The sequence below is a fragment of the Chenopodium quinoa genome, unplaced genomic scaffold (genome assembly GCF_001683475.1).
Source record: "Chenopodium quinoa cultivar QQ74 unplaced genomic scaffold, ASM168347v1, whole genome shotgun sequence".
Classification (NCBI taxonomy): domain Eukaryota; kingdom Viridiplantae; phylum Streptophyta; class Magnoliopsida; order Caryophyllales; family Amaranthaceae; genus Chenopodium; species Chenopodium quinoa.
In genome coordinates this window covers 911,544-983,632 of record NW_018745286.1, presented here as the reverse complement: position 1 = coordinate 983,632, position 72,089 = coordinate 911,544, and the positions used below count along the sequence as shown (strand labels likewise).

The following is a 72,089-nucleotide window of genomic DNA, read 5'->3' as shown; positions in this document are numbered from 1 at the left end:
TAGGGTACCTTTGTCTATGGTCTTTGACAATGGCCCTTAGTTTGAAACGCCTACCCTCAAGAGCTGGTTGGGAGATCAAGGGATCTCACATTGTTTTGCATCAGTCGGCCGTCCCCAAGCAAACGGCCAAGTTGAAGCCTTCAACAAGCTCATCTCATACGGCATTAAGAAGAAAATTGAAAGGGCTGGCGGTCTATGGGCAGATGAGTTGCCTCATTTCCTATGGGCCATCAGAACAACTGAAAAAGGGGCAACCGGTGAAACCCTATTCCTCATGACATAAGGCAATGAAGCCGTCCTGTCTATTGAACTTTATGAGCCAAAACTTCGAATCATGCTCTATGATGAAGAGGCAAATTGAGAGGCCATGCGTCTAGCATTGGATTCACTCTCGGAGCGCAGGGGCAATGCCGCCTTACGTCATGAGATACCGTCATAGAATGACGAGAGCCTACAACAGAAGAGTGCACAAACGGCCCCTAAAAGTGGGGGACTTTGTGTTACGAAAAATGGAGGAAATCGGTAGGGCTAATGATAAAAGGAAGTTAACCCCTAATTGGGAGGGCCCCTACTGGATTTTTGAAGAAGTAAGAGGCGGCACCTACCGCCTGGAAACTCTAGACGGCAGGCAGCTAGCCAGAACTTAGAATGTAGATAACTTGAAAAATTACTACTACTAAAGACTTGTAAATCTTTGTAAATAGAGTATATTAATGAAAGAATGCTTTATTTTCATTGTCTTTTGTACAAAGTCCCATATGTGCAATGCACAATCGGGCAACCGTCTGCTCTAAACTGAGTAGACATAGGCTAAGTATCAAACATAGCCATTCATAAGGCCAATGGTCGGATATATATTAAACCGCCTGCTCCAACATGAGCAGGCAATCGGCGACGCCCATCTGGGTGAATTCGTCGAAGAGCGCATCTCCCATTTGGGTGGTACATTGTTCTATAAATCATAACTCAAGCGGCTTTAACCGATTGTCTAGGTTAAAGATAATTCATGGCCGTTTGAATGATTCATTGAAACCAAGATACAACCGGTCGTTGCTTCAAAGCAACACAGACGGTAACTCAAATCTTGGTCGAATGTAACCGGTCTTTGCCCAAAAGAACTATAGCCGGTTACAAACCCAAATTAAGCAAGGTCAAAACCTTAGCAATTAATTCACAACTTGGGTATGATGTATACGCCTGGCCATTGGCCGCCTGCATCCCGGATACCAGCAATAACGGATACCCAAAGGGTAACCCGCAACCGGTTAAAAGAAAAATCTAGGTTGGCCCTAGCCGGCACTGTCTGCTAATCCAACTTAGAAAAATTCTACTTCTTTAAATACGGTCAATGACCGCCTATCTATCCGTCTGGATGCTTGTTTGGACGGCTGCCTGCTTAGAGTTGGTATATTAAGCAAACAACCGTCCAAGGGCAGACAGAGCCAATGCATTCGACATACCGCTCGTACCGAATCAAATTGCAAAAAGAAAGATTTGTACGAGAAAAAAATGCAAAAGTTGAAAAAATTGCAAGAGTTGAAATTGTAAGAGTTGAAACAAATTATATTAAAGGCAAAACCAACTCAGTCGCAAAATGTATTAATGGAAATGATTGTCAGTCGGACCTATGTCCGGGGAAAGGAGATACAAGCAAATTACACGGCTCGAAGGCCGGAGATAAAAAAAAGAAACAAATCAGGTTACTGCTGCTGCTGTTGCTGATGCTGAGACGGCTGGCCCTGGACAGAAAGAGGAGCGTCTTGAGTTTGCTGGGCTTAAGCTTCGTTAGCCTCACCCGACATTTGATCTTCCGTCTGCTCCTCCTCGGCAATGCCGGCCCATTCTTCAAAGGGAGTCGGCTTCTCTGTTCCGAGAACCTAGGCATCGAACACCTCAATGGCGTATCTGTACCGCAGGTCAAAGAAAGCCCAGTCGGTGTCCGGATGTATCATAGACCAAGCCATCTTCATGCGCTCTTCACAGTCGCGCTCATTCTCAGAGATCATCCGGTCTTGCTCAGCCGCCAACTTTTCTTTATGGTCCGCCTAGGTCTGAGTCAACTCATTCTTCAGGCGATTGACCTCTGACCGCAGCTCAGTGTTCTCCTTGTCAGCCTCCCCCAATGCTTTAACATTAGCTTGGAGGTTTTTGACTTGAAGTTCAAAGTCAGTTGCCTTCTTGTTGGCCGTGTCAACAGCAGCCATGAGCTCTTCCTGTTTCATCTCCCGGCTTTTAGTTTGGATTTCATACATAAGGGTGTTATATTGGGTAACATCAATAAGGTTAGTTTCCCTTCTATTAGCATCCCTTACCTCCTTTTTGCTTCTTCTGCAAGGGGACCTTCATGTCGTCCACCCTCAACATCACCTGCAAAGTCAGCCGGAAAGGGGTTAGTCTTTTAATTACGCTACAACCAGCAAAAGAATAAAGTGGCACAAAAGCACCCCAACTGGTCAATTACCTCAGCGAGCAGTGAGTTGATGCAGTCTATGTTGACCTAGTGTATACCCGGTACCGCCTCCTTTCCGGACCGGGTGAGGGTCCTCGACATCCTCTTAGTGTACTGTTGGAGGTCAGGCCAATGAGAAGAGGCATCTGCATCAACAGATTTATTTGTTAAGTACTGAGCATAGGCGGCACCTACATTATTCTGCCGGCTGCCTGAAGAATCCCCTGATTGGGTAGCTTGGGACTTAACTCGCATAGGCCCAAGCAGCTAGAGGGGATCAAAGGTGAGAGTCGTACCTTGATTTTCAGGCTGAGGGGTCATTCCACCCCCAGCCGCATTGGAGCCAGATGCTACAGCAAGCACCCGGCTTAAGGGAATTTTGGGCTCCCTCATTCCAACCTCAGTCGGCCCTGTGCTTAAGCCAAGGTCTTTCAGGCTTTTGCCTCCTGAGGTAGGCCTCTCAGGCACAGGCGGCCTTCCGGTAAAGGCAGGGGCAGCCGGAACCCTTCTTGATTTGGAAGTAGGCTGGGAGGGTTCCTCTCCCGGTCTCTTCAGCATCCGTCTTAAGGAACGAGGAACATTCTTTCTCCATGTCTGAAAAAGAAAACTAAACAACTGGTTAATATCAAAATTAGCTTCAAACCATACATACGGTAAACGAGCTCAGCTGGCGCATACCCCATCATCTTTGGCCGCCAGTTGGGCCCTTTTTCTCTCCAACTGATCCTTCCGGATCTCTGCAGCAGATTTAGCCAGTGTCTTTTTAGGAGGCACCATCTCTAATCCTTTATCTGCAAGGAAGAAAAATAAAAAAAATATCAAAACCCATTCAAGTATGATACAGACGACATAAAGTGTCGGTTAACAATCAACATACGTCCGCTAAACATCGTGCTAAGGCCACAGGCGGAAAGGAACGCCTCGTCCTTTAGCCTGTCTAGATGAGGGACCCAGTTCTTGTGGACAATGACTTCTGTCCCATCATCCAAAGGCAAGGAGGTCTTTTTGAAGAGACCCGTCTCCATTATTTGTGTCCAAGCCTCTTCCGGCACCTTAGGAAGGGCACACTTCTTTCCAAGGAGAGCCGGGTGTGTATTGTAGCGACGCAGTCGGTGGTTTAGTTGCAGCGATGGGGAAGAAACCATGTAAAACTTGCTCTTCCAGCTGCTCCACTTTGACAGCTTGTCAAGCGTCATCATGAATTTCGGATGCGTAGTCAATGTATACCACGCATTCCAGTTGCCTTGGGCACGGCTGAGGTAGTGCATATGTGCAAACGCCTCCCAGCTAGGCGTTATGTCCTGCATCTTACAGGCAGCTATATATCCTAGTATATTCACCCAAGAGTTGGGTGTTAGCTGCCAAACGCCAAGGTCGTAACCCCTTTGGATGGCTTTTATTGTATTATGGAGGGGGAACCAGAGGCCGGCTTTGAATGCCGCCTCGTAGCAGCCGAAATAATCATCGGCATGATCTAGGTCGTCATCCCAGACGACAGTTACCTCTACAGGCGGCACAACAACCTCCCTTCTCGCCCCAACCGGGCGCTTTTCCAAAAATGCAAGAAAGGTGGCATTTAGAGTGACCACATCCCGGGCGGTCATGTGCGCCTCTGTTGGATTGTTGATAGAGGGCCATTTATATGCCTTATCATCCTCTTGGGACGGCATCCGGCTCCATAATAGAGTATGTTTGCTGGACGGTCTAATCGCCGCCTGTATTCTCAAATTCGTCCAAGATATCATCTCCTGGCGTGCTAGGTACGCCCAGCTGTTCATAAGGTATAAAGTCAGCCGGAGCTTCGGCTGAGCCGTCTGACAGATATTCGGGGTGTACAGCCGTCCGTCTCGTCCGAGCCATTCTGTCCTGCACAAGAACAGAGACGGTCGGATTCGCAGAAGAGTAAGGGTGGTCTAAACACCCCCAGACGACATCCCCAGTCCTAGACTCAGCCGTATTCGGTGACCGGCTAACAACTGTCTTAGGCCATGCCGTGTGTGTGTTGGGTGAATCCATTATTCTTTACAAGCTATACAACCAAAAAAACGCAAAAAAGTTGCAAGGGGTAGAGACGGTACCTTGAAGTTGTAAAAAATCTGAAGACGGTTGACTCCTTGAAATCAACCGCTGGAAATCCTTTTCGTTACTTGATGATACCCCAAACGGTATCCCGGATGTACCCCCTTGAAGAACAACTCGATTTTAAAAAAGACCCAGACGTTTTTCCGGAAATTTTCTTGAAGATACCCCAGACGGTTGTGACCGGATGTGGGTGTATTGGAAGCTAGGGAAAGGTCGAAGGGTCCTCAAGCGGTTTGAAGGAAATTTGCTTGAAGATACCCCAGACGGTTGTGACCGGCTGTGGGTGTATTGGAAGCTAGGGAAAGGGCAAAGAGCGCTCAGACGGAAGCCGAATAAGTGAAAGAGGAAGTTTTTGCAAATAAAAGTAGCCGATCTCAGAGCTCTTTTCTCAGGAAGATATTGAAAATATGTAAAGTGTTGAAAATAAGGGGGAGGGTTTCTACTTATAGAAGGAGAACCCAGAAGGCGAACCGTCGCCTCCCCATTTCAAATTCAAATTCAATTCAAAAAAAAAAAGAGAGAGAAGGAGACGAAACATCACCTTCTCAGAGCCTGACACCTGTCACAGGTGCCACGTGGCAAGCCACGACACACCTGTGAGGGGAAAATGTTTAGGGTAAAAATACCCTATCCACGTGGCCCTATAGCCTGCTGACACGTGGCACTTTAACCCTAAAAGGGGAACTGATCCTCTTCCACTATAAATAGAGGAAAATACTCATTTATTACACATTCATAAATACACACAAAAAACCCGAGCAATATTAATTGCAGAATTCTCTCGGAATCCGAGAGAAAAACCTTTTAAATTCCGCACTTTTGTACATCTGGAAACGTTCTAACTTGATCGTCGGAGGCGGAACTCCACCCAACTGGAGTTACCGTGGTTTTGCAGGTATAGACGGTCGACGCGCATTCTTGGAATTGTAACTCTCTTGAGGGACTCCAAAAACTCCGAAACAGCTTTCTTTCCCTTTTTTCCCTTAGTTTTGATCTTTTGTTCCATAGTTTGTCTTTTCTTTGCTTATTTCTTGTTTTCTCTTATTTTTGTAGATTTCTCATGTTTTCTCCTTTATTTGTTTTTCTTTCCTTATTTGTAGGTGTAAGGTGAAGCCCCAGACCCATCACGTTGATTTTCCGGGTTGGAAGAGGCTCAAAGTGGAAGGTGGAAGCTCATACATAGCTCACAAGGCAAGGAATGGCTAGGTCCAAGACTTGGTGATTGTGCTCGCATAAGGTTTTGGTGTTGAACCCACCGTAAACCCCATTTCAGGACTACCATGTTGGGTTTCGTAGCGTCCTACGCTACGCGGAAGAGAAACCCGCCCAAGACCCGCTCACTAATTAAAGCAACTAAATATTTAATCACATAATTAACAACATAAAAGAGAGAAAGAGAAAAGACATTCCTACCCTCGACGCGTGCTTCGCTCCTATAGAGCTCGGACTTCAAACCCTTAGCTCCGCAAGCACGAGAGCCTCTGACGGAGTCCACCCTCGAGACCCGACCCGACCCGAACGACCTCTATCCCGGAGGTTAGTCGGGGCTAGACCAAGAAAATACTAGAGTATTACGAACTTAGAGGTTTTCTCACTTAAAGGGAGATGCCTCATTGAGTTCAACTCAAGTGGTTTTTCCCAAACCCAAAACTTGGGTATTTATAGGGAAAGGAGACTTGATTCTCCCTTCTCCCATCAATGTGGGAGAATTGCATTTTTCCACCAATTTATTTTAATAAAAAACAAATTAAAATGCAAAGCAATCAACAAGCTCCAAGTGTCACATAGAGGGAGAGAGTAGGTGAGGACCACCCAAGGGGGGCGGGGGACCAAATCACCTTGCTCCCCAAGCCAAGCACCAACCACTTTTGGTCCCCTCCTTGACCAAGCATGACCACGCCCCATTGGCTGGCTGGCAGCCCGCCTTGGCTGCCAAGGCTGCCAGCTGGCGCCTAGCACCAAGGCTGAACTGCCTTGCCAGCCACCACGCAGCCAACTAGCACACAGCCAGCCACCGCATGCGATGCTGCTGCTTGGTGCGTCCTGATGTGCTGCCTAGCGCTGCGAGGTGTGTGAGGCAGTGATGCGAGTGCTATGCGATGCCCAGCACGCAAGCACGCATAGCCCCACAACATAAGCACGCATTGCGCGCTGCTAGCGAGGCCTAGCACTTGCGTGCTACTGCTGGCCTTGCGATGCTACGACAGGGCTGCTATGTGCAAGGCACTAGCATGCTAGCGCGCCAGCGATGCTAGCCTTGCCACACCATCTAGTTAGCCAACGCTGCTAGCATGCGATGCTAGCAAGCTCGGTATGGTGCGTGGCCTAGGCTAGCCTAGCACTTGCATGGCTAGGCCAATGCGAGGCTACGGCTTAGCTCATACTTGTCGCTTGTTGATTTTTCTCATCTCGTTGAATTCTAAATTTGACTCGACTTGCGACGCTCGGTCTCGACGCTCTAAGCTCGATATCCGACGTCTTTGTTCGTAATACTCTAATGACTCATCTAATCCTTCGGATTGATTTGTCGCCTCGGATCGGTTACTCGATTGGGTGTGACCCGAAGGGTTCAGTCGAGATTAGGCTGTAATATTTATTACACATTAATATTACTGATCGGAAGCGGCCTTCACCTAGGCATTCCGATTACTTAACCTCACTGAAGAATTAGCTTTCTAATAATTCTGAACCCTCTATCGGAATAATACACTTGTTGGAAGGACACCATTCCTTTCATACCATACCTAGTGTGGATTACGAGGAACGCACCATCTACATCAAGCATGCACCAAAGGAAAGTCCCTGCTCTAGTGGCGCGGGCGCGTACTTCATGTGCCCGGGCGCGCAAGACTCTTGCGTGGGTGCGCACCTCTTCCTCGCGGGCGCGCCACTATAAATAGCTTTTTCCTCTTATTTTTCATTTTAGACTTGAATTTCCATAATTTTGTGCTAGATTTTAGAGAGAGAATTTGTTGATTACAATTTTGATCTTCATTTGCATTGAATTCAAGCATAATTTCCTTTGATCAATAAGTTTGTAAGATTCTTCTACTTCTTAGTTCAACTTCTTTGCATTTTGATTTTGTTGATTATTCCAATTTCAAGTTACTTTGATTGTTTTATTTTGATTAGTTTGTATTGCAATTATGATGATGTTGATGATGATTAGCTTAGTTTTCTTCCTTCAATCCATTATGTTTAGTGAGTAGATTCTTTGCTAGGGTGATGGTGAAGCATGCTTGAATGATGGAAGATTGCTAATTAGGGGATTTTGATTGATTGAATGCTGTGATTAAATTGATTGATAGAATTGTGCATGTGTTTGGCTTGAAAAGAGTAGCTAACCTAGATTTCCAAACTAGATTGAATTGTAGTTTCCTAATGACATGCCCACTTGATTTAGGGATTACATTTATTGATTGATTTTCAATTGTGATTCTCCTTGATTAGTCATTCATAGAGGAAACCTAGCTTGACTTCTAGAAGATAACCTTATAAATTATTTCGATTGCGATTACTATTAGTCCTCGCAATGTTTGGTTGATTTAATTTTCCCCGATTAGCATTTCTATCATGATTGTATGTTGATCATAATCCCTAGTGCTTGTGATATTGCTTTTAATCTAGTGATTCTAGCTTGTTTGGTAGTATGACTCACACAACTACACCCTTACCTAAGTTTCGAAGTAGCTTGACCATAGGTTATAGTTTTTAACTCCCATTCCTCATGGATCGACCCTTGACTTACCTCTATGCTCATGCTTAGGGTGGTTGAGTGTTTATAGATATTGTTGACTTAGAATTTTGAGCATTTAACGACGTGTTTAAAAACCCCTACATCACCCAGTGATAAGTGCCTTTCACGCTTTGATTGACAAGTTCGACAAAGAGTTAAAGGGTCGCGTAAAGTTTCCTTAAGCCTAGACCATCTTTCGAACCTTACCCAAAGTGTTTCTAATCCCAAAATATTCATTTCGTGTTCTCAAATCCAAAACATTCATTTCGTGTCCTTAAAATCATTCATTTCGTGCCCAAATCATAAAAACGTCCAATATGATTATTTTGGTCCAATTTTCCAATCCAATTATTGTGTAAATGGATGAGCTTGAAAAGATCTTTCCAACGATATATTATAAGCCCAAATCCGACTTAAAACGAATAAGTTATGTCCAAAATACTAAACCGAGCCTAGGTCCACCTTTAGTACGACCCAATGATTATATAGAGCCCAATAATTTATTTAGGCGCATATGATCACATTTTTAATCCTAAATTAGCTAGGATCCTCTAGAATTTTCTAGAAGGTTCTAATCTATCCTTCTCAAAAAGATAAAGATCACGAGTTTAAGATCGAGTAGAACTCTTATGGTAATCCTTGATTTATTAGAAGACGTTCGGATATATTTTGCAAAGACAAACGGCCGGAAAAATACTTTGTACAAACAATTTCTATCCTATGAACCATCGCGCAACGATGAGTTCATCGTCACACGACAGACCTTATCGTGAAACGACAAGTGTGTCGTGGTGCGACGAAATTCTGGGATAATTTTTTATTTTTTACTTCGTCGCGACGCGATACTCCCGTCGGGATGCGATAAGGGTCATCGCGATGCAACAAGGCCGTCGCAACGTGACAAGTCCATCGCGACGTGTCAAACCCTATCGCGACGCGACAAAGAGTTCTATCATAATTAGAATTTCTGATCTTTTTCCTATTGTTCGACTCACTTTTTTCCTTATAAATAGAGGTCGTTTTCCCCGTTTCGATATATGGACAATCATCAATTACCGTCATCAACAATCATCAATCATCATCTACACACAAATTCCCAAAATTCCCATGTTCTCAGCCTTAGCGTAAATACATCCTTGATACATCACAATCATCCACCATAATTCCTTTGTGTAATTCGAATACTCCAAACCATACTTGACGTTGTCTTCTACCTCGACGTGAAAGGTTGATGTTTTTGAGGGTTTGGTCCCAAATCTACATTTCAATTCTTAATTAATTGTATACTTTATTGATTTTGTTTTCTTGAAGTTTACTAACGTGTGTATTGTTTTAATAGCAAAAAGGTCGAGGCATCAAAGTAAGTAATTTAATCACTTCTTTTCGAATAGAAATCATGTTTAGGATGACACTTTGATTTTGTTTACTAGTATCATGTTTAGGATAACGTGTTGATTTTGTTACTAGTAACATGCTAGGGTTGTTATTAATCTATTTAGTATCATGCCTAGGATCTTTGTCATAATAATCATATGTTGCTTGATTATCTATGATTTATTGCTATTGCTTGATCACGCCATTTTTGCAAGTTTAAAGGGAATTTGTAATTGAAATCACGCCTAATAAGATAATTAATAATTGGATTTAGGTTTAATATGATTTTAATTCAAGTGATTACCAATATTAGATTTAATTGTGCATTAATAATCAACCAACGTAGATTAAACAAGTTTAGGATTAATTTGATGTATGTATGTGGATCGAAAAGCGCGCATGAATATAAATAAGAATCAAGTAAAGGCCTATTTAGGGCGGGTTTGACCTCTTTAAAGTTAAGTTCGTACCATCATCCTCGAACATCCAGTCATGGTTCCAGACCACTATGGAGTTAGCAATCTCTGTAATTGCGATTGGGGTGTAACCTCACAATCGTGAATTGTTTACAAGTTCCTAAAACTTGTTGGCGACTCTTTTTCTCTACCTTCTTTTCCTTGGAGTGCCGCCATGCCTAAAAACATGACTCACATGTAGGGTGGAGATGAAAAAAAACCCCTACAGTAATTATCCATAAAATTTGTCTAAATTACAACTGTACATAAAAAAGATATGAAATATATCCAATCTTGAGTACTCCAAACCCAGAGCTGGACTCTGCAGGTGCGTTGTGTTTGTCTTCAACTACATCAGCCTCATCTATTTTAGCAATTGCACTTGATACTACCTTCAGTTTAGGAACTGATTGAGAATCAAGTTTGGGTACAATCTCATCTGTCTTTGGTATTGTCTTCACAAGAACCCTGGAAAATATCGGTTAGTATCAATCATAAAAGCCTCTACATTAGCACAAACTACCTCGTATTCATTACCATTCCACAGTATTATTTTCTGATGCAAAGATGAGGGAATAACATACGTTTGATGCAACCATTCTCTACCTAGGATAGCATTACAAGATGCTACTCCTTTTACTATAAAGAATTTTGAAATAGTCCTAGTAATTCCTACTTGGATTTCTATACATGCTAACCCTTTAGTACGTTCAGACTTACCATTGAAACTAACAATATTAATCTTAACACTAGCCAAATATTTCATGCTTTTACCAATTTTATTAAAAGCACACAAAGGCATTAGATTTATAGTGGCTCCTGTATCGGCTAATACTTTTCCTAGCTCATACTCTTCGAAATTCACAGTCACAAAGATAGGTTTGTTATGTGCATTATTAACATTGTAGTTTCTCAACAAATGTTAAATGACTAACTATTCCTAATAATGTGTCACTGTTTCTCTACTAGGAGAACTAGATGTTGCTTTATTCAATTTAGCAGATATAGTAGAGAGCTTATACTTACCTTCGGCTTCTGCCTGATCCACTTCATCTACCCATGAACTGGTGCAAGGTTTCACCACTTAAGCTCTACACTCCACTGGTAAAGTTATAGTATTGCAATTTTCCTCACAATCCTCTTCTAAATACTTTGACAGAAATTCCAAATCTGACTTTGAAACTTCCAGATCAAGAACCTCCAGGTCATATTCTACTAACTTAGATGCAGGTTAATTTGTGGCCATCAGATCCTCACCTAAGCTTTCTTCCTTATGATATTCTGGGATGTTCTCCATCAATTTCTTCATCATGGGATGATTCTAGATATCGTCGCTAGGTCTCTCAGTAGACTTTTCACCATCCATTGGTTGTTCAATCACTGTGTCAACTTCAGGTTGAACAATTTGTGATGGAATGGTTCTGAGGACTCCCTTTTGCAGGGCATCTTCTTTCAACTGAACTACCATCGCTTGAATTTGGCTGCTTAGACTTCTTCTGACTAATTTCACCTTTTTGATGGATTTCCTTTTCTCCTTAAGCTTCAGATTGTAATTCTTTGTCACTTTTTTCTTTACACTTCTTCTGTTCTTCTTTTCATGCTCACATACTCTTCTCGTGTGGCCATGGGCCAAGGGTTGTCAGAATTCTCCTTTCCCACATTCACCTTGTAATAACCTAACATATTCATCACAGAAGTGGTAAGATTGTTAATCTCTTTCATCTTTCTATGATGAGCGCTTTGATGTCTAGGTATCCAATCTGGATCATTTGGGAGGGTCTTAGTCCTGACCAATTCGAAATGTGACAAATCTGCACAAGAATGACAAAGATTGTGTCGAAAATTCTTAAGTCCCACAACTGCCTTAACTTGCAAAGGAAATAACTGAATAGCTTCTTCGTAAGACCGTGCATTCTGTATGTGATTATTTATCTTGTCAGGTGACCTCTGAGTTTTCTGATCATTTTCAAACAACTTGGCTTTGTCTTTCTTCCCTTTAGGATTATACTCAGCAAGGTTCATTTCCTGGTACTCCTGCTTTGAAATCCTTACTGCGTTTGTTCTGATCTTTTTGTTCAGAAACCCTTTGAAAGAAAAACACTCATTAGTTGCATGAACAGAACTAAAGTGCCATCTACATATCATCATATCTTCATAATCCTCATCCTGGTATTGTGGTGATACAATTACTCCTTCCTTGACTAGCCTTTCATAAAATCTGACTACAACAGTAACCTCTTTTAGCTTTTGTATGTTATTCTGCACAATATCCATGTTAGCACTTACCATACAACAATTTATTTCATAGACTTCAAAATCTGATGCAGACTCTGACTCTAATTCACAAGAGCTAACTTTCTCATTTGAGAAATTTATAAGTTTATTATCTATCTCGTCCTGAATTTTATTCTTGAATATTATCACTAGAAAAATAGCCTCTAACGTTTGCTAGGGCGCTTATTAAAAAAGTGCTGACAATTGGCTTTCCCATTAAATTTTGGAGCGCTAATAGAAAGCGTCGCTCCATAGTGCTTCAACTACCAAGATATCTCAATAAAAGATGCGCGGGTCATGAAATTTTCACAAAAAAAGTTCTAAATACCTCCCTCGCTGAGATTGGTTTTGAAAACCAAAAACCCTAGCCTCCCTCTTTAACCGGGATGTTTTCCCAAACTAAGCTCTATTTGCAAAGTATTTTGCAAAATGGTTGCGCGGCAAAACTATTTACCAAACTAAGTTTCAGGGATTAAACGTTGTCTCAGATAGCGTTTTATACCCTGGTTTTTTTTTAAAAAAAATTCAATGTGTAAAACGTTGTCTGGGACAACGTTTTACTTGTTGACTTTTTTAAAAAAAAATAAATTTCGTAATTTATAGTTTTAAATTTTTTTTTAAAAAAAAGACAAAGACCCTAAAACGCTGCCTCAGGCAGCGTTTAATGTTCAACATGAAACGCTGCCTGAGGCAGCGTTTAATGTCCAACATGAAACGCTGCCTCAGGTAGCGTTTCTTGCGAGCTTCTTTTTTTTTTTTTTTTTTTTTTTTTTTAACAGCGAGCTTCTTCCTTATTTTACAACAGCGAGCTTCCTTCTCCCTGCATTCCCATACTTGCGCACCCTCACTTAATCTCTCTCTCTCCAAGACCCTTCTCCTTCTCCGTTCAGGCCGCCACCTCCACCGCCGTCTCACTCCGACGACCGGCCGCCGGAAGCCCCGAAAACCTAGCCTCACTTCAACCCGAATTTGGTATGTACTCAATCTCTCTTTGATTTTTAAAATTCTAGGGTTTATGTTTATGGTTTTTAATTTTATGGAATTGTGGTTAAAATCTTGATAATGTTGAATTGTTTGTGTTAATAATGTTGAATTGTTAGTGTTGGTAATGTTGAATTGTTAGTGTTGGTAATGTTGATTTGTTAGTGTTTGTAATTGTTGAATTGTTAGTGTTGGTAATTGTTAAATTGTTAGTGTTGATAATAGTTTGGATAATGTTGAATTGTTAGTGTTGGTAATTGTTGATAATGGTTGATAATTTTTAGTTTTAGAGTGATTGTGATAACTTACATTATTGTTTAATAATGGTGATTTAGTGATACTAAGTTGTTGTAAATTGAAAAGTATGTCTATATTGTTGTTTAATAATGGCGATTTAGGGATGATTTAGTGCCTTTAAGTGTAATGTGTTTTGGTTGTTATGTAGAATATGGCTGCACAAAATGTAGTTTTGTTATGCCGGTGGGGAGGTGAAATTCTGTTCGATGGACCCCGTGTCGAGTATAGTGGAGGAAATATGGAACACTAACACTTGAACCGGACATGAATTTCAATGATTTGGTGAACGAGGTTCATAGTAGTATAGGTTCAAACCCAAGGAATGTTGAACTAAACATTAAAATGAGGTTTGAGACTGGCACTGGGGTTCAAGTGTTACCTGTTTCTACGAATAAACATTTGAAAGCTTTGAGGAGCATTGTTGCAATGAAGGGTGTTCCCACTGAGATATATGTAGAAATGGTGCCTATATGTACCCAACAAAGTACTCGGGCAGAACAACAATCTACATATATTTCCGGTTACAACACAGATCCCTTCCAAGTGCCCTCACACGAAATTCCATCACCTGAATATGGGATGGGTTCTTTCAGTCGAATGCTGCACGACGATCAATTTCACATGGAGTTTAGTTCTCATATAGCTTCACCTGTACATGGGGGGGCATATGTGGCAATGACCGGCCAACCTGGGCCTTCGACATCAAACACCGTCACACCTTCACCGATGCAATTGCATAGTTATTCGCCCATGCAAGATGATGTTCAAGCATCGCCGTCTCAACTTGTGCCAAATCATCTTGAAACTATTGTGAATAACGAATCGTCTGTGTATGATGTGTATACAAATGATGAGGCCGAGAGCGGAAAGGAGGAAGATGGACTTCAGAACATGGATGGTGAACCTGCACACATGGAAGTTGGTGAGCCCCTGGTTAGAACTCATGTACCTTTGTTCAGTCAGGTAAACGAGAACTATGAAGTTGATCAGTATTGGGGGGCCGAATCGGGTAGCCATACATCGTTTGTTCCCGGGGGAGAATTTGAGAAAGGCATGTATTTCGAAAGTAAGAAATTGCTTCAAGATATTCCACCTCCCATGTTCTCATGTTCTAGCAGTCTGTGCGACGTATTCACTATCAGAGCGGCCGTGGGTGGACCCTGTGCTGCAATCGGAGGCCTACACGAACACCTATGCACCACAATTCTGGCCTATCCCCTGCGAGACAACCTGAACGCAGTACGTCGGCCCTAAACTCATTCCGGACGGCAGCATGGTACGTGGAAAAGGGTCGCCAAGGTCAAAGCGCATACGCAATGAAATGGATGAGACTAACCGGCCTACGAGCAAATGCAGCAGCTGTCACAAGCAGGGTCACAACCGGACCACGTGTCCATCTAGACCGACATAAGACCTAAGTTTGTATTTGTTATTTGTTGTAGTAGTAGAAAGTAGAATTATTTTGTATAAGATTTTCTAGAGTTTGTAACATTTGGATCATTTCTATTTTCTACTTTGGATGTCATTTGAAATTTTCTGTCTCTACCTTTAACTAGTCCAGCTTATGTTTAATTTCTAATCCGGTAATTGTGTTGGTATTTGGTGTATAACGTTTTCAATGAACAAATATCATGGACAGAGAAGATAGGACGCCCGGACCGTTGACCCTTCTGTGCTGACACTACAGGACACACATCTGAGCGTTGTCATATGGGACCAGACGGTAATATTTTATCCGTCCGTTCATGTACTTATGCATGTTAAATTGATATAATATTTGATATTAATTACGTTCGTACGATTTTTTATCAGGCTAATCCAGCGAAGCAGCTGGTTTGCAGGCACTATACTGCCAGGTTTATGGGGGAATAGGTTGTCGATCCACGCGTTATTGCGTACGTCGAGTTGGTTGGCTTGGGTGGTTTTCATCAGATGGCGTTCAGGGAGATCGATCGAGGGCTTGTCACTGCGCTCGCGGAGAGGTGGAGACAGGAGACGCACTCCTTCCACCTACCTGTTGGGGAGGCGACCATTACGTTGAGGGACATCGCGATACTCACGCGCCTCCCTATACATGGGACTGCGGTGACAGGACATGCGTTAGTCGATCCCATTGGTTTGGTAGCTCGGGTTCTCGGGGTTCATCCAGGTCCCGACGAGATCAAGGGGTCCGGGTTGAGGACCGGCTGCCTCCGGGCGCTGATGACGCCACGGTTTAGAGATACGCTCAGGCGTACTTGTTCTTTCTCATCTCGGGCTCCTTGTTCGGCAACAAGAGTGGGAGCCATCTGCAGCTCATTTACGTACTGCTATTAAACCACGACTGGGATCATATCCGTGGCTACAGCTGGGGTAGTGCCTGTTTGGCGACGTTGTATCGCCAGCTGTGTAGAGCATCCCACCGCGGTATTGGAGGTCCCTTGATTGTGCTTCAGGTAACTCACCTAATTACCAACAACCTATTTCGAAAGCTACTTACCTAGTTTATACTAAACCTAGTTTTGTATTTGTGTTGTGGTTCTGGGCTTGGAAGCATATCCATGTAGGCAGACCAGGTAGGCCTGCTAGAAATCGTCGGGGGGAGCAGGACCGGGACGACCAGTACCAGACGTACGATGCTCCACCGCTCCCTACACCTGATGAGGCGTACGGGTGAAGGTTTGTTACAGTTCATTACTTTAGACTTCATATGGTTTTATTGTGCTAGTTGACAAACTGAAACATTTTTAGGTATTAGGTGGGTGGTCCCCAGACTGACACTTGCGCATGCGGCGAGGGTCTTCCGTACTACCGAGACGCCCTAGATCGACTCAGCGAGGATCAGGTGGTAACTTATAAGGAATTTGTAAACAGTAATTTAATATTATTCTTGTCAATGCACTAATCAGTGTGTGGTTTGAAGTTTAATTTCCTTATTTGTCCAAATCGGACTTATGTCAGTCAAAATAGACCCTTCTAGGCCTATATATATCAAAAACAAGACATTTGGGCTCCATAATGAGAAACGGGGTAGAAGCGATGGCCGGTCGTGGTTAATGTGGTGGTTCATGGTGGTTATAGTGCTGTTGGGGGTGGTTTGAAGTGGCTAAGGGTGGGCAATGGTGGTGGTGGTGGTTAGTGGTGGTCGATGGTGGGGAGGTTGTCAGGGTTTGTGAATGGCGGTGGGGATGGTGGTTGAGGTTGGGGTTGGTGGTGGGGATGGTGTTGGAGGGTGGTGGCTGGATAAGTGGTAGAGGGTGGTGGCTGAATGAGTGTTGGAGGGTTGGAGGCTGAAGATGTGAGGAGTCTGCTGGTTGTTGTGTGTTGCATCCAGCAGAAAAAACGCTGTCTCAGACAACGTTTTATATGCAAAAAAAATTTCACATAAAGCGCTGTCCCAGGCAGCGTTTTATGTTCAACAAATAAACGCTGCCTCAACCAGCGTTTTATGTGCAAAAAAAAAAAAATTGCACATAAAACGCTGTCCCAGGCAGCGTTTTATGTTAAAGAAATAAACGCTGCCTCAGCCAGCATTTTATGTGTTTTTGATTTTTTTTTAAATCAGAATTTACGAAATTAAAAAAAAAAGTTTTGCCACATGAGGTCATCCCCGCCACGTATGACAGAGTGTCCACTTGCACAGGACAGACCGACGAGGAAAGAGGGACGTGAGCTGGTAGTTCATCATGCCCCTTTCATTGACATGTGGGATCATCGGTTGCATCACGTCGTGGATGGTGCGCCTTTCCAAGGTCGGATGGAGTATCACGATCCATACATGGTATGGTACGGGAGCATTACCCGACGCTTCATCAACCCTAACTACACCCCACCCTCAACTCATTATCAGCCAGCTTTTGGAGACATCAGTGGATATGTGAGTTTTAGATGGATTTTTTTTTATCAATTTATAATTTCTGATATTATTAAATTGACTGATTGTTGACTTATGCAGGCGTTTGATATGCTGGCCATACATGATGCACTGGGAGTCTTGAGTATATCATATACCACCATACCGCAAATAGATGAAATTCAAGCGATGACCGTGACTAGCTTACAAAGATATGGTCATGGTCATCTTATCCAGAGGCGGGGCCAATCAAAGCAACAGTATGGTGGAGGCTCCCTCCTACATTCACACCGTGAGGTTGGCCGAAGTAGTAGGGGACAGACTCACACGTCCCCTACACGTCCTCGCAGTTTGGTGAAATTACAAGAGGGACCGTCATCCAGCCAACAAACTCTTCCCCCAGATCCTTTCCAAAACTCCTCCCCCAGATCCTTTCAGAATTGTAACTCAGTACGTTCGCTGTTGTTAGTTTGTTGTAATTGGATTCTCTAGTACGTTGTATACAAACAAATATTATTAATATACTTGGCTTTTTTTAACTAATTTTTTTCCATTTATCAACTTTACTGTATGCATTCATGATTTTTATAGAACTGGTGGATAAAGGTTGTTAAATTGTTGGTTGTAGGTGAACGAAGTGGTGGTTTGTGTTAGTTGGTAGCGGTGGAAGTGGTGGTTGGTAGCGGTGGAAGTGGTGGTTGGCAGTAGTTGAACTGGTGGTGGGAGTGGCAGCAGGCTGCACGTTTTATGTTGAAGATAATAACGCCAACTTGGTTGGCGTTTTATGTTGAAGTAAAAACGCAAACCTGGTTGGCGTTTTATGTTGAAGAAAAAACACCACCCAGGGTAGCGTTTTACCCTTGGCAGAATTTTTTTTCAAATATTTTAGCTAGGGGGTAAAACACTACCCTGGATGGCGTTTTTCCTTCAAGTTTAGTTTGGTAAATAGTTTCGCCACGCTTCTAAAATAGAGTATATTTTCTAAATGGAGCTTAGTTTGGAAAATTTTCCTCAATTGTGTATTGTATACTCAATTATGATAAGTAAAAGGCCAGACAAATCTGAAAGCAAACAAAGCAACATTAAAAATATTGAATTTGATTGACGACTAGAACGTATATAGTTAATGAGATCTTGCGATGCTAAAAAGTAATGCGTGGTTGGTCAAAGAACATTAGGTATATATAAAAGAACCTGGATGAAAAAAAATAACATTATAGACATTTATAAAGAACGCGAGCCTAATATGTTCTTTGAGTTTGATTATTATGTTTTTCGAGTTTGAAGTATATGTTCTTTACATTATACAATATGTACTTTAATGTATGTACATAAAAAAAAATGTTAAATTCAACCATTTGAGTAACCATGAAAAAGAACATGTTCTTCAATGTATTATCATGTTCTTTTTGTAACGACTTTATGTTCTTTGTAATGCTATGTTCTTTGTCAAACACAAACATGTTTCTTTGTCAAACATATGGTTCTTTTTCAAGCACATTCAACCACTTGATTAACCACGAAAAAGAATATGTTTTTTAATGTATTATCATGTTCTTTTTGTAAAGGCTTTATGTTCTTTGTAATGCCATGTTCTTTGTCAAAACACAGACATGTTCTTTTGTCAAACACGTGTATATTCTTTTCAAACACCAGTATGTACTTTTCAAAACACTAGTATGTTCTTTTTTTCACCCATGTTATTTAACATATGCCTAATGTTCTTTCCGGGTGTGCACTATACTATTTTCATTAACTTCTAAGATATTTGTATTCAATTTTTCATATATTAACTTATTACAGTACTTGTTTTGTTTAACCACTGTTACTTATTATTTGATTAATTAATCTAATGGTTGTCTTACATGTTAAATATCTACAGACATGTACAACAATCGGCAAAATTATAATATTTTGTAGGTAATGTTGTGTAGCCCATAAGGCTTAAAATGGTATTAATTTAAGAATAAATGACTATCACATACAAATCAATGTTATCAATTTATTATTTTTATGGGCTAGAGGAATCAGATTCCTAGAGCTTGAGACTGATGCCCAAGCTCTTAAATATATGCTTGAGAACCTCTGTACTACATTGATCACGAGCTGTCCAACCTCATTAACGATATTGTGGAACTGCTTTGAAGGGACTGGAGTGTTACCATCCTCCATGTCAAACGCCAGGCCAACAAACTTGCTGAAATTGGAAGAATGCAGGTTGACGATGATGTTGCTTACCTGTTCTTCTCCCCTTCTGCTTTTACTAAGATTTACATGGAGGAACTGGCCAACACTTTGGCCCTCACTGATTGTGTTGGAAGAATGCCCATGATTGTGTTGCAGCAGTTGCTCATGGGCCTCTCCTAGGCTCCCCTCTGTCTAACTATGATGCTCTTATTTTTAGCTCTTTATTTCAGCTGTTCGTTGCTTTAATTTTCCCTTCTCAGCATCATGGCTACCTCTTTTGACTACAAACTTGGGTTTTTAGGGACGCTCCTTAATCATCCTTATGTAATATAAGCTTCGTTGTTTTCGTTAATAAAAAAGTTTTATTTTTACGTGTTTTATTTTTTTTCATTTTTAGCTTCTTATATGTAAGGGCTATGTATAATATATGAAATTTTGTTAATTATTACCTAATTTAGAGTCAATTTTGAAAATAACTACTCCGTTTCAAAAATAATTTATAAAACTACCAAGTTTCTTTAAATTTTTTTGGTAACACTACCTTTTACAATTTTGCGTCCAAAAACTTAACGGTGCATGTTATAGGGTCTCACCATGCGGTGATTTCTACCGTTTCGGGAGAACGAATCCCGGTGGTACAAAGGAGAGAGAAAAGGAGTAAATCTAACACTAAGATAGAGAAATTACGATAGTCTCCACGAATACGAACTCCATTCCAGAAGTTTATAAAAGACTATGGCGATGTTCGCCACGGATTGCCATTTTCGGAAACCCGTTGGTGACCATTTTCGGTGATCGGGAGAAAAGATGGAGAGGAGATTGAAAGGGGTTAAGTAAACCCTAAGAGAGTAATTAGCATCAACAATTTTAATTGCTAATTTTTTATTTTCAAAAATAATAATAATCTAATTTTAATTAGGTTTTTAACATTTTGTAAAATTATGAAAATGATTTTTTGCTAAAAAGAAAATAAAGGACATTTTTTTTTGTGGCCATGAGTCATCAGGCCTACTTTTGGCTTATGGTGATCAAACTTTCTTTGATCACCTGAGAATCATCCCCAAAGTATACAAGTCACTCAAAGGAAACAGAAAATGACAATTACTCAACAAATATCTACGTTACTCTACTGATGCTCATTTTGTACGTTCCAAACCAGATTGCACGATTCCCCAAATATATAAATAACCAACGTGAACCTGCATAAAATTATGAAAACGTCAAGAACTCCAACTGAGTAAATATAGAAATTTCGTACAGAAGACAAAATAGTTCAAAGACTGATACATTTCGAATAAGTTTCTAGAGCTTACAATTAATGATAGGTGCATTTGTCCCAATTAAGTTAACCATGCATGTTACCCAAACATACGTATTTAACCTGAAAAATTATGCATAGAAAAGGTGTCAATTGTATAGTGTCAATGATCAATGAAACAAATTCTATATTTCTATCCGCAATATTAAACATCAAGAACAGAGAGAAAGTGTGACTGAAAGCCACATTATAAAATTCTGCAACGTCTATAACTAAACCTTGACCTAAGCTACGCGGAACAATGATCTACCTAGTTGGTCTCTTATCATATGTCCGATTATCACAAAGCCTAAAATAATAAATTTTATTAGAGCATATTTGCATGCTTTAGAAAAATTATACAATTTGCTGACAAATCCTCATCTCACTGAGGGATCATGAAGAGCCTACTATTTGAATCCCCATTTCAGGCTGCAATTATAAATGTGAACTCGTTCAAAATCAAAATTTAGATTCATTCACTAAACTAATATGCAGAGATACCCATGCAACTGCTTTTAATCAATTTAATCAGAAATAACCTTTTATTATGCTCTTTCAGTTGACTAGCACAGTTGAAACATTCTTTGGTCCACAAAGCACTGAATTCTTGCAATATATTTTTGAGATCAAAGTCTCTATGCGTAACTTATCTATTTCGCTTAGAATTCTTTACCGGGATTAACACCACATTAACGGATAGAAAATGCCATATAATCATTAATCACAACCAACTGGTTAAATTTGATTCCATAAGGAAAGCTAAACCATATAACTTACTTCAACATATTCATCCATGCCATACTTAGAACCCTCTCGTCCAATACCAGACTGCTTAAATCCCCCAAATGGAGCCACCTGTTGCACATTAGCTGCTCTTAGAATAAAAAAACTAGCTATTATCTTTTGAATACTTTGAAAACGCTTACAGACCTCCGTGGAAACTAATCCCTCATTAACACCAACAATTCCATATTCAAGGGCTTCACTAACACGCCAAGAACGTTGAATATTTGTTGTGAATAAATATGCAGCTAATCCTGCATGTAGGAATTCACAACAAAATGAAAGAAATAACATCAGTCTACACCACTGAACTATGAAAAGACAGTCAGGATTTAGGTTACTGTATATAGATTATGATTTCTGAATAAAAAATGCACACAGATTGCAGAGTAATTTGATACATTGTCTAAGCTACAAGACTATAATCAATAAACAAACCTGCATTGGTGTCATTTGCCAAGCGAATAGCATCTTCCTCCGTTTTAAAGGGAAGAATAGGAGCAACAGGCCCAAAGATTTCCTCCCTGCAATTTTAACCAAAGGATTGGAATGTGATAGTCTACTCCAGAGTCCAATCTACTCATCATTTTTTCATATCAAGATTCAAAGTGGACCAAAAAACAATGTCTAAATCTTAAACCTCACAACAATTATCTATCCTCACATCTAGGTCGCCACAATAATTGTAGGTAGTATAAAATATTCTTGGATATCTTGTTATATAGGTGTCACTGTTGGAGTACCCTTAGCCGGTGCAACCGCACAGGGCCCAAATTTGTTAAGGGCCTCAAATAAGTAACCTATTATATTAAATTTGTTGTGCAATATTATAAGTTGAGATGCTTTGGTCCAATGGTACAATAAAAGTCTTGTAGGTTCCTTGTTCAATTCTCACAATACACATTTTAATAATTTTTCTTACTTGCTCCCTTTTTTTTTTTTTTTTTTTTTTTTTTTTTTTTTTAAACAGAACGCTAAGGTTGCTTTTGAATTTTGATCATCACAAGACATACAGTTTGTATTTTTTTTTTCTCTTTCCAAAAGTTTTGTTAAGAATAAATGCACGATTTAGTTTGTAAATTTTCAAAAATAGAACGCTATTAAAGTTATGACTTGATTGATTATTAATTTTTGTCTTTTCTATAACCCAATAGTGTATTCCCATTTACCTAGTAGCTACTACCCAAGATCAATACATTTCTTTGAGGATATAAATTTAATTAGGAGATACTTATACATCGTTAGTTTCTCTTCCATTTCATTAAAGAGAGAGCCTAGTTTTATCTCAATTGCATAGGGCCTCATGATAATTGGGACAGACTTGGTTGAAGTCTTAGAAATATCAGCAACCTTTGCCACGATGAAGTTATAAATAAATTTCCCTATTTAGCTAAGTAAAATGAATCAAAATTATGGAGACACCTTTTCTTCAAATCTTGTTCCATAAATTTGATGAAAGTAATATAAAGACTCTTGTACACTGTTTGGATAAAGGGATTTGGAAAGAAAGAAGAAGGGAAAGGGAGAGAAACATTTTCCATTGTTTAGATAGCAAGGTATGAGAATGTTTGAAATGGAGGGAATGAAGATGGAAGAAATCTATCTCTTTTATTGTTCAATAAATATTATCTCTAGAAAATTGGAATGATTTGGAAGGGATATGGACACATAAAAACCATTTAAGGTGAAAATGTAAATCAACCATATTATTTCTTTGGAAACTATGACTTATTTTGTTGCGTCACTGATTGACAAGTTCTTGGTTTGCTCCCTTGTAACTCTCCATGGTGGCCTCTTCTAAGACAAAAAGAGTCAAACAAAGGAATTTGCAGCAGCAGCAAATGATGCTCTCTATATGGCTACGAAAGAGGCAGAAGAGGAGGTGGTAATTGGGGTTTGGAGAAGGAAGGGTCTTTAAGAATCTAGTGGAGGTGATACCTCTACTTCCCTTCTCTTCTCCTCATCCGAAAAAAGGAGCTAGATTTTATCCTCTCTTCCTTCCCCTTCCCCGCCCCTTCCTAATTTTCAATCCAAACACATTGGTAATTAAACATTCCGAAAAATCCCTTTGTTTTTTAAAAGCTATGTATAAGTGAAAACCAAAAGGATAATAATGTTTTTGCTCGCTCTGCCTATCCTTTCACATCGATCTCTGGAAAACGAGCATGTAACTACAAAAGCGGAAATATATTAAATGGGAGAGGAACAATATATTCATGGTATTTAAAATTTTTGTCTAAGGGAACGTTTGGCCTATATTGTTGTTCTACTCTAGTAGCTGCAATATAAGAGCAATTTTTTAATTTAAATTAAATATACCCATACATAATAATGTAAAAGCTACATCTCATATATTTGCTTGTAGCCAAACCAAAGAGAAAGTGGAAAGGGTAGGTTGATGTCATCTTTCTTTCCTGATAGTCAAACCACACCCTCCTCTACCAAGGTTAGTAGTTTGGCTCATTATAGAGATATCACATCCCCCCCCCCCCTCTCTCTTTCCATCCCCTTCCCTCACTTACCCCCTTTCTCTCTCTCTCCCTATCTCTGTTGTGAATGTGATAAGGTTGAAGCCTTGAAGGTGGGAACAATGTTGGTAAATAGGCTACTTCCTCTATCTCCCTCATAGTTCATGTTACGTGCTAACGCCAACATAAGGTAAGGTAGAGGTCTGTTGGCTTGGCCTTAATTGTCATATTAAGTGGGCACCAAGGGAGGTAATTCGAATTCCGGGAAGTTAAAAAGAGGAGAGTGGTGGTGGACTAGTGACAGGTGAATTAGCTAACATAGGGGAAGAGGGCTAGCTGGTTTAACTGACTGGTAGTGGTTGGTGGATCACGTAAGTGGGAGGTAGGACCTGGAATGTGGAATGAAGAAGAGTTGAGGACTGTGGAAGTAGAAAGGGTGTTCAAGTAAGGGCAATTTTCCCTTTTCTCCATATAAAACTTACTAAACTTGGCTTGGTTGCAAGTAACATGACATTTTCGTTTTATGAAAGTGTTGCAAGTACAAAAATAAATAAAACAAATATATGGTCATAAAATCAATGTAATATAAGTTATCAGGATTTCAAGGCAGGAGTAGACTACTTGTGCAACTTCCCTCAAAGTGGACACTTAGGGTACACATCACATTATCACTCAAAAGAAATAATTGTTCTCTCGAAGCCTAGATGTCCAATCGTTGTCTTGCCCAACCAACCCCCCACACACATGAATTGAACGAGAGCATAATAACCACAAGGATTCAGTAAGTACCTAGATATAAGCATCTCATTGTTGATGTCTGCCATTACTGTGGGTTCATAAAAGGTCATTCCAAGATGATGTCTTCTACCACCAAGAAGAACTTTGGCTCCCTTCAAAAGGAAGAGAAGATATGTTTCAGTTACTGAAGCTATAACACAGTACAATTAGGTTTGGGTACCCAGGGGAGGGGGGATACACTTCAGAACAAAAAACAAAGAGGGGAAGGGAAGTATGCTAGCGTGTATAAAAAACGAATGGTTTACCTTTGAGATGGCATCTTGAACAAATTTTTCAACCTATACCCCAACGTCATGAAAATTAAAAATTATAAGTGACCTTGTAATCTTCCATAGGTCCAACAACCATTTCTAGAACCCTGATAACAAAATTACCTTCTGAATGGCAGCTTCATTAATGAGTGGTCCCTGCAACATTTAGGCACACTTAATTAACAATAGTTGGTTAAAATCAAATTATATGCTTACCAAGCTTCTAAGATAGATTGCCACCATAAAAACAAACTGAATATTTGCATGTATTTCAGCATGGTCATCTTACAAGTAAAATCCTAGTGGACCTCAAACAATCATATAATATAACATAAACAAATAACACATCTATCAAAGAACCACACATTTTCTCAAGAAATTTATAACAAATAAACCTAACAATCAATTTCAAGTTTTCAACACAAAGTAAGATAATACATCACCTGAGCAACACCATCAACAAAACCATCCCCTACTTGAAGTTTCTGGACAGCATTTGAAAAAGCACTAGCAAATTTATCATAAATACCTGCAATTTTTAATGAAAAATTTTAGGCTTTGACACGAAAGATTGAGCGTATGACAAGCCTTAACTTGATTGATGAGTATTTATAGTAGCAACCAAAAAAAAAGAGAGAAAAAAAAAAAGATGTTACAATACATTCACTCTCTACTTTCAAGATGCTTCGGGCTTTGCTTACTTGGTAAGATTACATTTTTTATCAAAAAATTAAGGTCTTGTCAAGTGAGCAGTTGTTGGCCATTAGTTTAAAAAACTTGTTTTCCAGTTGGATATATTCTGGTTGCTTTAGTTAATTGATAGCATTAGCTGTTAACAAAGCTATTTGGTACAATCAGCTGTTTTCAATGGGACTTTTTCATATTTTGGTCCTGCTTCAAATATATTTAGGCCATTCAACCACATCAACAAGGTACAAGTCAAAAAGCTTATACAGAGAAACTATTATCCCTTGAAACTTTACGATTCTCTCAAGGAAAAAGGTCATACATGATGAATAGTCATAAATTACCACACTAGATAGCAGAAATTGTTGCTTCATCAATGTCACAGTAAAATATCACATACTAATGTTGCAATATGAGGATATCAAAATTACAGCATGGTGTTATAGACTGCCACAGACATCCAGGACTAAAAGTAAGTTTTGAGGGGTTTGCTCTTGTAACAATGCCCCTTGCCCCTTTGAAATGTTGAAATTTCTAATCACCCTGATAGTAATTAATAGTTTCTTAGATAGCCTTAGTACTTGTCCCAACTATAAGATCTTGAAAAATTCCACACATTGAACTAATATCACCGCTAACATTAAACAAAAGTTCGCTGATTAAGGAGTTTTTATTAATTTATGTTTTCCATTGGCATATATTATCATTACTATCAACAACAAAACAACAATCAAGTCTGTCCACACTACAAAGCCAAGACTTTAGGATAAATTCCACATTACCTTCTTGAACAAGGATTCTATTAGCACATACACATGTTTGTCCACTATTACGGAACTTAGTCCCTAGCTGCGAAAGATAACCAAAACATTCGTTAGCAAGACCAAGAGAGCATATGACAATAGTGCAAATTAGATCGTGCATTAGGGTACATTTTCTTTCAAACCATTTCATATGCTTTATAATAAATTTACATGGTAGTTAAACAAAAAGAAAGAAGATATTATGTAGATGAACATATCATAACATTGCAGCCATACACAACATAACATGCAAAGTTGCAAACAAAATAATGGATGAGTTATACTTCATACTTTCCCTGTTTTCATTTTTCATTGCAGTGTTTCCCTTTTTGGAAAGTTCCAAGTTAACAACATTTCCATTTATGGTAAGTTTCACTACACTCCTTGCATGTGTTCACACACCATATACTTATTTTCGCAGCATAGAAATTTGATACTAACCATTGTTACCCACATTTTCCTCTCTACTTTAGTTGTAATGACATGGGCATTTTTTTAAGTACACCTTTTACTCTCTCTAAATCTTGTGCCCATACCAAAGGAGACAAATTTTTAAAATTTTTTAAAAATATTAGATGTATTATTTTTATACATTAGTACATATAAAAATACACATTCACCGGAGGCCAAGAACAAAGCTCAAAAAATTATTCTAGGAACACTTTATAAACAATCACTAAACTAAAAAAAAATTAGGGAAAATCAGTATTTTAGCCACCCAAACTAAATTCTATAAGGAGCATCATGGTGAATATCTCCATTTTTCTTGTAAAATCAATGTGGTACTTTTTTTTTTAAAACAAATCAAAGAGGACAAGTTATTCCAATTCATGTCGGGTTTGAAGCCATGGGCTCAAACCAAAATTAAGAAGGAAAAAGTTCAAGAATTGAATTCTGCGATAGTTGCTGCGGAAGCGTGGTTGATTTGAAACCGTCAAACATTTCTGATAACAAAGGCGGAAATGATAGAAGCAATGATCGTGAAAAGAAGAGAAAGTTTGAAAAGAAGAAAGGTTACCAAAGTGGTGAAAAGTCGGGTCCAAAATCTGAAAACAAGGAAGAAAACTTTTCGTACAAGAAGTCGCGTTTTAGCGAGGGTGTTTTATTTGTAAGGGGCCACACATAGCCAGCCAATGACAACAACTTTCCGCATTGTTGGGCGAGTCCAGTGACGACGAGGAGTCCATGGAGAAAGAGCAGGAAGATGATGTTGCACCTACGAGTAACACCATGAAATTATTGAGTGGAATCAAAGGAGAGCAAAAAGAATTCGTTGATGGTCTTATGAATTGTAGGGTCTCTATAGATGAAAGCGATATGTGGGTTATGATTGATACTGGGGCTATCCATAATTTTCTTAAAGGTGGGTTAGTCCGGAAGATAGGTTTGAAAGTTCAACCATCGTTAAAGGTGGCTACCCATTATTGATGATATTAATAAAAGCATGTTGTCGTGTTAAATATTGAGTGTTCTATTGTGTTCTTTATATTGTGCTTTCATTAAGTTAAGTGTGGAAGTTAGGCTAGTTAGTTGATCTAACGCCATCACAATGAAATGAAAAATTCACTGTGACAATTTGGTGTAAGCACCAAGCAACGCACCGCTTCCCAAGCGTTGCGTCATATCGCACTCATCATGCTGCTTCGTAAGCATCATGACCGTTGGCAAGCGTCGCGTTGCTCCACACGCATCCCACTGCTTCCCAAGCGTCGCATTGCTTCGGAGTACCATGTCGCTTCGCTGCCTCGGCCAAGTGTCCACAAGCAAAGGCTTGCCACGAGCCTTCGCACAAACCCGAGTCACTAAGCCCACTAAGCACCAAGCCAACCTTTAAGAAAATTAAAGGTAGCCCTAGTATCAATCATAGCCCACATATCGCTTCCGTTTATAGTGACCCTACAATACATAAGACCATCAACGGGTTCTTTTTGCTCTCCCTTGATTACACTAAATTATTTCATGGTGTTCATCCTACGTGCAACATCATCTTCATGCTCTTTCTCCACGGAGTCGTCGTCGTCACTAGACTTGCCCAACAATGCGGAAAGTTGTCGTCGTTTAAAAGTTTCTGGCTATGTGTGGCCCCTTGCAAATAAAACAACCATCGCTAAAACACGACTTCTTGTTCGAAGAGTTTTCCATCTTCTTGTTGTCGGATTTATTACCCGACTTTTCACTACTTTGGAAACTTGTCTTCTTTCCAAACTTTCTCTTCCTTCCACATAATTGCTTCTATCTTTTCCACCTTTGTTATCAGAAACGTTTAACGGTTTCCAATCAACCAACGCTTTCGCGGCAATTATCGCAGAATTCAAATCTTGAACTTTTTGTCTTCTTGATTCGGTTTGAGCCCATGGCTTCAAACCCGATATGAACTGGAATAACTTTCCTCTTCGGACACATTGCTAATATCTAACATCAATGACATAAACTCCTAAACATACTCACGAATCGTAATAGTATGCTTAAGGTTCTTCAACTTATCCTTTGCGGGTAGGAATTGCTTTCTAATCTCGTTAGTCATCAGATCCCATGAGGATATGGGATCCTTTCTAGCCACTTGGTAGCAAACTCAGACTACAAACAGCAATTAGAGAAGAAAGAGGAGGATAGATTGTATTGATGATCAATATAATCTCTCAATACACCCTTTCATTCGAGAGGAAAGGAGCTCTCCAACTAAGCAAAGCTTAACAATATTTTTGGCATGATTATTACAACTGAATTCCCTCCCTTAAATAAACTTAGCCTTCTAACCACTCGCTAATAGATTCTTCTCTCTCTATAACAAACTCCTCTAACAAAATTATAAATGCTAATGACTCCCCAGCCCTTGCATTATTGATTGGTTTTACTGCCTTTTCCATGCTTCTTCCTAGCATACGTGACCACCGCCGGAGGCCTAGGAGTATCTCTAGCAATACCCCTCGCAACAAGCATCACCTTGTCCTCAAGGTGGAACTCAGGGAACCTAGCATCAATGTCATCATAAGGCTCCCATGTCACCTCAAATTCAGAGAGATGCTGCCATTTGATAAGGACTTCAACCAAAGTGAGGTTTCCTTGCTGATTGTTCCTACGAAGGACACTCTTCTAGCACCATGTCAGAGGTTAGCTAGTCAGGCAACGGAGAAGGGGCTTGTCCTTACCCAATTGACTTTTTGAGCTGGTAGCAGTGGAACACCGGGTGGATTTTCAGGCAACAACAACTTATACGCCACCTCCCCTACTCTCTGGATAACCGGGTATGGCCCATAATATCTCGGAGATAGCTTTTCAATTATCCTTCTACCCACAGATTGCTGACGGTATGGTTGCAGCTTTAAGAAGACCAAATCTCCCACCTCAAAATGCCCTTCTCTCCTACTCTTGTTCTCGTGGTGGCGCATGTATTCCTGAGCCCTCGGTAGATGAAACTTTAAGTCATCCAACACTGCATTGCGCTCCATTAATTGTTCTTCTACCGAGGTGTTACCTTGAGAGTAACGAATGAGATGACAAGGGTCACGGCCGTACAAAGCCTTGAAGGGGGTACGGTTGGTGGTTGTGTGAAACAAGGTGTTGTACCAATATTCTGCTAGGGAATCCAAGCAGACCAGGTCCTCGGTTATTCCTTCATAAAGCAACGGAGATAAGATTCTACCCCCTTATTAACCACTTCCGTCTGTCCATGCGATTGAGGGTGATAAGCCGTACTCCTAGCCAACTGTGTGCCTTGCATTTTGAATAGTTCATTCCAAAAAATGCTTAGGAATACCTTATCTCTATCGGAGACAATGGTGGAGGGAACACCGTGCAGCCGCACCACCTCTCGTACGAAGACTTGAGCAATCATTGGAGCAGTAAAGGGGTGCTTGAAGAGTATGAAGTGGTCGTATTTAGGGTGCCTATGCTGAAGTAGCACCGCGCTAACTCCCTGACCACATGCATCAGTCTCCAAGATGAAAGGCTGAGAGAAATCAGGCATGGCGAGAATAGGAGCCTTAGTCATGGCTGCCTTGAGAGTTACAAAGGCTTGGGTGGGTTCCAGTCGTAGTTATCCTTCTTCAACTGCTCTGTCAAGGGATGGGCAATTTGAGCATAATTTTTGATGAATTTTCTGTAGTATCCTGTCAACCCCAAAAAACCTCGTAGCTCCTTCAAGTTCCTTGGTTGTGGCCATTCTATCTTTGCTTGAATTTTGCTCTGATCAACCTCCACCCCTTGGCCTGAAATAATGTGACCCAAGTATACCACACGTTCTTGCCGAACTCACACTTTTTATGGTTTGCATATAATTGTTTTTTTTGCAGCTGCTAAATGTTCTTTGTGCTCCTCATGATTCTTGCCATAGACCAACACATCATTAAAAAAGACCAAGACAAATTTACGCAGAAATGGCTTGAATACGGTATTCATCAGGGAAGGTTGTAGGAGCATTTGTTAGGCCGAAGGGCATTACGAGAAATTCGTAATGTCCCTCGTGCATACGAAATGCTGTCTTATGCACATTCTTCTCGGACCCTGATGTGGTGGTATCCAGATTTTAAGTCCACCTTCGAAAAAACACAAGCACCATATAATTCATCAATGATAGGGATAGGGTATTTGTCGGGAACAGTCATTTATTTAAGGATTTATAATCAACACAGAAGCGCCATGATCCATCTCTTTTTTTAACCAGCAAAACAGGACTAGAATTTGGGCTAGAAGAAGGTTGGATAATACCTGCAGCGAGCATGTCCTGTACCAACCTCTCTATCTCATCCTTTGACTTTGCAGGTACCGATACGGTCGCACGCTAACCGGTCAATCCCTTCTTTCAATACAATAGAATGCTCAATTAGACGGCGTGGTGGTAGTCCATCCGACATCTCAAATACCCCCCCCCCCGAAGTCATCCATTAAGGTCTGTAAAAACAGAAAAGTAGTGCCAGAAAGTAAGTCCCTTTGTGCCTGGTCTATCGGGTGGTTCAACTCACCCAGGAACCCTTGCTTCTCCTTCTTAAGCGACCTAGAGAAGGATCACCTTGAAGTGTGACAGAACTCTCCCCTAACTGGTATTTCATCACCTGCGACTTCCAATTGGTAGCAATGGTGCCCAATTTCTCGAGCCACTGGATGCCGAGAATTAAATCTGAATTTCCTAAGGCAAGGTGAGAAAATCCTCTATCACTGTAATACCTTGTAGCAAGAGAACAACTCCCTTACACTCCCCTTCACCTTGCACTGCTTCTCCATTACCAAGTGTAACACCAAACCCGGTTGTTTTTGGGACCGGAGGTTTGAGTTCGCCGCTGCGTTCGATGAAATAAAATTACGTGTAGCACCAGGGTCTACCATCACTACCACGTCACGGCCATCAATCGAACCAAGTAACCTCATCGTCTTCGGGTTTGTTAGGCCCATAACTGAGTTAAGGGATACGGTAGGGGATAAGGGTGGTGATGTCAGGGGTAGTTCGAAGTGGGTTTCCACCATGGACAACTCATTACCCTCCTCTAACTCCTCCTCCTCATCAAAAGTCAAAAGAACACTCAACTCACGCCTCCTACAATGGTGGTTGAGGTTCCATTTCTCATCGCAACGATAGCAGAGCCCCTGCTCTCGCTTTTGCTACACCTCCTTTTCACTTATCGGGTTCTAGGGATTTTTTTGTGGTGGTGGGTGTTTGAGTGGTTGGGGTAGAGGGTGGCTGATTGGTTTGGGTATGAGTGAGGTTCTGTTTAAAAGAGGGGTAAGTATTTGGTTTCCATGTGGTCTGGGTTTGGGTTCTAGGTTAAGTCCGATATTTGGGCCCAACTCGAAATTTCTCCTCCACTTTCAGCGACAAATCCATTGCATCATCCAAATTAATGGGCCTCAGAAAACGAACCTCAGCCCATGTCTTCATTTAATCCATTCAAGTACTGACCCTTTGCTATAGCTCTGGTACACCTTCAAGTGGAGCCAGCAACTCTATGAATTGGCGTCTATACTCCACCACTGACATTGAGAGTTGCTGATGGGCCAGCCAAATTGCTCACATTTCTGTAAGAGCAACCCCTTCAATTCCTCCCATCGAGTGATTCTCTGACGGCGTGTTCCCACTAGAATCACAACAGCGCATCTCCGTCGAGAGCCACCACCGCAGCCTCCACTGAGGCGATAAAGTGAAAATATCGCTCAACTCTCAAGATTCAACCATCGGGATTGGTGCCATCAAAGGATGGAAGATCGAGTTTCTTCATCCTCCAATTTGCACCAGCACCTCCGATAAGCCCATCATCAAAACCACCATTCTCCTTCTCGAAGGGTCTGGCAGCACCCACCCTAAGAACATCCACCACACTTTCACTGCTGCGATCCAACGTGAGTGGCCGGGAGGGGCCAACCGCCGCTTCTCCTACCGGACGTGCCACCTTCGCGTCGACGTGGTGAAAGAGGGCTGTCAAATCGGCACAGAACTGTCGTGCAGTTCGCTCCAACCCAATGTTTAGTTGAGCATTGAAGCGTTGCTCCATCGCATCCATAGCCTTTGTCAACGCTTGTGTGATTTTAGAGTCCAGAGGAGATCTCTGACTCCAGCAACTCGATCCTCTGAGTATTGCTCATAAGAGCCATCTACCCGTCGCCGGAATCGTGTGGCTCTGATACCAATCTGCTAGGAATCAGAACACCTGGTAGCAAACTCAGACTACAAACAACAATTAGAGAAGAAAGAGGGGGATAGATTGTATTGATGATCAGTATAATCCCTCAATGCACCCTTTCATTTGAGAGGAAAGGAGCTCTCTAAGTAAGCAAAGCTTAACAATATTTTTGGCATGATTATTACAATTGAATTCCCTCCCTTAGATAAACTTAGCCTTCTAACCACTCGCTAATAGATTCTTCTCTCTAAAACAAACTGCCCTAACAAAATTATAAATGCTAATGACTCCCCTGCCCTTGCATTATTAATTGGTTTTACTGCCTTTGCCATGCTTCTTCCTTGCATACGTGACCACCACTGGACACCTAGGAGTATCTCTTGCACCACCCTATTTGTTTCTTAACGAGACCTCCACCATAGCTTCGCATCCCCAGAAACATATAGTGTGGCCACAACTTCACCGCCAACTCCCTGATTGGTCTCTTTGAAATAGTGCTCCAAATCCCAAATTAAATTCTCTAGGGTCTTTAAAACCCTAGATCCATCGAATGATTTCGGTTCAGGGACCTCCGTACGATCTTCCGATGAGTATGGAGATGTCTTCTCTTCAATCATCTTACGAAGAAAAGCGAGTTCTTCCCTTAAATACTTCAATTCCGCATCCATCTCAAATTCCTTCTCCTTGTACAAAGGAGTTCCTGATACATGTGTTTTATATGCTATTTTATCCCCCGTCCCACGGTCATTTTTAAGCATATTTGAGCTCTTCGGGGCTATTTTTAGTACTAATGTGTGGTTTCGAGTGTTTTGTAGAGTTGCCATCTATTTTGTAGGAATTTCCCGATTGTTAGGTGATTTTTAATGGTTTTCCGGCCACTATGAGATATCGAAGCTTATGATCACATTCGTGACCGTCTCTTGTAGCCCAAGACCGATTATTTTGGTGATTAAAGGCTTGGTTCGTGGAATTGGTCCCCGACCAAGGAAGAAGAAAATTTGGGCCAGAAGTAATTAGAGCCCAAAGGAAAAGAAAAAGGGAACTTGGCCAAGAAAAAGACCGGGCCCAATCAGGCGGATGCTCAGCAAAGCAATGTGAAGAAAAAGGCGAGCCCGATCGGGCGGCCCTGCGCCCAATCAGGCGTGAGTTTTTCCAGAGGTGTTTAGGACTTGTCGTTTTGGTTATTTTGGGGTTTAGTATTTAAGCTCTTTTGTAAGCTTTATTAGCTACGTTTTTAGATTACAATTTTCATTCTTAAACTTTTAGAGAGATTTTAGTGAGAGATTATTGTTGAACTCAAGTTTTTCCTCTTTTAGTGCAAATTCATATTTCCTTCATTCGATATTATTTCTCGTCTCTTTTAATGCTTTGTTTATCGTTTTGATTTTAATCGCTTTGCTATTTTTGTGCTTTGGTTTCAATCATGTCTTATATATATGCTTTGATTAGTTTAGATTTAAATATGTGTCAGTAGTTAATTTCTAGGGTTCTGGGGGGATCCATAATTAATATTAAGGGATAAATTATTATTGTTGATATTACATGATAATTTCTTATTGAATTGTTTTAATTCTTTGCAATTGGATTATGAATCGAGTAGATGTGATTTGATAATGAAAGTGTATCAATATTGAATTGATGAATCGAGCAGATGTTAATTTGATATTCAAGGCTATTTTCAATAGGAACTTAGGTCTAGTAAATTGCGAGAGCCTATTAGATCTATGTTGATTAATAAACCTGTTAGTCATGTTATTTTTGCAATGTCAATCGTTGATTATTTTGTTTTATCCCGGAGTATTAATTATTGGTGAACCTGTGACCCTAGGCTTTTTATTATTGATTATTCCCTTAGATAAATTCATACAAACCTTATTTGTTTCTTGATAATTTAGATTATAATATTTAGTTAGGAATAGAAGAAAGTTGTTTCCCTATGGATTCGACTCTACTTCCCTATCTATTTTAGCTAACGGTTTAGGAATTACTTTTGATTAGGTGATACGACTAGATCCTGTCAGTTTCATTAGAACTAAACATTTCCCTTTAATTTCCCACAAGACTCTGAATAATTCCATTCATTTCGTTTGAACCAACTCTCGTACCGTACTAGGAGGAAGATCATCATTTCCAAGCACTAAGTACTTCTCGATCTTGGCCAAAGAGGCCTTGTTTTCTTTAGAAAATTTCACCATTTTTCTATAGTTCTTTAGTAGAAGAATTTTTCGAAAGAACGCTAACTTTGTGGGACTAATAGTGAGAGCCACGATTTAGAGGAGCGGGATTAGGACATTGATTTAAAGGAACTGGATTGTGATGATATTTCACACAATTTCCTGGAAATAGGAAATCTAAACTTCACTCCAAACGACGACGATTTCGCAAATCGAGAGTCTTATATGCATGAAAACTTCTTGCCATTTAATTTAAAAGCATGCTTACTTCGCCTTTTCCCAATACTAAAACCGTGGCAAGTAATCTTAGCTTAAATTCAAATCACATCCCATGACTTCTCTTTTGTGATTTATTTCCTTTGGTGCTTGGAGAAGCTATTGTGATGATGTTGAAGTCTCAAAACATGAAAGAAACAATTTTACTACACACCTCACAACCCTTTTGACAAATCATTGGCCAAACATTTACTCTTTTTTTTTTTCTCTTCTTCTCTCCTTTCTCACCCTTATACCTAAAGCAAAAATCAAGTTATGTATATTCAATACTGAATTCCATACTTCATCCCATCTTCTCACCTAGATCTACAATTTTCAATGCCTAATTAAAAAGGAAGGGGAAAATATACTATGTTTTGATATTGAAATTAGCATTGAGAGAGATCTTTAGTACTTTCCTCCTATCCTAATACTGTAAAAGAGGGAGGGAGAAATGGATGGACTGAGAGAGACAAAGAAGGAAGTTGCTTTGGTTAAGGACTTGGGATTGTTTAGCTAGTTACACCAATATTGTACTCCCTCCAGCCCTAAATGAATGCTCCAAGCCCCTATTTTTTCACTTATTTAAGAAGGCAAAATTTTGCACATGGGTGAGGAGTCTAAGGACAATTATTAACAAGAAGAGAGAGAGAGATAGCAGGTAATTACCTTTTATTATTTCACCCCTCTTACCCCACAATATCTACACATTTCCAATTTCTCACTAAATTTATCTACCAAATCTATCTTAATTTACAAATTTCCACTTTCCCACAATATTTACACATTTCAGATTTCTGTCTTACTTTTTCTTACATAGACCCACGTTTTAACAAACTCTCTTACTTTATTAACCTTTTTTTACATCCACTTACCACATCAAAACTCTCTCTTCAATTACATAAATTTGTGTGCAAATAGTATATGTTAAGAACTTTCGGAAACGGAGTGAGTAGATTAGACAAATAAGAGGCCCACCAAAGCAAAGCATAAAAAAATCAGAAAACCTGATACGAAAACAATCTCTTAGAGCTTTACCAGACTATTTCTGTCTACTGAGACCTAGATTATAGAGAATCTACTTAATCCAGTGAGTCAAGTTCTGCTTGGTTCAGATCGAAGAATGAATCCTGTGGCACTCATTGGTTGGCTAAACAGCTGCTTCAAAACCCTACAACATATTGAGTTAAAGCACCTATCGGACCCACTTTACCCCTTTTGTACTCCTTGCAACACATGTAGATCACTCTTTCCAAGTTTCTAGGAATCTAAAAAGGCCTCAAAATCAGTAACCAATTCCAGCAGAAAAGAGATAGATGTATCTTTACTGTTTGGATAAAATATGCAACTTCTGTAAAATAAAGATTAAAATGACAAAGAATAATTTATTCTTACAGCTCCTTTCACTGCCACATCCAAGTCTGCATCATCAAACACTATGCAGGGTGCATTGCCACCAAGTTCCAGGGATAACTAACATAAATAATGGAGATTATAAAAATATCAACATAAAAATCCAAAACACACAAAAATAAAAATTTAACCGTACCCTTTTTACAGTATTGGCTGAACCAGCCATTAATTTCTTTCCCACAGCAGTTGAACCCGTGAATGTGATTTTTCTCACCTTACAAAATAACAAGCATCATCATAAATTCAGTAACAACAAATACCAAGAAAAACACAAAAATCCTTTATCAGAATTCCAACCTGTGTGCTGGCCAGTAAAGCATCCCCGATTTCTTTAGCGTTTCCCATGACTACATTCACTACACCCTGAAACGTAGAAAGAAAAGCACCCTTACAGAAGTGACCCAACATTATAACATATCTTCAGTAGAAACATTCACCTCTACAACATGAGAACATATATTATAGAATACAAAATAATATGGCAGTACAGAAAGGAAATCTACTAAATCTTTTCTCCTTTGACTTTTCTTTCTAAAGGATTAATTCGGCTGCACAAAATCATAAAATGGATAAGATTTACTCCCTTCGTCCCTCAATGATAGTCCCTTTTGGTGAAATTTCACGGGAATTAAGAAACTTAAATAAGTAGTAAAAGGACATTGAACAGGTAAATTTACATGGGATATGCAAAAAAGTAGAGAGAGAAAGTAATAAAAGTATATGAAAATGCAAAATTTACATGAGGAATCTAAAATTGCACAAATATTGTTGCAAGTTGGAGGGAATTTTGGTGAAAAATTAATATTAGTGGTTGTTGGAAAAAGCAAATGGAGTGAACATTTTGGGACAAAAATTTGGCCAAAAGGGACTATCATTAAGGGACGGAGGGAGTATATGTATTTGAGGGATGAATTCATGAATTTATAACAATTTTCCTACTTTTTCCACATTTTTCATACGCTCAGCTACCTTCTAATATTCCCTTGCTTACATTACCCACTTATTTCTTATATTTACTCACCACATCAACACTTTTATTCCAGTATCCTTAATTTGTATGCAAACAGAAACATAGAGAACTTAGAACAGTTCATTCTGAAGCAACTATTATAAACTTAGAAATAGTTCATTATGGAGCAACTATTTATCATATAGAGTGTTCATCAGCCAAATTTAAGATTTGTAATGAAAAGTAAACGTGAAAACATCTTCTAGGGAAGATCTGAAACCTCCTATATGTTTTTTTTTTTTTTTTTTTTTTTTTTTTTTGTAAGCACCAAAAATTCAATCAATATATTTTTGCCTCTTTCTTGCACATTTAAGTCAATATGGGTTTGATCTTTTGAGTGTTTTGAAAATTCAACAAAGAAGACTACAAAAAGTTTGGGATATTTTTTCTTTTTCTTTTTCTTGGAAGTTGGGATAATCTATAAAATTAAATATGTAATTTATTGCAAGAACCTCTACTATGAATTTACTCTGTTACTAGCTTCATTAAAAGAAAATTATTTTATATACCAAACAAGTAAAAGATAAAATGTTACTATTAAAGCAAGGAAAATTGATTAAATTAAAGGAAGAAACCATATGCCAGACGATATAAAGTCCTCAAAAATCATGAGAACATATAGCGGACAAGCTCATTTACAAAGGAAATAAATAATAGATCTTTTATCTCTTTAATTCAGAAAATTGATAAGCCGGTCTAATTCCGTCCTATAGGCTTGTGTAATACAATTTACAAATTAATAACCAAGCTAATCTCTTCTAAGTTGAGACCTCGTCTCCAAAATTTGATTAGTCATTTCCAGTCAATAATGACTATTCTTGTCAACCATGTGATGAGGCTCCTGCTATGATAATCACAGTAGATAGAGTGAGTACAATCCTGGCTATGAGTTTAAGGGTTGAGAGACCAAACCTTGGGCCTTTTTTTTTTTTTTTTTTTTTTTGTATTTTCCATCAAGCTCCATCATGGCTGCCAGTCTTGACTAGATGCTAAACTACCAGTTCCTAGATTCTGGCTGAGTCTTTTTAAATGTTTTTTTGGAAACACTTTTCTTTTGAATGTTCCGTTTAGTTGGAGGTTTAGCCCTTGAAGAACTAGATATTACAGTACATTTGAAGCACATGAATTATTTATGATAAGAATTTTTTTTTTTTTTGTAATCTTCATATGCAAATTTATTTTTCTGAAATGCAGTTATCATGATTCTGATTTTGATCAGGTACATGGATGATTTTCTAACTGGTGTTGCACTCATCAATGCTTAGTTTAGAAACCCAGCACTGTTTTTGGTGGGCAGTTTCTGATACATATTTACGTTTGCTGTTCAGGTATTGTTAATTACAAGTTTAAGGATTTTGGTTCAGCTGTGAAAGACCTTTCTACATGCTTCAGCTTGACAAGGGTAATAAATCTGCACACTTATTTGGTGGTTTCTCATTTTATAATATGGATGTTGGATCACAAAAAATTGTATGCATGTCTGTCTTCTTCCTCCTCTTGGTGACTGGCTTAAGTATCATATAATTGGGGTCTGTCCTTATCATCAATTAGTGGGTACAAGAGAGCAGAGAGTCACATATGAAAGCACTCCAATTTGACTGTGATTTTCTGGAGGCTTGGACTCATCTAACTCAGGTACCATGTATCAACTTCCCTCTTACTTTTCACATTCTTCTATCATGAATTTGTTCCTCAAGCTGAGTGCTGTTGTCCGTAATTTGGGAAATCATCATAATTGATAAGTTCTCGTCTTGAATGTTCAAATTTTTAGAATTGACTCTGAAATAGAAACCAATTACTATCTTTTTGTTTCTCATAGTCCTTGCACTTATCATGGGGCATAAATTTAGGTGATAAATTTTTTGTTTATCTATTGTTATCTTATTGAAAAGGTAGATGTGACAGGAGATATTGGGGTGTACTTTTTAATCTGACAGAGAGAGTAAAAAATTATGGTGGGCTCTATCCCAAACTAGACGTGTAGTTATGAAAACTGATTCAGAATAGATGAAAAGTTTTAAAACAATTTTGGGTTAAGAGAGTATCTCTACGTATATGTTTTAAAATTCGTGTTTGCAGTATGAGTGCACAACATACTTGACTCGATTGGTAATTTCAGATTTCACTTTTCAGGAAGTGCCAATAATTATTAGTATTAATTGAAACTGCAAGTCCTCGTATCCTTTTGTTTGATTTTACAGTACAATGACTATTTTTATAAAATAAGGGAGTGTATGATTAAGATGCTGGGAGAGATAACAAATCACCCAATCCAAAGTAATTACCGGAGGTATCCCAGCCTGAATGGAGAGCTCTGCTGCTGCTAAAGCTGTCAATGGAGTAAGCTCTGATGGTTTAATCACTACTGTGCAACCACTAGCAAGAGCAGGACCTACCTGATAATGTTAAAAGAACATGTTACTTTATCACAGATCAATCAAAAGTAAAAATGAAAAAATTGATCAACAATTATTTGCTTAAAGGTGGTTTTCCCCATACTTCATAGTAATTGCTTAGAGGTATCTAATAAATCATGAGAGAGTTTGAGACCTTTCTGGTAATCATTGCCAGTGGGAAATTCCAAGGAGTTATGACTCCAACAACACCAACGGGCTGCAGAGAAGATTTTCAGCGATTCATTAGGGAACAGCATCAAATGAAAAATTCAATGTAGAAGGGTATAAACAATCCAACAGTAGCACAACGATATCCTACTCTCAGACCTGATCACATGAGATAATTTCATACTTCTCCTATCCCACTAAGACCAGTAAAGGAAAAACAGTGTACTAGTGAAATGAATTCCTACTGCAAAGAGACACTTAAATGGGACTCTTGACATGGGACAAAGGAAGATGAACTCAGGATGCAATATACAATGAGATACAATAGAAACACAGACTGGATCCTCTATGATAGCGACTCCACTGTTATTTCTCTGACAGCAAAAATAAGGTTTTTTTTTTTTTCTTAATAAAATAGCAAATAGCAGTAAGTACAATAACAGAGGCAATATATTAGCACCATTCTATTATTTTCCTCACTGGGTAACACTAATCCCTACCGCTTTAGCCCACAAAGAAGCTAATAACTTATTTTATCCAACAAGTGATTCCCTTGAAAACTAGTGCATTCTGTTCTAACCACAAATACCATAGAACTGCCATAAAAGCATTTTGCTTTCACCACAACATCTTCTTCTCCTTTGCCTCCCAAAGCTCCAAAAACAAACTTGCAACAGATGTAAAACAATGTGGGATAAGTTTTACAATCCATATGCAAAACTCCTCTACCAAATATTGGTACATATCTTACAATTATGGTTTCAATCTCAGTATTAACCCAACACATAATACACACATATGGCAAAATAGCCATCCATGGTCTTCATCTTTGAAGTACATCATTAGTGTGGATTCTCCCCAACGCCAAGGTCCACACAAATGCTATCACCTTAAGAGAACCCTTGGCCATCCAAAAGACTTGTGGACTAGGAAGGGGGGGGTAGCTTGCTGGCAAAGAAACGTAGAGCAAAAAGGACTAGCAAGCAAAGGTGTCCAGTGTATCCCCCAACAACTATCTCAAAAATCACAACGGGCTCATTTATTTCCCTATCATGAAGATCCCAAACATTGCTAACTAGTAGCTTCGTGTAAAATGGACAAATCATATAATAATAATAAAAAATAAAAAATAAAAAATAAAAAAAAAACCCACAAAACATAGGTGTTTCCCTCTCTAAAGTCTAAGCATTCTCCCATAATCTAACGCGATGGCCATATTCCACCTTGAAACCAACTAACAGGAGGAAGACCGGATAAACTTTTGAACAAAGGGCAATCAGAAGTCACCGACAAACCACAGTGTACATCCCACCCTTCAACCAACTTGTACTTAACTCGGAATTACACGATGCTACAACAATTGAGATTCAAGAAGAAAGCCCCATCACCACTTTCCCACCATAATATTTTTTATAACCAGCCTTCCAACTCATAATCCTCATTTCTCTTTCAGCCAACTTTAACTTCACCACATGATCTCTTCTCCTCATCACTAATATCACACCACAAGAAATCCCTAAAGAAATTCTTTATCTTATTTGCCGTATTACAACCTTTACTATGATAAGAGAGAGATAGCAAAGAGGAATCATAGATAAGCACGGACGCAACACTGTGATTTTCCCTCTCAAAGAAAAATATACATTCTTCCACGCATCCAATCTACTAGAAAATTGAGAGACGGTAGGTTGAGTGTAAAGTGCAAACTAAACAACCATTTTTAATCTCACACGGTCACACGTTACCAAGGTTGTATACTCCCCAATCAAATCTTGATGAAGATTAATCCAGGCTAGGCCACTATGGATAGGTATTCTTCAACACTTGAATCAACTTGAAAAAATTACAAGATAGTAAGTACATTATAAAATTTCTTAGTTTACCTCTATATAAAGTAAAAACAACATAATGAAAAGGTATCATCTACATATTAGACACCAGCAGTTCCTCTCTCCTAACCAAATAAACCTTCCGACACACCCCTCTCAAACATCCAACAACAACAACAACAATAGCCTTAATCCCAAAATGATTTGGGGTCGGCTAACATCAATCGTCATAAGGAAATGTCTAACAAAGAAATAAGGACATAACAAGATAACCACTTGAAAAACTATTAAAAAAAAGGTGTGTAAAGTGAGAAACTATGTTACCCAGACAAAGAATAAGTGTCTACTCAGCCATTTTATAAAAAAAAGTCAAGTTTTAGTGATAATGAAACACCCGAGAGTCACACAGCATGACACGGTATTTTTGAGATAAATGAGGATGTCAAAGAAACATAGGTGAGAAAAGAAAGAGCATCAAAGTAAACTTATATAGAGTTTTAAAAGTGTGCCAAGAATAAAATTTAATAAAGTTTTAAATGATTGGTAAAAACGTGAGAGTAAAAAACATAATGGTTTAAGAAAATTTTAGCAAAGGATATAAATAAAGTTTAAAAACACGAATTGAATAAAACAACAAAAATAAATATCAAGATAAAAACAAAAGCATATACAATCATGACACGTCGTTGACATGAATTTTCTCCCTCCACACCGCCCTATCCAACACCATACATTCATCAATGCCCAAAGCACTCATATCACTCTCAACCACCCTCTTCCAAGTTTTCTTAGGACTTCCCAACCCCTCGCGATCCCAAACACTTTGCAACTCTTCAAACCTCCTTATTAGAGCCTCAATTGGTCTCCTTAAGCAACTCTCCTTCATCTTGTACTTAATCGATGTAATCCCTACTTTCTTCCTAACTATCTCATCTCCTTAAGCATTGATTTACAACCCAACATTAAGTACTATATAACAATGCATGTATTGCAATTCGATAGAATGTACCCTATAATTTATGAGGCATGCTGGATCACATAAAAACCTTGTCGGACGCTTCGACTTCAACAAACCCGCTTTCATCCTAAGAGGTGCATCTCCTTCAATTCTCCATCCTTTCAAATAGCAGATCCAATAACCTTGGACAATTTTCTCATTTAAGGTGATTACCCCTGGCATCATTTTTCTCACGCCGCTAAACTTACATTCCAAATGCTTTATCTTACTTCTACTCGCCTTCGAGCCACAAGATTCCAAGTCCATCTCCGTAATTCCAACTTACTTTCTACGCATTCTTTCGTCTTACATCATGCACCATGGTATATCATCTTGAATTCAACTCGTTAATTCGTCCATAACTATAGCAAAAAGAAAAGAGTCAAGTGTAGAACCTTGATGAACTCCAATTGTAATAGGGAACTCTTCGATCTTTCCAGGCTCCCCCATACATGTAATTGATGATGGTCAGTATATTTCCGCAAATGACGTTCCATGTTAAAGCCTATAAGAGAATCGCTAATGGTACCTTATCGTAGGCCTTCTCCAAATCAGCAAAAAACCATATGTAAATCCTTATTCGTATCCCGATGGATCTTCATTAGCTGTCTCAAAAGATGGATTGCCTCCACAGTTACTCTTAAGACATAAATCCAACTAGGTTTTTGACAACGTACTTTAGTGCGCGGTTTTAGGGTGATTTAGTGCTCACTTATTGCCATATTCTAGCTATTTTCCTCACTTATCGCTCTGTTTCCGCACTTTCTTCATATTTGTCATGCTTCACGGGTTTTGTTAGTGTTTTGACGCATTTTCAGGTATGCTTAGACCCTTACGAGACATCCCGATGGTTGGGTAAGAAGTCATGGCCTTGAGGTATCTTTGGCTAGGCTTGAATTTCATTTGAAGACCTCCTGTGGGGCTCTGCACAGTCGTGCAATGCTTGGCACGGCCGTACAAAGAAGTTTGAAGATTGACAAAACCTTCTATGAAGGTTGCACGACGTGCAGCAATTGGCACGCCCGTGCTGAGAGTTGCATGGCCGTGCATGATGGTGGCACGCCCGTGCAAGATAGCTGAGCACGTCGAAGCTTCTACCTTGGCTGCACGCCCGTGCCACTATGTGGCATGTCTGTGCCGTATGTGGCACGTCTCGTGCCAGCCAGCTCCAGTTTCCAGATCTTCTGCTCGTACTGCACGGTCGTGCAGTGTTTGGCACGTCCGTGCCAATCTGTTTCAGAGCAGTTTCTTGTTCTCTCCGCCCCCTTTGTTTTGGACTAATATAAATAGATTGATTGCTTCATTTATGAAAAGGAGATGGTAGAAAGAGAAAGGCTTACTAATAGTGCTCTATTTAGGGTGTAAACCCATTTTCTTAGATTTTGTTTAGTTCCTAATCAAATTTAAACACTTTGTAATTGATTTGAAGATTATTCCAAGTTTGAAAAGAATTGCAACCAAAATTATTGAAGTTTCTCATTTAGTAACCTTTCTTATCTCTCTTTACTCTTAATCTCTTGTTTGCTTTATTTTGCATGTTTATTTGAATTTCTTAGTCCCTATTTGTGACTAGTTGAATGTTTAGCACCATTTTTGGTGAATTTCTCTTTGATGATTGTTGAGCAAGCTAGAACCCTAGATTTTGATTTTGTGCTTTTCAATATGATGTGTGAGTAGTTCCTTAGCTAGGGGTTGGTGAAATCCAACCTAATGGTGATTATGTGAGTTTGGGAGTGGTTTTGATGATGGATTGTGATTAAAATGGATTATATGGGATTGCTTGTTAGTTCTTCATGATAGGAGTAATTAACCTAGATTATTGAACTTGATTGCATGAAATGTTTGGTTCGACATGGAAATGTGAGATGAACGTTTATTACAATATGATTATGTATCTTTTGTTGCTAAGTTAATGAGGGATTTAAGCTTAGTGATTTGAGTTGTTTTCATATAGTTTGAAGTTGGTCTTGCATGTGGTCTTTACTATTCCATTATCCTTGTTCCTCCCTATTTGCCTAATTGCTATTGGTTGAGTGAATCCCATTCCCCTAGTGTTTTAATCCCTTGAATTCAATCCTTAGTTGTAGTTTGTTAGTTAATCACCACTTACACCTTTCGATTTAGCTTGAGCGTTAAGATTATTTAGCGATTGATTCCCGTTCTCCGTCAACCGAACCCTTGCTTGCCATTGTACTTGTTTGAGTGAGGTGTTTGTTATAAATGTGTTTGACTTAGCCTAGATTGTGCGACCGATTTAGCGCTTGTCAAAATGGCGCCGTTGCCGGGAACGGTGTTGTTGATTGCTCGAGTCTAATTCATTATAAAAAAAACCACAAAAAGAGTTGTTTTCTTTTTGGCTACACTTGTAGCCTTGCTACTAATAGTGTTTGTTGTGTGTGTATGCGTAGGACTCAACATCGTGAGTTGGTGCCTTATGATCCGAGATTGAGCAAACTTTTAGAAGAAGAAGAAGATCCCGTTCGCGGTCCTCCACTTCCCCAAGAAGAGAGTTCGACCCGGAACCTCAAACAAACCCAATGGGTGCTAATCCGCCTCAAAGACCTTTGAAGGAGTTGGGAACTCCGGGAGCTTATAGAGCTTCAAGTGGGATTGCTCCCCCAAACACCACAGCCAACGATTTCGAGATTCAGCCCACAATGATAAATTTGATTGAGAGGAGACAATTTAGTGGAGCAAAACACGAGAGCCCTCTTGCACATTTGAACGAGTTTGAGAATATTGCAACACGATCAAGGTGAATGGGGTCACTCAAGAGTTTGTGAGACTAAAGTTATTTCCTTTCTCCTTAATAGGAAGGGCTCTTGAATGGCTTGAAAAGGAGGTGAGACCTAATTCCTTGAGAACTTGGGATGAGGTCACCACGGCTTTCTTAGGGAGATTTTACTCTCAAAAGAAAACCGCCGAAGCAAGGGCGTTGATCCAAGGTTTTCGGCAAATGGCTAGTGAGACTATCTATGAAGCTTAGGAGAGGTACAAGGAGTACCAAAGAGAGTGCCCTCACCATGGAATCCCAACATACCAAGTTTAACATATCTTCTATAGAGGCTTTACATATCTTCTATGGAGGCTTGAGTCCTCTAAGGCAAAACAAGCTTGGATGCGGGAGCCGGTGGGCCAATCATGAATAAAACCGAGGAGCAAGTGATTGAGATAATTGAAGATGTGGTAAGACACCACATGGATTGGCAAGGAGAGAGGGAGTCTTCGAGCAAAGGAGGGAGTACGGTTTACTCCGTTGATCACCTCAACGCCATCAATAATTTGACATCTCAAATCGCCATGGCAAGGAGATGACATCAATCAAGGCAAAGCTTGAGTCCTCCTCTTCACACCAAGAGCGTCCCTCCCAATCTAAGGGGAGAGGTATGAGTTCTAACCCTTCTACTTCTACATCTAATAACATGCCAAATGGGTGTTTATTTTGTGAAAATTGTGGATCATATGATCATGACACCTCTTTTTGCACTTATGATTCTCAACCCCAACCCCAATATGAGGATGGTAATGAACTTGAAAATGAACATGTCAATGCTTTGTCTTATGATAGTAGACCTAGGAATGACAATCAAAGATATTTACCACCTAATCAAAGAGGGCAAGGGGGAAATTCCTTCAATCAAAGAGGAAATGATTATGATTACCACAACCAAAACCAATGGGGTGGTAGGAACCAAAGGGACCAAAATCCCCAAGGTAACTACAACCAACAAGGTGGTTATGGTAACCATAACCATAATAATCAAGGGAATTATGGGAATCAAGGCCTATACCACCAAAGGGGAGAGTTCTAATAACCGGAACAATTGGAATAATAATGGTAATAGAGGCTTTAACAACCAAAATGCTAATTCCAATGTGAGAGGTCCCAGAGCACAACAAGCCAATTATTACACTCAAGCACCTCCACAAAAGTCTAGCCTAGAAGAGATGATGGAAAGCCAAGCCAAAATGTTTAATACCTTCATGGCCACTAGTGACAAGAAGTTCAATGAGGTTATGACTCACAACAAAATGCTAGAAACCCAAATCTCCCAATTAGCCAATGCCATTAAAGAAGGAACTAGCACTTTTAAACTTCCACCCCAAGGGCTTGACCTAAATAGACCGGTGAATGCCATTTCTACTAGGAGTGGGAAGTTGTTGAAGGAGAGTGAGCCAAAGAAAACCAATGAGAGAGTGACCATGAATGAGCCCCCCTTGAGAGTAAGTTTGAGCAAGAAGATGAGAGAAGTTGTGAAAACGACAAAGGTGATGAAGTTGAGAAAGAAGTTGGAGTTGAAAATGAAAAAAGATTGAAAAAGAAAAGAGAGTTCAAAAAGAGAAAGAGAAGGAACCAACACAATTGCAAAAACTTCCATATCCTCCTAAGTTTGTGAGACAAGCTAGACGTGCAATTTGGTAAGTTCCTAGAGACCTTGAAACAAGTCCACCTCTCAATACCCTTTACCGATGCCATAAAACAAATGCCCAATTATGCTAGGTTTCTAAAGGATATTGTGAGTGAAAGAAGATATTGTGATGTTGTTGAAATGGTGAACCTCACCGAAAGTTGTAGCTCAATCATAATGAACAAGATGCCTCCAAAGTTAGGAGATCCGGGTAACTTTTCCATTCCTTGTGCCATTAATCGAATGCCAAATTGATAATGCTTTATGTGACTTAGGGGCCAGTGTTAGCCTTATGCCATATACGGTTTACCAAAGACTTGATATAGGGGAGCTTTTGCCTACCAACATTACCCTCCAATTAGCGGACAGATCAATCAAATTCTCTAAGGGCAAGGTAGAGGATGTTCCTCTAAGGGTTGGAAAGTTTGTTATACCAGTCGATTTTGTTGCACTTGACATGGATGAGGATGTGCATATTCCTATCATTCTAGGGAGACCTTTTCTAGCTACTTCCGGTGCTTTGATTGATGTGAAAAGTGCTAAAATTACACTAAAAGTAGGTGAAGAGGTTCTTGAGCTTGATTTGAATGCAAGCATGAAATATCCTAGTTCTACTTTAGAGAAATGCATGAAAATTGACACCATTGATTGTATTGTGAATTCTATGCAAGAGCACTTGCTCTCTACTAACAATACCCTTGAGAATGTCTTGTTAAACAAGGGAAAGATAGGTGATAAAAGCAAGGAAATGGCGTTGTGTGAAGAGTTGCTTGATGAAAATGTTGAACGAAATGTTGACGAAGCTTGCATGGGAATCACACCCAAACATGCTATGGAGATTGCCACTACAAAGGAAGGTAAGGGTGTGCCTATGGTAGAGCTAAAACCTCTACCATCACACCTTAGGTATGAATTTCTTGGACCTAATTCCACATTTCTCGTTATTGTGAATGCATCTTTTAATGAACACCAAACTCGAATGTTATGTGGTGTGTTAAGAAACCACCAAAATGCCTTGGCTATACCCTTGATAATCTCAAGGGTATTAGTCCCGCTATTTGCATACATCACATAACATTAGAGGAGGGTACAAAGCCATCCATAGAGGGGCAAAGAAAACTCAACCCTGAAATGGGGGAGGTGGTGAAGAAGGAAATCATCAAGCTCCTAGAGGCCGGCATCATCTTCCCCATTTCGAGTTCAAGGTGGGTTTCCCCCGTGCATGTTGTTCCTAAGAAAGGGGGTATGATCGTAGTTGAGAATGAGGAAGGTGATCTCATCTCAACTAGGACCGTGACCGGTTGGCGGATGTGTATAGACTATAGACGTCTAAATGCATCTACCAAAAAGGATCATTTCCCCCTCCCCTTTATAGATCAAATGCTTAAAACACTAACTAGGCACAAGTATCATTGCTTTCTCGACGGTTATTCGGGTTGCTTCCAAATTCCCATAAACCCGGATGACCAAGAGAAAACAACCTTTACTTGTCCTTATGGAACTTTTGCTTAAAGGAGAATGCCATTTGGTCTATGCAATGCACCTGGGACGTTTCAAAGATGCATGATGAGCATATTTGGTGACATGCTTCAAGAGGAAATGGAGGTATTCATGGATGACTTTTCGGTTGGTGGCCTTACATTCGAGGATTGCGTGTTTGGCTAGATGCGAAAAAGTCAATTTGGTCTTGAATTGGGAGAAGTGCCACTTTACGGTTGCAGAAGGAATTGTCCTTGGGCATAAGATCTCCAACAAAGGAATTGAGGTTGACAAAGCCAAGGTTGAGGTAATTGAGAAGCTACCACCCCCTATCAATGTGAAGGGAGTGAGATCATTTCTTGGGCATGCCGGGTTTTATAGAAGGTTTATCAAAGACTTCTCACTAATTGCTAGGCCCCTTAATGCTCTTCTTCAAAAGGAGGTTGATTTTGTGTTTAATGAAGAGTGCCTCAATGCTTTCAACAAGTTAAAGCAAGCTTTGATTTCTACACCTATTGTGCAAGGGCCAAGATGGGATTTGCCCTTTGAACTTGTGTGTGACGCGAGTGATGTGGCCATAGGGGGTGTGCTTGGGCAAAGGATTGACAAGAGACTTCATGTGATCTATTATATGTCAAAACTTTGAATGAAGCACAACGCAACTATACAACAACGGAGAAGGAATTTCTAGCCGTAGTCTATGCTTGTACAAGCTTGCACAATCATATGCATCCATCCTTACTTCCTCTAACTCATGCAAATCTAGCCACCTTTGTTCACCCGCACTAGCCAAATCAAAGTTGATCTTTTTGATAGCCCATTGAGCACGGCGTTCAAGTTCATCCAGAAGGTGACAAGACTTACCATATACAAGCCTGTAGGGGGTAGTGCCGATGGGGGTTTTGAAAGCGGTTCTATAGGCCCAAAGGGCATCATCTAGCTTGACCGACCAATCTTTCCTGTTTCTAGCCACTATTTTATCAAGAATCACCTTGATTTGGCGATTGGGAACCTCCGCTTGCCCACTTGTTTGTGGGTGATAAGTCGTACCGAAGCGTTGACGGACCCCATTCCTTCTCAACATCTTTTGAAACACATTATGGACGAAATGAGAACTATTGTCACTTACAACCGCTCTTGGGACCCCAAATCTAGGAAATATGACCTTTTTGAACAATTTCATCACAACTTTGTGGTCATTTGTTGAGGAGACAATTGCTACCACCCACTTTGAAACATAATCGACCGCCAAAAGTATAAATTGGTTCCCATTAGATGAGGGAAAAGGTCCCATGAAATCAATGCCCCACACATCAAACACCTCAAGCTCAAGAATTGGTTGTTGAGGCATTTCATTTCTCTTTGAAATATTACCGCTTCTTTGGCAAGAGTCACACGTTTTCACAAAACCCCATGAATCCTTGAAGATATGAGGCCACCATAACCCACTTTGTAGCACTTTCAAGGCTGTTTTGTTGGCACCCACCCGTGTGCCCTCCACAAGGATCGGAGTGGCGCATCTTCAAAACACTCTTTACTTCATCATTTGGCACACATCTACAAAGTAAACCATCTACTACTCTTTTGAAAAGGATCGGATCATCCCATATGTAGTGCCTTGCTTCCCTTTTCAACTTCTTCTTTTGGTTCCTTGAAGCATCGGGAGGAAACTCCCCCACAAGCCAAATAGTTCACCAAATCCGCAAACCAAGGAAGGATTTTTTCGGTTAACAGGTAAAGCACATTATCTTTCAACTCATCACAAATTGGGATCCCATCATCATTTTCTAGCATGTTCTCCAACCGAGAGAGGTGATCCGCTACAACATTTTCCACCCCCTTTTTATCCCGAATTTCGAGATCAAATTGTTGTAAAGACAACACCCAATGGAGGAGGCGTGGTTTGGATTCCTTCTTGGCTACAAGATACTTAATAGCCGCATGGTCGGTGTAAACAATCGTTTTAGAACCAATGAGGTAGTTCCAAAACTTCTCAAAAGCATAGACTACGGCTAGAAATTCCTTCTCCGTTGTTGTATAGTTGCATTGTGCTTCATTCAAAGTTTTTGACATATAATAGATCACATGAAGTCTCTTGTCAATCCTTTGCCCAAGCACACCCCCTATGGCCACATCACTCGCGTCACACATAAGTTCAAAGGGCAAGTCCCATCTTGGCCCTTGCACAGTAGGAGTAGAAATCAAAGCTTGCTTTAACTTGTTGAAAGCATTGAGGCACTCTTCATTAAACACAAAATCAACCTCCTTCTAAAGAAGGGCATTAAGGGGACTAGCAATTAGTGAGAAATCTTTGATAAACCTTCTATAAAACCCAGCATGCCCAAGAAATGATCTCACTCCCTTCACATTGATAGGGGGTGGTAGCTTCTCAATTACCTCAACCTTGGCTTTGTCAACCTCAATTCCTTTGTTGGAGATCTTATGCCCAAGGACAATTCCTTCCTCAACCGTAAAGTGGCACTTCTCCCAATTCAAGACCAAATTGACTTTTTCGCATCTAGCCAAACACTTGCCCAAATTTGTCAAGCAATCCTCGAATGTAAGGCCACCAACCGAAAAGTCATCCATGAATACCTCCATCTCCTCTTCAAGCATGTCACCAAATATGCTCATCATGCATCTTTGAAACGTCCCGGGTGCATTGCATAGACCAAATGGCATTCTCCTTTAAGCAAAAGTTCCATAAGGACAAGTAAAGGTTGTTTTCTCTTGGTCATCCGGGTTTATGGGAATTTGGAAGAAACCCGAATAACCGTCGAGAAAGCAATAATACTTGTGCCTAGTTAGTCTTTCAAGCATTTGATCTATAAAGGGGAGGGGGAAATGATCCTTTTTGGTAGATGCATTTAGACGTCTATAGTCTATACACATCCGTCCGCCAACCGGTCACGGTCCTAGTTGAGATGAGATCACCTTCCTCATTCTCAACTACGGTCATACCCCCTTTCTTAGGAACAACATGCACGAGGGAAACCCACCTTGAGCTCGAAATGGGGAAGATGATGCCGGCCTCTAGGAGCTTGATGATTTCCTTCTTCACCACCTCCCCCATTTCAGGGTTGAGTTTTCTTTGCCTCTCTATGGATGGCTTTGTACCCTCCTCCAATGTTATGTGATGTATGCAAATAGCGGGACTAATACCCTTGAGATTATCAAGGGTATAGCCCAAGGCATTTTGGTGGTTTCTTAACACACCACATAACATTCGAGTTTGGTGTTCATTTAAAGATGCATTCACAATAACGAGAAATGTGGAATTAGGTCCAAGAAATTCATACCTAAGGTGTGATGGTAGAGGTTTTAGCTCTACCATAGGCACACCCTTACCTTCCTTTGTAGTGGCAATCTCCGTAGCATGTTTGGGTGTGATTCCCGTGCAAGCTTCGTCAACATTTCCTTCAACATTCTCAAGCAACTCTTCATACAACGCCATTTCTTTGCTTTGATCACCTATCTTTTCCTTGTTTAACAAGACATTCTCAAGGGCATTGTTAGTAGAGAGCAAGTGCTCTTGCATAGAATTCACAATACAATCAATGGTGTCAATTTTCATGCATTTCTCTAAAGTAGAACTAGGATATTTCATGCTTGCATTCAAATCAAGCTCAAGAACCTCTTCACCTACTTTTAGTGTAATTTTAGCAATTTTCAGGCTCGTAGACGACTGTCTTCTCGGGATTTGGGAGATATATTCATAGGAATTGCCTCCCAGAAGCCACAAGAAACAATCCTCCTCCCGGGTCTCCTCAAGAGCCTTCATGGGTTGGCCGAAAAGTCAAGGTCAAAGAAAATAGCAATAATAGTAATCATACCCCCAATAGTGGTCGCCCCACCCCCCTTGCAACGTCCACTAGGTGGTCAACCAACCAAGCTCCTAAGTCAAGCCTCCCATCCCCCTCACTAAGGTGCCATAGGAAAAGAAGCTCCCTACTAGAGACAACTCCGGAACTATCCCCCCTAGCGAAGATGGTAAGGGCTATGAGCCTTTAAGCAAGGCGCAAAGCGGGGTTTACAATCGAAGTGGCCTTATCCGACCTAGGATTCCTATTGGTTTTACCGGTGATCTTTTGCCAAAAGCCACCGGGAAAGAAGTTTTTTGATGTCTTATCCTTAGTCCCAAACTTGCCACCCGATGACCACCCAAAAGCCGTGCTCACCTGCTCTATAGTCATTTTTTGGGGTTGGTTCAACAATTGGAAAGTCATATAATGCGGGGAGAGGTTGGTGTCACGGTGCACATATAAAGAGGATAAAAACTCAAGTGTAAGTCTTCTGTATGTGCTTGCATGTAAGTCTAACCAACTCTCCACCCTAGCATATGAAAATAGTTGCCTCATATCCCCTTCAACCCCTAAAGCCATACCTACCGAGGGGTCATAAAATCTTGTGGGTCTCATTCTCCGCTTCCTTATCCTAAGAAAATTGGTCATAAAATCCAGATTATTAAATTCAATCCCTAGGGTATCCACCCGTGGTGGAGCAACGGAAGGGGTAGATTGGGTACGGGTTCTTTTGTTAGCGTTAGAGGCATTCTTTCGAAGAGACATGATGAATTGGGTGAAAAACTAAGGCCAAAAGAAAACAAAGTCCAACAATAATCAACACAAACACCAAACAAATCACAAAAACCCTAGACAATAATCAATTACTATCACAAACACCAATAATCCAACAATTTGAAACTAGGTTAGCAAATATATATGAATATCAAAAATCAAAGTGAGTAAGGGGATTGAAGTGAGTATACCAATGCTTTATGTTGGTGTAAAACCCGCAAATGAACTCAATCAACACTTCTTTGCACTTGCTAAACCTTTGTGCTTCACCAATTCCTCTTAAAAATTCAATCTTTGAAAACCCCCAATTTTGATTCGTGAAAGTTAGGGTTTGATGAAGATGGCTAGAAATTCGAATTTGAGAGGAAAAGGGTGAAGTAGATTGATGAATATTGATGGGAATGATGATAGAAGGAGATTAGAAGAAGAAAGGTTGAAGATTGTGGAGTTTTGATGGAGATTTGAAGGTTTCAAAAGGGGGTTTCGAATGGGGAGAGAAAGAGAGAGTGAGTGAGTGTGAAAGAGGAGTGAGAGGAAGAAGTGAATAAAAGGATTGAGCATGCCTCCTTTTATTTCAGAATTCGCGAACTGCTCATATGGCACAGACGTGCAGGATCTTGCGCGGACGTGCCATCTACCCAAAAAATCTTGCACGGACGTAAAGGCTAGCCCGGAATGCCTTTGCACCACACGCACAGGCGTGCCAAAATTTGCACGTCCGTGCAGACTTAAGCACAGACGTGCCAAAATCTTGCACCAGCGACTTTTAACAAATTTCTCACATATTTGCACGATCGTGCAGCTTCAGAGAAGACTTTCCTTTTCCTATCTTTTCTCCTCTCTCTCATTTCTCTTTTTTTTTTTCTTTTTTCCCAACAAGAAACAACAACTATAGAGCAACAATTCACCCTATTGTTGCATGCCCGTGAGCCTTCACAGAAGGTTTTGCAAATCTTCAAACTTCTTTGCACGGCCGTGCCAAGCATTGCACGACCGTGCAAAGCCCCATGAGGTCTTCAAATGAAATCCAAGCCTAGCCAAAGATACCTCAAGGCCATGACTTCTTACCCAACCATCGGGATGTCTCGTAAGGGTCTAAGCATACCTGAAAAATGCTTCAAAACACTAACAAAACCCGTGAAGCATGACAAATATGAAGAAAGTGCGGAAACAGAGCGATAAGTGAGCAAAATAGCTAGAATATGGCAATAAGTGAGCACTAAATCACCCTAAAACCGCGCACTAAAGTACGTTGTCAGTTTTCCGAGATCTTCATACTTCTCATTAACCTTTGTTTTATCACTCGCTTCTAAAGTTTCATACAATGACTCATTAGTTTGATCACTTGATAGTTAACACAATCTTGGACACTCTCTCTGTTCTTATACAAAGGTATTAAAGTACTTTTCCTCTCCTCCAAAGGCATCTAATGTCATCCCCAAATCTTACTGAAAAAATTGCTAACCATTGAATTCCTCTTTCTTTGAAACATCTCCAAATCTCAATAGGATTGTCATTAGGCCCAACCACTTTCTTCAATCCCATCTTTTTTGATGTCATTCTGCGTTCTCCCTTTCAAATCCTTCGTATAAACTGCCGATTATTCATATTACGAGGGACACTTGTATCACCAATCGGGTGCGATCTCCAATGAATAGGTTATCAAAGTAAGATCTCCATCTATCCTTCATCTCCTTGTCTCCAACAAGAACTTTTTGGTCAATTTCCTTTCACACTTAACCTTTCCAATCTCCAATACGAGAAAGTATATGAATGTCTTATCCCCTTCCTTCATATCCAAGCTTGCATAAAGGTCTCGATTCACCTTCGCTCTCGTAACTCGTACAACATTCTTTACTTCTCTTCTGGCATCCTACTAAGCACATCAACAAAAATGAAGAAAAGGGAAAGGTGACATGGAATTCCTTTGTTGTAGAACCCAACAGCAAGGAAACCAAGGTGACATGAGATCCATTCACTAAAACAAACAAATAAGCGCAAGACAAGCACCCTTTGTATGACTTAACCAAAGAAATACCAACTCACCATATCATATGCCTTATCAAAGTCTGGCTTGAAAACCAACCATTCAACTCTCTTCAAAGAGCTTCATACAACACCTCATTAGCCATTATAAGATTTGGCGTGAAAGCAGTTTTTAAGAAACAGTATAAGAAACCACATGCCCTAGCCAATTTGCCAACGCCTTTTTGAAAATTTTATAACCACATATCGAATGAGCAGTCCAAAGAAATATGATACTCTATTTCTTATCGTACATTAATTAAGATAGCTACTTCCAAAAGAAGAATGATAAATATCTTGCTTTATAACCTACGAAATTTATTAATCTTTCAAATAGTTACAAATGCTTTTGCCAAAAGTGGCACATAAGATAATAACCAAAGATGATCAGTTTCTTTTTTCTCATTTATAAAATTGTAACTAAATAAATAATTAAAAATCTTACCATATTACATTATAACATAAGACCCTGGCTTATGGAAGAACCATCAAAAGGTTAAGGTAGTCTTATAATACTGAATAACAAAAAGACCCATAGGTAAAGGAAACGTATTTGGAGGTTAATTGTTTGTTGAGGCCACTATCCTTTTAAGATGCTAGCATGTTGCATTGTCACTTAGGTAATAATTATCCTTTTATATTCCCAAAAACATAAACACATGTGCTGAAGCACACCATGGAATAGCACATATGTAGATGCTATATAAACCCTATACCAAAAGAGCTTGATGACTTTGAAGTTACTTCCCTGAAAATTGTCCTTTTATACATTCAAAATACCAACAAGATGGTTTAAGATATAGATTCCTCCAGAAGTATAGCTAACCTTTAAACGCTTTATTGTTAATTAAGTAACTATTCTTATAAAATACAAGGAAAGACTTTTTTCTTTTACATGACTTAAAAATCAAATTCCAACACATACATGCCTAACATAAGAAATGAAACCTCCTAGGCTCCCACAAGAAATCTATCTATCCAATATCTTCCAATCTACGAACTATCAAGAGTGTTAATTGTTGATTCTTCAAAAAAAAATCTCTCCAAGTAAAAACCCTAGATCTTATCTAGGCCTTTAACTTAAATCTTACAGATATATTGAACTAAGGATTCACTTTTATATGGCCTGTAAGGCATAAGTACCAATTTTGTTCTTATTTCTGCTTTACAAAGACTTCATAACCTATTATGTCCTTACAATCTGAAAAGAAAATTCCACCACAAGCAAATGACATTAAACTACAAACCATATTTATATTATCTGATATTTTGTAAAATAGTGGCATAATTTATTTAGACTTCATGGACATACCTGTTTCAGAACAAACAACCAGCGATCAGATAGTGGAGTAGGAATGATTTCACCATATACACGTTTTGCCTCCTCGGAAAAGAATTCAATAAAGGAAGCCCCATAAGCAACCTGCAATGAGAAATTAAGTGGTTGCTACAAAATTATAGTACACCCAATGTAATCCAGCTAATGTTATTGGAAAAAAAATTGAATAGAATTTTCTATAAAAATCCCTAAGTAGGTTTTGGAGTTCCTATTTGAACTAATAGCAATTTTAAAAAATATCCTTTAATTGGTTCTTGTCACTTACTGACATACTATAGACACCGTTTTTAAAAGAATGTAGTACAATTTAAAAATACTACTCCCTCCGGTCCTAAATGTTATTTCCATTTTGACTGTGCACATTTGTTAGGCATTACTTTAATTAACCATAAATATCTAGTGCATATTAGAAAAAAAAAAATAAAAAAAATAAAAACGGTTTAATATTGATGAACTAATCATTGAGATGAGTCAAATAAGAACCAACATGATTATGTACATATATATATATATATATATATATATATATATATATATATATAAACAAAAAAAGAGTGATTTAAGAGATTCTCTCTAACTTATGAATAGTGCCAAACATTCTAAAATGGGAAGAACAAAAAGGATTGAAGGGAGTACTACTATAGACTCTAGTACATTTTCTAAGAATATTATGATTTTTTCCATCCGCACCATCAAACCCCACCCATTCTCACCTCGATCTAGTCCACCACCACCACTACCACCTTCACCTATTGTTCATCCACCATCACTGTTAAAGCAAAGATTTTGAAAATTTGGACCAAAGAGGCTGACTTTTCAGTTTATTCATCTTTTAACATGGTTGGCCATTTTCTTTCTCTCTAGATTTTTCCCTCATCATTATAACTTTATGACAAACCCACAAGGTCAGGTGCTTAGTTGCTTTTAATGGTTAGCTCGAGTTAAGTTGGTGACGAGGGGAACTGAGAGAACGGCAGCTAGAGGATTGGAGTAATTGTTAGTGGCGAGTAGGAAGGAAAACAACAATTATTGGGTTAGGAAGGACAGAAAAGAGAGGAGGGAGAATGACAACATAGGCGAGAGAAAATGTGGTGGTTGTTGTGAAGGAGGACCGGAGGAGAGAGAAAATTAGAGTGGTTACCATGGGCTCAACATGAGAAAGAAGAGAGAAGAAAAGTGGGTTTATTATGAGAAGGGATGAGAAAGAAAATGAGTAAGGGAAAAACTGACAATTCACCGCACAAAACTTGCCAAAATAAAAATGTGTCGAATAAAAAGTAACTTCCCAATAAAGAATATGTGTCAAGACCGTCATTGAGGAATTATATTAAGAATGAAGACAAAAAAGAAACAACCAATGGCAATTTCAGGTCAATAATTAGTTTAGAATAATCTGGATCAAATTTGCTAGGGTTATTCTTGGTTAAGTTGGTTTAGGTTGGAATATATCAGGTATTTTCAAACAAGGGACATACCAAGTGTTCCTAAGTTACGATTGATTAAAATTTAGTTTTCAATTAATTCAGTTGTAGGTCAAAGTGAGAATGCTGTCAATTTCAATGTAACAAAAGATTTATATCATTAATCTCCTAGATTCAATATGTGAAATACTTCTCAAGCTGTGTAACATGTACTTGTAACATGTACTTGTATTCATTTCTGGCTTCTTGCCATGATAATGTTTCGATGACAATTAGTTCTAGACATCTTGATGATGTGGCAAACTAGAATAGGGAGCAACACTAATGTGTCTATTTTATATATGATTTTAACCATGTCTCGTGGTCATATTTGTGCTTATATGACCTCTTCGGAGCTACTTTTATTGTTAATATGCGTTTTTAAGTGTTCTTGTAGATTTGGTATGATTTTGTAAGAAATCGTTGATTTTCGAGATTAATGGACTACTATGTGATACTAGTGTTGAATCGATTGATTAAGACCAAATATTGGAAGCCCGAAAGCTCAGTGATTAAGGGCTCAGTCGCGGAAACGAAGGCTTAGCATTACAAGCCTAATCCGTAGCCGAAGTGAAGAAAAGCCCAAGAGAAAGAAATCAAACCAAAGTCAAGGCTCAAAGCAAGTCAAGCCTTTGAAGCTCGAGAGACGAGCCTTTTAAATGAGGACCAACTTAGATTCGGCCGGGTTTGATTAACATATTATCGCAATATTAGATTAATGATTAAAAGATAAAAACTTGATATCAAGGCTAGTTTTAATAGGTAGAATTGGAATTAATAAATTGCGAGAGCTTGTCAATTCACTTCTATAATTAATATCAATTCGAGAGAGCATGATAATTTGATTAATTGCATCAATGATTGTTGGATGTTTGTTCTGTCCCTCATAATTGTTCATTGGTGAACCTATGCTATAGGCCATTTATTGTTAATATTTTTCCAGTTTATTTATTGTTTTTAAAATAAACCAAAAAATACTCGTTCTCAATATTCTAGATTAAATTAATAATTAGAATTTAAAGAACATTGCTTCCTTGTAGATTCGACCCTACTTCCCTAACGACTTTGTTAATGAAATCTAGGATTACTTTTAATAAGGTGTTACAATTTTAGCCTGTCAAATTTGGCGTCGTTGCAAAAACTCCCTCCTAAAGAAATATGGAGTATATTTGGCTTGCATATCACCCTAAAACGAGTGGTGAAGTTAAGGCATCTAATCGACATCAACATTAGAGTAAAGGTCCCCCCCAAACCCCCCCTCCCCATCCTTCAGTAGAAATAATCGGTACACCACCCACGACTCCATATACCTTAGTTTAAAAAGGCGCGAGGCGCAAACGGTACCAGGAGCCTAGGCGCGCGCCTCTTGTATATGAGGCACAGATTTTTTTTTTTTTTTTCATTATTATTTTTATTCTTTCTGAAATAAAATTGCATAGTTATATACTTTTTTATAAACTACTTATTTTGTACAATATTAATTAAAATCTTTTCGTTAAAAAAAAAAAAACACCCCTATAATAACCTATAAAAAATATATAAAATAAAAACTTCAAAATAATTAGAAAATGGGTAAAGGGTTCACGTGACTTACAGTAATGTAAAAAAATTAAAAAAAAAATTAAAAAAAAGAGAAAAAAATAGGTTTAAATAGAGGTCGAAAGAGAATTTCAAAAAAAAACAAAAACAGACTTGGAAACTCAACCGACGACGGACGCGGGCAAATCAGGTGCCGGAAACCACCAGAAGATGCTCGTCGGAAGTTTCTATCATGCCGACAACCAACAATTTTTCAATTGCTTCAACACCAGCAAATTAAGGGTTTTAAAAAAATTAGGGTTCTATAGAATTAGGGCTTTTCAATTAGGTGTTAAATCGAAGTAAATTCATGTAATTTATTGAGGGCTTTTGCTCGAAATGGCTTCCTAAAGACTGGGTAAGGTTTTTATTTTGTTAAGAAAATATGATTTTTCGTTATTATTTTACTCGAATCTACTATTTTCTCGCTTTTGAACATGAGGCGGCCAAGGCGGTGCGCCTTGCCCCTTGGTGGAGGCGGTCTGAGGCGCGCGCTTTTTGGCGCCTTATGGAACGCACTGCGCCTAGGAAGACCGAGGCGATTTGGGATGCGCCTCGCTTCGCCTAGCGCCAAGACGCTCTTGAGGCGCGCTTTTTAAAACTAAGCCATATACCCTTAAGAAGGGTATTGAATCAATAGAGATGCAAAACATCCAAGAATCCAGTGAACAATCTCCTTCTAGCATAATCATCATATAAAGGGTAAAGGCCCCAACCTTAATTCCTCACAAGAGAATGTTCACTTAGGATTTCTCTATTGATTTCAATACCCTTTTCACGAGTATGTGAACCCAGGAGTCATGGGTGGTTACACCGATTATACCTACCAAAGGATGGGTAGTGGCGTGGGGAACCCTTAATCTTATATTGGTGTCAATTTAAGTGATGTTGGTACTATGTTTTCGAGGATGTAGATCGCGGTGATGATGATGGAGTGCATTGTGAAGATGATGATGAAGATGAGTAGTTGGGATGATTACTAGCTTCCCTCTAAGCTAATGAAGACATTATCCTATTTAGCTTGGGGGGTTGATTGATTTCTTATATATTTGGTACTTGTTTTACTCTTTCTCTCTTTTAATTGTTTTCATGTGCTTATATAGATTTAATTCTTTATCAAATTATACTTAAGTGCTTTCCTAGGATAGATTTGTTGCTTCAAAAAGAAAATAAAAATCCAAAAATACGTTTTAATGAATGATAAATCAAACGCTTCCCTATGCCCCTTATCGAAAGTGTTTGGAAATTGTTTTGATTCTTGGTATATGATGGTGAGCATTGTGAATTAGTTGACCATGAATTGATGTTTGGTTGCTTTAACACTCTAACATGCACCAACTTGTCCAACTATTAGTGATTTGGTGCTTGACTAACATTTGATTTGTGAGGAATTGTGTGTTAGTTCATGATATGGCAATGAATTTAAGTATTAGTTTGTCTATTAGTAATATTATATGGCTCACTTATATGCACATTGTGGAGGACGAAGGCATTTCTTATATTAAGAACCCTTTAGATGATTTTAGATACATTTGTTCCTACTTGCTACCTATGTTGTTGCCTATTCCCTTTTAATGTCGCTTACCACATTATTGGCCTAATTTATCCCCATCAATTACTAGTTCCAAGCTTGGCTTGGGGGAGCAATTAGTTAGTGAGGTAAAGTGGGTGGTAGTGTGCACAATTTATGCACAATTTGGGTGGAAATAAAAAATAGGTGTTTTGTTCTTATATTGTGAGTTGGAAAAAATTAAAGAAGTGTTCAAAATTTGGAAAAAAAAATATTATTATGCACAATTTGGGTGAAAAAAAAATATAAGGTGTTTTGTTCTTATATTGTGAGTTGGAAAAAATTAAAGAAGTGTTCAGAAAATGGAAAAAATATTACCTCACCAATTGCTTCTTTTAAGGGTTTTCCTTGCTCTAATGTAATGAGTTGTCCAAGCTCTTCCTTATGAGCAATCAGCAAATCATACCTAAATGAAATAATTGTTAAGAAAACTAAACAATGACACAAGATATAAATTTGCCATAAACAGAATAATAAGAGTTATTTTCTGACGTGTTTAATGGAAACATGGCTTGGCACAACTACCAATTCAATAAACATAATGCCACATTAACTTAAAATTTCATGAACAATTTAGAAGTTAATGAAATGCAATAATCCAACATACAGAATATTTATGCACCAGAATACAAAAAACATATATCCCTATTCCAGAAAGTTTGATACACTATCTGTTTTGGGGTGTTTCTAGAAGTTTGACTCACTTCTACTTGATCCATTTTTTGCAAAATCCTTTTACTACTTTACCCCTCACTAGTTACACCTTTACAGTGTCTCTAACTTTATCCACCTTTTTTTTTTACACTCACACCTTTTACTCCATCCCTCTTACTCTATACACCTTGTTTCTTACACCACTTTTTTTTTCCAACTTTCCTAGAAAAGAGTCTACATAAAATAATTCAAACTTTTGGGAACGGGGAGAGTATAAAAGGCTAAATTTAAAGAAATGAGATATAATTTAATCAACAAGTATCAAGTGAATGGTTAAGTAGGACCATATTCTTTTCACCTGGTATATATTAATAATTAAATTATTTTTACTTAATTACTACTACATAGCCAATCAATCAATCAATCAAAGCCTTAATCCCATAAGTGGGTCGGCTACATGAACCAAATTTGATTATTCCATGTAGTCATCGACAAAAATCTTCCTCCTCCATCGCTTACGATCCAATGCCTCATCCTCATGCAAATCTATATACTTCATATCCTTCCTAACTCCTGCAAACCAAGTCATTTTCGGTCTCCCTCTCCCTCGTTTAACCCCTCCATGGTCCCACAATTACTACCACGTAGTGTTCTATATATTTATTTTTTATGAGGTAACAAACTGTCATTAGTTAAAATTATATTTTGCTAAATAAAGTGATTACCTACTTCCTTTGTTCTTTAACATTGCAAAGTTTACCTACAAAGGAAATTTCATAGATATTACAGCATACCCATTTTAGGAAAATAAATATAACTTTTTCCCACTACAAATACCCAATATACCCTCATTAATATTTGTTTTGAATAATGTTTTCAATCACATGGACAAGTTTGTGACTTTGCCTATCCCTCTTTTCCTATTTCCCACTACCTAAAATTCTGCACACTCCCTCATTTAGCAATATTAAAGGAACAACGGAAGTATTTAAAATCAATTTTTACTTATTAAAACTGATTCCAACTTTTAATGTTACAGAATCTTCTTTTGCCCTTGTCCTCTAGTTGTAAGCCTGTAAGTCTCTCATCTTGGTTTAATAAAAAATTCCTGATAAAAAAAGGTCTTTTATACCTGATTGCATCGGATTACATTGGATTACTTCTTTCTTCCTTTTTTTTTTTTTTTTCGGGTTGAAGGAGACAACAAAAATTTTCCAGAATAAAAGTATATAGATCACCAAATATCAACTATGAATATTGCATACAAAATTACAAACCCTATTTCAGAATTGTTAACATTTTTGACAGACTATAATTAACTACCCAATTTAGGCTCCCAAAGAACACATCCAAGCATCAGTTCCTAAGTAGGCCCATGAAAAAGAATCTGAACATCAAAAAAGGATGTGACAATCTTTCTAGTTTCTACAATGGTAGCTTATTATTTCCAAATAAAGGAAAATTCATTAGAACATAAGAAGAATCTTTCAAGTAAATGATTTATAGGCAACAGGTATCCTTTAACAGCATTAAAGCATGAGAACATCATGCCAGCTATGCATGACATTATCAAAGAACTGAAAGAAGAGGCCCAAAATCCCCCCCCCCCCCCTCTCTCCCAAAAATAAAAAAGAAAACTACAGTAGCATCAAAGTGAAGCAAGGCAAATAAGTATAACCTTTCAAACTCGAACCGCCTATACTAAATGCAAAATATCCTTATATTTTATTATAGTCACAAAACACAAATAATTAGCTTCATATGCTGATCTCAAATGGAATTTCCTACCAGGCTCCCAGCTTCCAATGTCTTACCAAAATAACTCCCAGATTACTGAGGAAAAGCCCACTAAACATCCATGAACTCCAACAATTGACATGCACCTCACAATACAGGAAGTGATAGAAGTGCAACCATAACACAGTCACAAACACATCAAGGTAGTCTTCCTCACTGGCCAACAAATTGCAAACATCATTGGTGTTAAGCCTACCCCCCAATCTGTCCAAACAAAGGCTTTAAGCTGCGTAAGAACTTAAGGAAATGGCAAGGCATGCAGAAGCTTTTGCTAATGAGAACAGAAAGATTTATGAAAAGACCAGAGGAGTGCCCATAATCTCACCATCTTATCCGAAAATTCTGAAACAGTAACATTTTCCAATAGCTCCAAATTGTCGATTATAATAGCTCCAACTCTTTAGGGTCTCTCCCAAAGGAAAAAATCAAGAAGCTAGATTACATTCTTCCAATTGGAAGTCTAGGAAAAAATAATAGAAATAAAACCATAAATTGTAAACTTATGATAGAGGCAAAGAAAATAGTTAGGGAAAGAACACTCTTCAATCCAAAACCCCTGTCAATACCTGACTTTAGTATCTAACTTTATGTCTGTCCATTGGACATATTTAATTGTTGCACATAAAGCCAAGGTATACCTAGATCTGGAAACTTTTTATAACATCAATTCAAAACAAAACTGTATAAAATGTGGCTTCATAAATGAAAGCAGAAAACAGTCTAATACCATTTTCATAGACATTGATTGAAGAACATCAAACATGAAAGAGATAGAAAACAATTTGGTACCATTTCCGTAGGCATTTGCTCCTTTCAGCTGCTGTGGTTTTGCTCCATGCTAAAGGGAAAACAAACAAAAGAGAAATCAAAGAGGGCCTAGAGGGGATTAAGCAAAGACATGACATCAACAAAAAGTCAGCAAGAACTAATTCAGTATTTTAAGGCAAATAGACCAGGGAATAGAAGTATAAAAGGCAATGCCACACCAATGAAACGACAAAAAGCCATCTGGACTGTTATATACTTTTTATATTACCAATAACAATACAAAGAACACAGAAAATTTTAATTGCTATAAAATGTCTATGTAGCCTACATCCAAAACAGCCATACCCAACCTTGGTTAAACTAGTTTTAGAAACACCGCATTGTGCCTCTACAGTTGAACATACCAACAAGGTTAATATGTTTTAATAATTAAGTACCTACATTAAGCTTCTACTGCATACATTGGAAACATTTATTACATATCAAGACTAAAAGATGAGAATTGTAAATATAAAGAGTTAAAGACTATTTCAGAATGTTAAAAAATGCAAGATTGATTAGACTCAAGTCACATACAACTGAATGTTTCATAAGCTGCAGATATTGCATCATTTGTCTCCCTTCCACCCATGCATGGAACATTTGCTACAACATCACCAGTGGCAGGATTGGTCACCTGTCATCTCATTGTGTAAACTTTAGCTGTGAGAAATGAAGCCCATACAAGTCAACATAAAAGACTAAAACATATTGCTTCCTTAAATGATAAATCAAGTAAAGTACAACTACTATGACACTGGTACAAGATTCCTACTATCTTGCCATCCGAAAATTCCACTAAAATGACCGCCTGACAGCACTCACAGCAATGTTATCAATTAAGAACAGGCAATAATTTAACTAAATTCCACTCAGATGGCACCTTATAACAAAAAAATTAAACCATTAGAGATATCCAGCACATTTTTTCTTCTAGGGGAGAATATTGCCCTATTCATGGCAATAGTTGCTCATTTCTAGATTAATGTTGTCCAATTTTGACTCAAAGCTTGCTAATCCCTGGAGATTCTAATGAAATTTTTGCCTAACTTCTTTTTTCCTTTTTTTTTTTTTTTTTGAATCACTGTTACTTTGTACGTAAAGATCTTATCCTCCATTTTGTTCACAACCCATTGTGATTCATTGACTAGTAAAAGTCTACAGCACCTTGGCTTTTGTGCTTCAGCTTGGTTGTTGGGTTGCTACATATATGATTTCACATGCATGTTAGTTTACAGAGCATTTTGATAACTGTTAGTCCTACCCACCATTTGAAACCTTCAGTTAAATTCGCACGGGATTCAAAGAACCCAGCTGATTCGCCGGCAGCTGAGTTACATGTTCCACAGTGCCTAAATTTGAGATGCAGCTTAAAAACTCCCATGCTTTCTTTACTATCTTCATATGGGATAGACGAGAACCAATCTGTAAGAGCACACAAGCTGCATAGAAACTTGGCTATGGGGTGACTCCTCCATAGTCTTCACCATTCTCCTCTGCAGCTTCTTAATTAAGGAAAATGAAATATGAGGTGGCCTCGTCAAAGGAACAACAAAGGTCAAGGATGATACTAGCTAGCGACATAGCTTGAAAAGCATTTTGATTTCAAAAACTAATGTACCAAGATGGAAAGAAGAATGTTTTATGTTCAACTAATATCTACCAGCCACTAATAGTGCTAGTGATCTTTTGGTACTAGGTGCCAAAATTAGGTGCTGAGTGGGCAAAGTTAATCACGAAAATGAGAAAATGGACAGTCTGTGTTCAGCCACTTCATAACCAGCCACTTGTAATGCAAATGATCTTTTAGTTTTTGCATTGTCAAAGTCTGAATTTATTAGTGTCACATTTGGCAATTCTTTAATTTTTTGAGTAACATAAATTACACATTCCTATAGAGTGCCAGAGGAGGTGGTGTTCACTGGTCTATCTCTATCCCAAAAAAAGGATTATTCCCAAATCTGTATTCAGGCAGTCAAAACAGAATGTTTTCTTTTAGCTATAAGTACGGCTAACATATGTGCATATTTTTTTTAAAAGATAATTGAGTGTTATTCTAACCTACTAACTCTATATTAACATATACTTAACCCACCTTACCTATTCACAAACCACAAGTATCTGAGACACCAACAATTTCTGAAACCACTAAATCAAGAGATTCATACCTCGATAACCTTCCCATCATAAGCTTCAGTCCATTTTCCAGCAATCAGACCTTGACTTCTTAACAGCCCTGAACTTTTAAGCCTCGTAGCAACATTTTCAGCTTTAGTGCTCATCTAAAGGAACAAGTCGTCATCATATTAGCATTCAATAATATAATGCCAACAGAGAGTACAAGGATATATCAATTTTCCCAGCACCCACAAACTTTAACACATGAAAAGCAATGAAAAAACATCAAAATGACCAAGTATTCCAATAGCAAACCATAACTCTCCAGTCCCTCCTGATATCATCAAGAAAAACTTACACTGCATCTAGAAATGACAGCACGGGTATGCGCATCATAAGCTTCAGTCCATTTTCCAGCGATCAGAGGTTGACTTCTTAACAGTCCTGAACTTTTAAGTCTCGTAGCAACAATTTTACCTATAGCGCTCATCTAAAGGAACAAGTCGTCATCATATTAGCATTCAATAATACAAGGCCAACAGAAAGTACAAGGATATACCAATTTTCCCAGCACCCACAAACTTTAACACAAGAAAAGCAATGAAAAAAAAAAAAAAAAAAAACCCATCAATATGACCAAAGTATTCCAATAGCAAACCATAACTCTCTTGAATTTCATCAACAAAAACTTACACTGCATCTATAAATGACAGCACGGGTATGTATTGTTTCAAGTATCAATGAGATGGCTAATTTATGATCAACAATTCATGACGCAAGTCCAAATTTGATTCAATTATCAAACAAAGCCCGAAAAATCACATAATTTTAGTGATTCAATCATCAAATTAGGCTCATAATTCTCTTTTCTAGCAACATAATCGCTCATTATGATCTTTCTTAATCTTATTATTTAGAACCAATGAATATGATATGATGATGATCACGAAAAGAAACAACTTACCTCAAAAGCTGCTTCAATGGGGTATACAAGTATTCGATGGAGAACGTGAAGTACGATGTTTAGTGTGCTTCAATGGGAACTGTGAGAGAGGGGATCCGTTTCATCCGTGTTAATTTTTTTTTCCTTATTGACCGAGCAATTCAATGGGTTGGAGCTCCATTAATCAGAGCCATGCCCCGGTTATAAATGGGTCAGATAAGTCTACTAAATAAATGGGTTGGGTCTTTATATGATCTATAGGACATTAATGGACCGGATCATGCTTTACAGTGATTTAAAATTACAATTGTTATTGGTTGGTCCCGTGACTAGCTAACTTTGGCTGGTTATTCACTTATTCTGTAACACCCCCAAGTTTCTTTTTACGTAAATACAATATTTATATGTATACAAATACCATAGAGATAGACTTGGGCGTATTACCGCCATGTGAAAAACGTAAAGCTTATTTAACTACTAAATATGGCAACGGAAAATAAATGACTTTTATTTTAATAAATAATAATAAGAATAAACATAATAATTGTTCCAAAATACTCGAATTAAAAACTTGTCTAACTCATAAATAATTTAACTCCTAACCTGGTGATCCCAATCCCAACTCAAGCATGGGCACGATCAACTCCACCCCTGAAATTAAGACTGCTTACCAATAATGGTAAATAGGGCGAACCAAAATAAAAAGGAAAACAGATTAGTAAAAACGCTAAGTACATATAGGTGCAAGGCATGTAAACACTTTTATAAGGCAAACATGCTTTCGAGATAATTACTTTAATTTAAACATGCCAAATATCACTTTCCAAAATTAGACTTTCTAAATTTAGAATTTTCAAAATTAAACCTTCCAAATATAGTAATGTCCATCAATAGAAACTTTCCAAATCAATAGATTTCCAAATTTATAAACTTTCCAACTTTAGACAAATTTCCAAAACCAATTTTCCTCACCTAAGTGTGCACACACACCCCCCCCCCCCCAAGCAAGTCAAACTATACTCAAGGGAAGACCGGATCATACAAAGTTCATGGTCCTACTTAACAAGTCCCGGGTACATAATGAGCTTTAAATTTAAATTTATTCTTTTAATTCAATAACTTGTAATTAAGTGATTTATAAAACAATAACTTGTAATTAAGTGATTTATAAAACAACTTTTATTAAATTAATTAACACTTTTAAAGATCAAACCTTTAAATCATAAAATTGTACTTTAACTCATCATGAAAATCATTATTTCAAACCTTCCATACGCAACCTTAATTCAACAATCAAAATAAAACATTCACTAAAACACCCATTCAAAACTTGTATCAAGAATCTTGATACAAGTTCAAGAACCTAGCCACCTATGCGTACCTTGATCACGGGAAACTTAGGTACGATTACACTTGACCACGATCGTAAGACTCCTCCTACACAATTAAGATAACCTTAATTAATATAAGGTCAACAACTAATCATAAAAATATAAACTCTACTCTACTTGTGCATGAACTACCGAGAGTGCATATCAGCGCATAGCACCTATTGACAAACGAAGTGTATAAGAGGGCAGAAGCGTAATTTATCAGGCATTAGAAAACTTGAATATTCCACTTAACTGTGCTAGTGGTACATTTAATACTCCGAAAATGTACCACTGAAATCACATTGGTACATTTAATCAAAGTGGTATGTACGTTTTGTACTTTAAATTGTACCACTAGAAAACCAGTGTCATCCTATACACTTTCTAAGCACATAGGTGCTATACGCCAATACTTTTCCAACTACCGAAACCATTAACCTTATCAATAATTTGTGTTAGTATAAAAAATAGTGATATATTAGCTAGTATCAAAATTATCACGTTAGTATTATTAAAAATAAAAAAATAAAAGCACTAGTATAATAAATTAATAAAAGTAGTAATGATACTCATAAAGATAATAAGATAAGGAATAAAAGGAAGCAAGTATTATTTTTGTTGTTTTAGTTTCTTGCGGCAAAAGGAGGGTGAAAGAAACAAAGTGCTACTGCACCTTGTTGGCAGCAAGACACGGCAACAGTGAGGTGGCGGAAAGGCAGCGGTAGTACGACAGTAAGTGGTAGGCGGCAGCAACAGTTGGGCGGCAGAGATTGGTGGCAGCAACTAGCTTTAGGTTACGGTTGCGGTGTTGGTTTTAAGCATGAAAGAAAGAAAGAGAGGGAGAAGGAGACGACCGTGAGGTTTGAGAAATGGAGAAGTGTTTTTTGATTTTTTTGGTGTGACTGAATGAGGAGAATTAAGGGTCTATTTAAAGGTGTTTAAGGATAGGAAGATAGGGTTTAAGGTGTGAAATGATTAGTAAGGAATAAGATAAAATTCAGGGTAGTGTAGGCATCGCTTGAAGTGCGCCTATGTGGAGCATAGGTGAATATGCTTGGCAATCGTAGAAAGTTAGATTTGACATATAACTATAGGGACAAAAAAGTAGGGAGCCTCCAACAAGTTTTTAAGGAACGTGTAAACTGTTCATGGATCATTAAAGGCAATCACAAAAAGGGAAATACCGAAAGTGATGCGGGAGCGTTCTTAAAACCGACGGGTTATATGGCTATATGATCCGTTTAGTGGCATTTATAGCTCAATCAACATTTTGGATGAATTCTCTATGTTTTGATGTGATTTAAGTGAATAAGTGAAATCCTTGTGTCTTAAATTTACATGTGATGGTTGAAGATTAAGCATGGAAACAAGCATGAAAAAAAGAAAGACTTGTACTTGATAAAAAAAATGTGATACTCAAATTAAATCAGCCATATCTTTTTTGTTACAAGAAATTTTTATGCGATTCAAATTGAAGATGAAAGTAGAGTCCGAGAGCTTTCCAACGATATCTCATATGACAAATTTGAGCAAGAAACGAAGAAGATATGAATGTTTGAAGTTGAGTTGTCCATGCAGTCTAAAGGATCGCCCGCTCCCCCGAAGTGGAGCGCCCCCTCCTCCCAAGTGAAGCGCCCGCTCCTAAGGTCGTCAAATGAAGTTTGCAGTAGCGAGGAGCGCCCGCTCCTACCCTTTAGAGCGGCCACTCCAAAGGCCTTGTTCGAGCGAACATCCTTATTTCTTTTATGCTTATTTTTGCTATCTTTTAATCTTGGCCTTTTATTTGTAATTCAAGGGGTGTAATTCAAGAAATTTAGGGTTTGTTTGTAAAGCCTTTAAATAGGGCTAAGCTTTCTTTTGGGATCAACTTTTGCTTAATTTTGAAATCAATGAGATTTTCTCTCTCTACCCATAATCTTTGTGATTGCTTCCTTGTAATCTTTGTGATTGCTTCCTTGTAATCTTTGTGGTTACACCTTAATCCTAGATTTACTTGGTGTTGGCTTTGATTAAGAACCCCTATTTCATTTATCTTGGTGATTTTTGAGATAGGTTTATCTTGTTTTGTTGCTTTGAAATTGTTGTTGATTGATTTTCTCCCCTCTTTTCTTGGTTTTGTTGGTTGTTTCATATCAATTTGGTTTCAAAGACTAGGTTATTAGCCTAGAAAGATCCTACCTTTTGAATCTCTCTTTCCCCTTCTCAAATGATCTCATCTTTTACTCACAAAATTTGAATTTTTTCTATTAAAGATACAAGATTTCTATCTAGACACATGGATGATAGATACTTTTATGAAGATGATGAAAGTTACAATGAGCACTCTAGATCGGATGCTCTAGAAAGGAAGT

General features: G+C 38.7%; 1 protein-coding gene across 3 annotated transcripts; it reads right to left on the bottom strand.

The window, feature by feature from the left end:
• Positions 1-20,571: 20,571 nt before the first annotated feature.
• On the bottom strand, positions 20,572-70,627 carry LOC110711850 (succinate-semialdehyde dehydrogenase, mitochondrial-like). Of its 3 annotated transcripts, XM_021890290.1 has the most exons (25): positions 70,412-70,627; positions 69,747-69,802; positions 68,969-69,028; positions 68,387-68,465; positions 67,781-67,912; positions 67,473-67,586; positions 65,842-65,941; positions 65,287-65,335; positions 62,365-62,452; positions 57,412-57,522; positions 40,770-40,832; positions 40,505-40,615; positions 37,508-37,573; positions 37,347-37,424; positions 37,193-37,270; positions 26,737-26,803; positions 25,711-25,796; positions 25,391-25,423; positions 25,262-25,294; positions 25,008-25,108; positions 22,189-22,274; positions 21,898-22,004; positions 21,745-21,822; positions 20,981-21,048; positions 20,572-20,866 (listed from the first exon to the last, which is right to left on the bottom strand). In XM_021890290.1, exons 5-24 carry the CDS (start codon positions 67,910-67,912, stop codon positions 21,013-21,015), a joined length of 1,617 nt encoding a protein of 538 aa, XP_021745982.1. In that variant the 5' UTR covers positions 68,387-68,465; positions 68,969-69,028; positions 69,747-69,802; positions 70,412-70,627; the 3' UTR covers positions 20,572-20,866; positions 20,981-21,012. The 3 variants fall into 3 exon arrangements, with proteins under 3 accessions (XP_021745982.1, XP_021745984.1, XP_021745983.1); XM_021890292.1 differs by lacking the exon at positions 68,387-68,465; XM_021890291.1 differs by lacking the exons at positions 68,969-69,028; positions 69,747-69,802; positions 70,412-70,627 and having other exon boundaries at positions 68,387-68,550.
• Between the last annotated feature and the right edge of the window lie 1,462 nt (positions 70,628-72,089).

Coding starts and splice junctions, on each gene's coding strand:
- LOC110711850 (XM_021890290.1), bottom strand. CDS start 67,912: ATGAGCGCTATAGGTAAAATTGTTGCTACGAGACTTAAAAGTTCAGGA. Junction 37,271..37,346: donor CAGCCAATACTGTAAAAAGG/GTACGGTTAAAT, acceptor TATTTATGTTAG/TTATCCCTGGAACTTGGTGG. Junction 22,005..22,188: donor GGCAAATGACACCAATGCAG/GTTTGTTTATTG, acceptor TCCTACATGCAG/GATTAGCTGCATATTTATTC.